The 72089-nt window shown below is 36.7% G+C and overlaps 5 long non-coding RNA genes across 7 annotated transcripts; 4 read left to right on the forward strand and 1 right to left on the reverse strand.

Moving 5' to 3' along the window:
* The first annotated feature begins 24225 nt into the window (after positions 1–24225).
* Positions 24226–38778, forward strand: LOC120876138. Of its 3 annotated transcripts, none has more exons than XR_005724108.1 (3): positions 24226–24238; positions 36724–36730; positions 38451–38778. It is a non-coding gene; the product is annotated as an uncharacterized LOC120876138 (long non-coding RNA). The 3 variants fall into 3 exon arrangements; XR_005724109.1 differs by lacking the exon at positions 36724–36730 and adding an exon at positions 29216–29218 and having other exon boundaries at positions 24227–24238; XR_005724110.1 differs by lacking the exons at positions 24226–24238; positions 36724–36730 and adding an exon at positions 36325–36334.
* LOC120876139 lies at positions 31520–34481 on the forward strand. Its single transcript, XR_005724111.1, has 3 exons — positions 31520–31631; positions 32319–32324; positions 34469–34481. It is a non-coding gene; the product is annotated as an uncharacterized LOC120876139 (long non-coding RNA).
* Positions 38779–38985: 207 nt separating the features above from the next.
* On the forward strand, positions 38986–44715 carry LOC120876136. Its single transcript, XR_005724106.1, has 3 exons — positions 38986–39625; positions 40811–40912; positions 44702–44715. It is a non-coding gene; the product is annotated as an uncharacterized LOC120876136 (long non-coding RNA).
* On the reverse strand, positions 41161–45892 carry LOC120876137. The gene is made up of 3 exons (XR_005724107.1): positions 45804–45892; positions 43836–43837; positions 41161–43706 (listed from the first exon to the last, which is right to left on the reverse strand). It is a non-coding gene; the product is annotated as an uncharacterized LOC120876137 (long non-coding RNA).
* Positions 45893–48049: 2157 nt separating this feature from the next.
* On the forward strand, positions 48050–71290 carry LOC120876140. Its single transcript, XR_005724112.1, has 3 exons — positions 48050–48102; positions 63782–63791; positions 71279–71290. It is a non-coding gene; the product is annotated as an uncharacterized LOC120876140 (long non-coding RNA).
* The last annotated feature ends 799 nt before the right edge of the window (positions 71291–72089 follow it).

Raw genomic sequence — 72089 nt, forward strand, 5'->3', positions numbered from 1 at the left:
GATAGGAATAACTTTCATTTAAGGAAGTGACTCTGGGTGGGCTCTTGAATGGTTTCTGGATGAGGATTTGTCCCTGGAAAAGAAAGCTATAATTAAAAGCTATATATATATATATATATATTTAGCTCTGCCTTCACACCATAGCATTTCCTCTGCTGATTAGTGATTCATGCTTTCCAGGTGGTGCTAGTGGTAGAGAATCTGCCTGCCAATGCAGGAGATGAAGGAGATGCAGGTGTCCAATCACTGGGTTGGGAAGACCACCTGGAGAAGAAAATGGCAACCCACTTCAGTATTCTTGCCCAGGAAATCACATGGACAGAGAAGCCTGGCAAGTTACAGTCCATGGGGTCACAAAAGAGTCAGACACAACAGAGATAACGTCTATTGTATCCTATTCTGAAGGAAACAAAAACAAAAAAAGGTAATCTTACCATAATCTAAAATTTAAATGTATGTATTAAATACAAGCATTGTTGTTAGTCAGTCACTCAGTCATGTTTGACTCTTTGTGAGCCCATGGACTGCAGCACACCAGGCTCCCTGTCCTTCACCATCTCCTGGAGCTTGCTCAAACTCATGTTCATTGAGTAAGTTATATTATCCATGATCTCATCCTCTGTCATCCCCCCTTCTCCTGCCTTCAATTTTTCTCAGCTTCAGGGAATTTTTTAATGAGCTGGCTCTTCCCATCAGGTAGCAGAAGTATTGGAGCTTCAGATTAGGCATCAGTCTCTACACTGAATTTAGGACTGATTTCCTTTAGGACTGACAAATTTGATCTCCCTGCAGTCCAAAATCTTCTCAAGAGTCTTCTCCAACACCACAGTTCAAAAGCATCAATTCTTCAGTGCTCATATTTCTTTTTGGTCCAACTTTCACATCCACACATGACTATTGGAAAAACCATAGTTTTGACTACATGAAACTTTGCCAGGAAAGTAATGTTTCTGATTTTTAATATGCTGTCTAGATTTGTCATAGCTTTTCTTCCAAAGAGCAAGCGTCTTTTAATTTCATGACTGCAGTCACCATCTTCAGTGGTTTGGGAGTCCAAGAGAGTAAAGTCTCTCACTGTGTCCATTTTTTTCTCCGTCTATTTGCCAGAAAGTTATGGGACTGGATGCTATAATCTTAGTTTTCTGAATGCTGAATTTTAAGCCAGCTTTTTCACTCTCCTCTTTCACTTTTATCAAGAGGCTCTTTAGTTCCTCCTCACTTTTGCCCTAAGAGTGGTGTCATCTGCATATCTGAAGTTACTGATATTTCACACAGCAATCTTGATTCCAGCTTGTGCTTCTTCCAACCCAGCATTTCTCTCATGACGTACTCTGCATAGAAATTAAATAAGCAGGGTGAAAATACACAGCCTTGTCATACTCCTTTCCCAGTTTAGAAATAGTGCATTGTGCCATGTTCGGTTCTAACTCTTGCCTCTTGGCTTGCATACATGTTTCTCAGGAGGCAGGTATGCTTATCTGGAGTTCCCATCTCTTTCAGAATTTTCCACAGTTTCTTGTTATCCACACAGTTAAATGCTTCAGTGTAGTCAATAAAGCAGAAGTAGTTGTTTTTCAGGAATTCTCTTGCATTTTCTATGATCTAATGGATGTTGGTAATGTTGATCTCTGTTTCCCCTGTCTTTTCTATATCCAGCTTCAACATCTGCAAATTCTCAGTTCATGTACTGTTGAAGCCTTGCTTGGAGAATTTTGAGCACTACATTGCTAGCATGTGAAATGAATGCATTTGTGCAGTGGTTTGAATATTCTTTGGCATTGCCTTTCTTTGGAATTGGAATGAAAACTGACCTTTTCCAGTCCTGTGGCCACTGCTGAGTTTTCCAAATTTGCTGTCATATTGAGTGAAGCACTTTAACAGCATCATCTTTTAGGATTTGAAGCAGCTCAGTTGGAATTCTATCTCTACTCGCTTTGGTTGTAGTGATGCTTCCTAAGGCCCACTTGACTTTGCATTCCAAGATATCTGGCTCTATGTGAGTGATCACACTCTCAAGTTTATCTGAGTCATTAAGATCTTTTTTGTGTAGTTCTTCTGTGTATCCAATACTCCTAGAAATAAGCAGTCAATATACCTCATTTTAATAGGGGAAACATTCCTCTAGTGAAGTCGTTGTACTAGTCCTTTGACCTTGTACTAGTAAAGTTCCTAACATTCTGATGAACAATAAAAATAACTATAATATGACATATTATCTGATCTTGCACCTGAAATAATATTAGTTATGATAGTTGTTCTTCTAAATCAGGTTGTACTCATTCTATTCCCTTTATGGAGGGGATATCATCCATTAATTCTCTGGTACAATTTCCACAAATATTTAATATGATACAGAATATTTTGATAAATATTTTAAATAAAACTGTCATTTTAATTATACCAGTATTTTCTACCTTCTAGGTAATTTGAAAAAAAAAATGTCATAACACAGACTGAGGATAGTTTCTACATAACTCCCAAGCCCTTTCCATTAAGGTAATTCTAACAGATTTAATCTTTTAAATGTTTACAATTTTGTCTCCATCAATGTATATCAATAATATTTGATGTATATCAATAATATTTGATGTCTCAGTTTTAGTTTTTCAGCTTAAAAATGATTTTTTAATAGAAAAGCCAAGTTGACTAGTAAATGTGTTATAAAAATAAAGGGTTATGAACTAAGAGGTTAAGAATCCCTAACTCTGTAGGAATGGAAAAAAAGTGACTTGAGAATTAAAATTTAATAGTTGACAATTTAAATATCTATAAGCAAACAAATGAAAGATGAAGATATGATGGGCTTCTTAGACAATATGCTACTCTGATAATTATGTACAAGGTGTAAAACTTACAGAAGTTTTCAGTAAATCATGTTACTGAAAACTCCTCTGTTGTTCAATCACTCAGTCATGTCCAACTCTTTGCAACCCCATGAACTGCAGCACGTCAGGCTTCTTGTCCTCCACCATCTCCTGGAGCTTGCTCAAACTCATGTCCACTGAGTCAATGATGCATCTAAGCATCTCGTCCTCTGTCATCCCCTTCTCCTTCCACTTCAATCTTTCCCAGCATCAGGGTGTTTTCCAAGTTGTTGGCTCTTTGCATCAGGTGGACAAAGTGTTGGAACTTCTGCTTCAGCAGCAGTCCTTCCAATGAATATTCAGGATTTATTTCTTTTAGGATATACTGGTTTGATCTCTTTGTAGTCCAAGGGATTCTCAAAAGTCTTCAACAACACAGTTGAAGCATCAATTCATCAGCGCTCAGCCTTCTTTATGGTCCAACTTTCACATCCATACTTCACTACTGGAAAAACCATAGGATTGACTAGATGGACCTTTGTCAGGAAAGTAATGTCTGCTTTTTAATATGATGTCAAGGTTGGCCATTGCTTTTCTTCGAAGGAGCAAAAATCTTTTAACTTCATGGCTGCAGTCAGCATCTGCAGTGATTTTGAAGCCCAAGAAAATAAAGTCTGTCACTGTTTCCATTGTTTCCTCATCTATTTGCTATGAAATGATGGGACCAGATGCCATTATCTTAGTTTTTTGAATATTGAATTCTAAGATAGCTTTTTCACTCTCCTCTTTCACATTTATCAAGAGGCTCTTTAGCTCCTCTTTACTTTCTGACATAAGGGTGGTGTCATCTGCATATCTGAGGTTATTGATAGTTCTCCCTCTAGTCTTGATCCCATCTTATGCTTCATCCAGTCTGGTATTTTAGAGACTGCTCTAAAATAAGCAAGAGCTGGTCTCTTTTGTTCTTCCTTCTATATAGTTATAAAGTGAAATAACTGATTTACAGAAGCAAAACTAACTTCATGTATGTGAAACTTAATTTTGGGAAAAGTCTTTCAATATGATGAACCAAATGACTCCATGTGTCACTTGTGGGAGTTATTTCTTGAATAACTTTTGGTTTAATTAATTGATATCATAGACTGCTTCATAATTGTCTTCATATTATTTGTTTCTTCATTCAGTATGGTAATAGAGGCAGGGTATGAGGTTACAGTGGATCAGAAGTTCTATAGATGATTTGATTTTTTTTTTAATTTGACAACTCTAGAAAATAAAACAGAAGATGAAAACAAACAGAAGATTAAATCATTATCAGAATATTCATAAATAACATTATACCTCAGCAAGCTAACTTTAGAGATATAGAATTATGCAGTTAGTGAAAAATATACCTTCCCTGAAATTGCCTTCCCTCAATTCATTTCTGTTTTGGGGTTCTCATTTTTGTTTCTCATAACCCCCTGAGAGTCACCTCTGTTTCCATGCTTGTCATGCTGAATTATGATATAATACCAACAGCAAGTAATTTTTTACTTCTTTTTATATTCTACTGCTAGACTAGTAATATATTGTACAATATTGTTAAATCCCTAAAACAAACAAACCTGTGGGATAAACATTATTGACTCCATTTTACACCAAATGAAATAGTTCTGAGAAGTTAAGAATTTCATGCAAAACCACAAGGCTAGAAAATTCTGGAATTGTGATTAAAGTCCATGTCTGTCTTATTCCAAAGTTCATTACTTCTATTTATTTATGTATATTATATTGGGAATTTTTATGAGGTCAAGGGTCTTAAACTTTCATACCAGATCATCAACAAAATTAACTGTCCTGTAACATTAAAAAAAAAAAATAGCAAACCTACAGGAGCTTAATAAGCCACTTCCATTTTTTTTTTTTTTTTACTGTTGATAACTTTTATTTATTTATTTTTTATTTATTTTTAATTTTTACTTTACAATCCTGTATTGGTTTTGGCATAGATTGACATGAATCCACCACAGGTGTACATGCGTTCCCAAACATGAGCCCCCCTCCCACCCCCCTCCCCACAACATCTCTCTGGGTCATCCCCGCGCGTCAGCCCCAAGCGTGTCATAACCTGCATCAGACATAGACTGGCATTTCGATTCTTACATGATATTATACATGTTTCAATGCCATTCTCCCAAATCATCACACCCTCTCCCTCTTCTTCCTAACCCAACACTGTAAACTTGCTTTTTAACACTGAAAATAAAGCATAATTCATTACTGAAGTATTTACTGTTGATGTTGAGATGTGCTAGCAAGAATAAATTTGTGCTGTGTCTAGTCACTTAATCATATCTGACTCTTTGCAGCCCCATGGACTGTAGCCTGCCAGGCTCCTCAATCCATGGGATTCTCCAGGCAAGAATCCTGGGTTGAGTTGCCATGCCCTTCACCAGGAGATCTTCCCAATCCAGAGATTGAACCTATGTCTCCTGCATTGCAGGCAGACTCTCTACTGCCTGAGCCACTAGAGAAGCAAGAAAGACTTTAGACCTGAGTATATGTTGTACCTTTTATTTAAAGTATTGAAGCCTGTTGAAGATCTATTGAAGCCTCACAATTTACACTCTAGTATCTTTATTATTCTGTGATTTTTTTATTACCCTTATTATTCCTATACATTGGAATCACAAGGATAAGTTTTTTAAACACAGATACCTGGACCCCGTCCAAGATCAAGTGAATCAGTATTTCTAAGTGTTAAGCAGTCATCACTATTTCAAAAAATCAAAACTTGTGATTCTATAGTTGAAAACCACTGTTAGAAAGAAGCAACATCTTTCTCAGAGTCTTAAATTCAAAGTCAACTTCTCTTTTCCTTATAAAAATTAAAGACAGTTATATGCCACAATGGACACAAGATAAAAATATCACAGTCTTCATAATTTGTGCTCATACTTTATAGCAGATAAATACAAATTAGAGTCTAGTTAAAAAAATGAATCATACTTCCTGAATTCTTGTATTTGAAACCTATGTAATTGACTTTGTGGGAAGAAGCTAGTTCCATGGTTGCCTAGAAGAAAGTGCTGAAACTAGATCTGTAAGACTATTGTCACTGGGTGATATTTTTAACCTATCTTTTTATGTAAAAATCCATTTCTAGATTATACCATCTTATATCAATTATAAAACTGAGAATTTTATGTTTTAAAGGAATAATTGATATCTAAAATTAGGCCACAGTGGAAGCTTGGACTACAGTTCTTCAAGCTGAGTATTACCTTTATTTATGCAAACTTGAGCAAGTTATTCAAGCTTCTATGGTTTACTTTCTTCATCTACAAAATGGAGAGAAGATAATAATTCATGCTGAGTAGCCTATCTGTATTATATCAACCTTCAACAAACACTGTAAAGTAGCTACTAATTATTATTCTCATTTTACACATGAAAAAAACTGAGGCAGAGTGAGGTTAATAGTGTTCAGTGTCACAGAGTTCATAAACAGTGCAGCCACAAAAAGATCAGGCATGTTTAACTGCCCTGGACTGTTGCCATAATAACACTATTTCAGAGAAGTATTTAAAGGATGTGGTAAAATAAAACAGTCATTTTCAAAAAAACACTTCTGCTTGGTTTTCATTCATGGATATTTTAATTTCACTGGTATGGAGTGAAACCTGGCCTTCAGGATTTTTCAAACCTTCTCAGGTAATCTAATGTGTGACAAAGTTTTAAAACAAGTGCTATAAAGTCTAGAGTGGAATCTATAATGGGAGAATAATAAATAATACCTTTATTTAGTATCATTTATTAATATTATTGATGTTTAAATTACACACTGGTGTGAAAGCAAATCAAGCAGATATTAAAAAATAATAAAGTAAGGCAAAATGACAATTAATTTGATTATTATTTAATTACATAGATGGAGGCGGTTCTAAGATGGTGGAAGAATAGGACGGGGAGACCACTTTCTCCCCCACAAATTCATCAAAAGATCACTTAAACACTGAGGAAATTCCACAAAACAAATTCTGAATTCCGGCAGAGGACATCAAGCACCCAGAAAAGCAGCCCATTGTCTTCAAAAGGAGGTAGGAAAAAATATAAAAGACAAAAAAGAGTCAAAAGAGGTAGGGACAGAGCTCCATCCTGAGAAGGGAGACTTAAAAAGAGAGAAGTTTCCAAACACCAGGAAACACTCTCACTGCCAAGTCTGTGGTGAGCCTTGGAAGCACAGAGGGCAACATAACAAGGGGGAAAAATAAGTAAAGAAAAGGAAGAAAAAAAAAAAAAAAGGAAGAAATGGAGAACACCAGGGTTAGTAGAAGGAAAGAAATCTTAAAAATTAGGGCAGAAATAAATGCAAAAGAAACAAAAAAGACCATAGCAAAAATCAACAAAGCCAAAAGCTGGTTCTTTGAAAGGATAAATAAAATTGACAAATCATTAGCCAGACTCATCAAGAAACAAAGGGAGAAAAATTAAATCAATAAAATTAGACATGAAAATGGAGAGATCACAACAAACAACACAGAAATACAAAGGATCATAAGAGACTACTATCAGCAATTATATGCCAATAAAATGGACAACTTGGAAGAAACGGACAAATTCTTAGAAAAGTTTTTCACAGAGCTAGAACAAATAATCTCACATTTTGTATGGAAATACAAAAAAAAACCTCGAATAGCCAAAGCAATCTTGAGAAAGAAGAATGGAACTGGAGGAATCAACCTGTCTGACTTCAGGCTCTACTACAAAGCCACAGTCATCAGGACAGTATGGTACTGGCACAAAGACAAAAATATAGATCAATGGAACAAAATAGAAAGCCCAGAGATAAAGCCATGCACCTATGGACACCTTATCTTTGACAAAGGAGGCAAGAGTATACAATGGATTAAAGACAATCTCTTTAACAAGTGGTGCTGGGGAAACTGGTCAACCACTTGTACAAGAATGAAACTAGATCACTTTCTAACACCATACACAAAAATAAACTCAACATGGATTAAAGACTTAAACATAAGACCAGAAACTATAAAACTCCTAGAGGAGAACATGGGCAAAACACTCTCCGACATAAATCACAGCAGGATCCTCTATGACCCACCTCCCAGAATATTATAAACAAAAGAAAAAATAAACAAATGGGATCTAATTAAACTTAAAAGCTTCTGCACAACAAAGGAAACTATAAGCAAAATGAAAAGACAGCCTTCGGAATGGGAGAAAATAATAGCAAATGAAGCAACTGACAAACAACTAATCTCAGAAATATACAAGTAACTCCTGCAGCTCAATTTCAGAAAAATAAATGACCCAATCAAAAAATGGGCCAAAGAACTAAATAGACATTTCTCCAAAGAGGACATACAGATGGCTAACAAACACAGGAAAAGATGCTCAACATCACTCATTATCAGAGAAATGCAAATCAAAACCACAATGAGGTATCATTTCATGCCAGTCAGAATAGCTGCAATCCAAAAGTCTACAAGCAATAAATGCTGGAGAGGATGTGGAGAAAATGGAACCCTCTTACACTGTTGGTGGGAATGCAAACTAGTACAGCCACTATGGAGAACAGTGTGGAGATTCCTTTAAAAACTAGAAATAGAACTGCCTTATGACCCAGCAATCCCACTGCTGGGCATACACACCAAGGAAACCAGAATTGAAAGAGACAGGTGTACCCCAATATTCATCGCAGCACTGTTTATAATAGCCCGGACATGGAAGCAACCTAGATGTTCATCAGCAGATGAATGGATAAGAAAGCTGTGGTACATATGCACAATGGAGTATTACTCAGCCATTAAAAAGAATACATTTGAATCAGTTCTGATGAGGTGGATGAAACTGGAGCCGATTATACAGAGTGAAGTAAGCCAGAAAGAAAAACACCAATACAGTATACTAACGTACATATATGGGATTTAGAAAGATGGTAACGATAACCCAGTATGTGAGACAGCAAAAGAGATACAAATATATAGAACAGTCTTTTGGACTCTGTGGGAGAGGGAGAGGATGGGATGATTTGGGAGAATGGCATTGAAACCTGTATAATATCATATATGAAATGAATCACCAGTCCAGATTTGATGCATGATACTGGATGATTGGGGCTGGTGCACTGAGACGACCCAGAAGGATGGTACGGGATTCATGTTGATGTATGGCAAAACCAACACAATACTGTAAAGTAATTAAGCTCCAATTAAGATAAATAAATTTATATTAAAAAACAAATATGAATTAGATAGTTAAGAAATTAATTATGTGTCTAAAATATTTTTCTTGTTAAAAATAATTTTAAAATTGATTTCTTAAAAGATAAACTAAATGAAGATTAGAAGCTAAAAGCTAATCAAACAATACATAACTGAAACTTTGGTTTCAGTTGAGTTCTACTAGGTTCTGTTATCCAGTTTTAGTCAGAGACAATCCTTTTTGTTGCTTCCTATTTAGGTGGCTACACAAGAGCTTTCAGGAGCAAAGCTGTTTCTACTTATGGTTCACATTTTCCATGAGCCTTTGAAGTTGTCTATAGTGATTACTAACTCATCTTCATCTTTATAAAAAAGATAATTTGTATTCAAGGAAATAGGAAATGCTCAACAGTTTCTTAATCTTTTTTTATATTTCCAAACTGTTTCAGTTGGAGGAAGAGATATGGATTTCTTAAACTCTCAAGGTTTATTTGAGCCTCATGGTTCTATTATGCCTGTGAGTAGTAAACACATAATGAACATAGTATGAAGTACTAGGCACAATTGCAAATTAGAGCAAGCCTCCCTTTTCTCTAGTTTTTCGTCCTTCAGCTGTGCTTGCTGTAGGCAAGGGACATGTGGTTGCTAATTTTAGTTTGTCAATAGTTGAGTTTCCTGAGGTCAGCTAGCTTTGGTGACTAGCAGAAAATGCATTATTTACAAATGTGTTAGGCAGACTAGAGGGATTATTTTCCCAATAACTTCTAATTTTTTATTTACTTGTCCTGGTGGAGGTGATTTGTAAATATTTTATATAACATTAATTTTAACTTATTTTTATATGTGATATTTGAAAACTCACTAAATGAAGCAAAGCATTGACAATAATGACTGAAGAAAGAGTGGAGATATTAATATATTTTACCTTCTTTTTGTCTCTCTCTCAGAATTTATGACAGCTGAGGAATATACCCATTTCATACTGAAGCTACTAAATTGACCGTTTTCCAGATATCTTAATACTATTTGAATATCTACAACCTAAATATAACTCTAACATCAAAATTACCATAACTAACATTTCTGCCCACAAGAGATATATCATTTTCTCAAATATGCATACTCCCTGTGCAATTTTGTCATGAACAATGTATGAGTTAAAAACTAGATTTCTCCATCTGGTTACAGTAAATGGATCCAAACAAATCAGAGTTTTTAGAGCATGAATATAATTTATTTGAGACTTCCTACTCTGATTTAGAACATTCAATTCAATTGATTTAAAACATTCAATTCGATTGTTTCCAGTTATTTAGATATTTTTTAACAAGAAAGTATTTGATTGTTTAGACAGCATCATGATAAATGTATATGTTATATTACCTTGAGGATATGGTTCTCATATCTGATTTTATATACAAATATATAGAGTCAGGTATACAACCCAAGAAAACTTAATTTTCCATGCACAAACACAAAAAAAACCACTGCAGCAGAAATGCTAAAATTATTTTACCCATTTGTGTTGAGTATATGTGTAGAAAAAAATTACCCACTTGGGTTTGCTGTTGAGATTTTCAACAGGTCTTTCAATTAATTAAATTAAAGAGGATACACCTCTATAAGTAAGAGATGAGTTGTAATTCATCCTATAAAAAACAGACTTACAAATAAGTCTTACTTTTTGGTGTTTCTACTGAGATGAAGTTATCTTAAACCATTGATAGACTTCCTAGTCACTGTTGTTTGTGTGTGTATGATTTAAAAGACTAAAAGTAAATAAATGAATGAATAATAATTCAGCAGTATATCATTACTTTCCTTATACAATTTGTGTGTTTACACAGTCTGCTCTTTAGTTTACTAAGTTTTATGTGTATTTTTATTAAAATGGCTTTACTTTCCAACAAAGAAAATTAAACAGAACAACCTTTAAGAGACCCTAAACCTCATGCATCACCAATTTAATGGACATGAGTTTGGGTAAACCCCAGGAGTTAGTGATGGACAGGGAGGCCTGGTATGCTGCAGTCCATGGTGTCACAAAGAGTCAGACATGACTGAGCGACTGGATTGAACTGATCTGAAAACTGACTAGCTAACTGAACTAGCAAGAGCATTAGAAATTTTGATAGAATCTAGTTTTAACTGTCTTGATGAGGCTGTGCTTTACCCTTTTATTTTCATGCTGTTCTCTTCCTCAAAGCATACTCTGAGACCATTAATGAGTGCTGTTAGCATTTCATTTCCCTTTTTGCATGTAGTACTATGTATTAACCCCATGCCACAAAAGGATGGTCATTGTCATTTTTGTTGATCTATACAGTGGTAAATTATTTAATCAGATCCCTTTAAATTCTATAAAGCTCTCCTTGTTGTCCATATTTTTCTAGTGTCATCTTAAGTCAATGAATTAATTCCGTTATTAACATATATGTAGGGAAAATCAACTGGGGAGGGGTATTTCTCTCTGTGTATGAAGGAAAGGAATGCTAAAAGTAAAACAGCAATACTAGATACAGAACCTGAAACTTTTATTTTAGGAGACATTAGGATATATACACATTTCAATATAATTAAATATATTAATATATCAACATATAATAATGTTACTATATATATATATAATGTTGTGTGCTCAGTCACTAAGTTGTATCTGACTCTTTGCAACCCCAAGGACTGCATTCCACCAGACTCCGTCAATGTGATTTCCCAGTCTAGAATACTGGAGTGGGTTGTCAATTCCTTCTGCAGGTCATCTTACCTGACTCAGGGATAGAACTTGGATCTCCTCCTTGGCAGGTGGATTCTTTACCACTGAGCCACCAGGGAAGCCATATATCTATATCTATTTATTTATCTATCTATATATATATGCACACACACACATATATGCGTATATATAAGGGTCACAGACAGAACGTATCCAGTGCCAGGATGTATTTTGTAGGATTGTAGGAGAGATAATTTTGTCCAAATGTAACATTCAGTTCAGTTCAGTTCAGTCTCTCAGTTGTGTCCGACTCTTTGCGACCCCGTGAATCGCAGCACGCCAGGCCTCCCTGTTCATCACCATCTCCCGGAGTTCACTCAGACTCACGTCCATTGAGTCAATGATGCCATCCAGCCATCTCATCCTCGGTCGTCCCCTTCTCCTCCTGCCCCCAATCCCTCCCAGCATCAGAGTCTTTTCCAATGAGTCAACTCTTCGCATGAGGTGGCCAAAGTACTGGAGTTTCAGCTTTAGCATCATTCCTTCCAAAGAAATCCCAGGGCTGATCTCCTTCAGAATGGACTGGTTGGATCTCCTTGCAGTCCAAGGGACTCTCAAGAGTCTTCTCCAACACCACAGTTCAAAAGAATCAATTCTTCGGCGCTCTGCCTTCTTCACAGTCCAACACTCACATCCATACATGACCACAGGAAAAACCATAGCCTTGACTAGATGGACATTAGTCGGCAAAGTAATGTCTCTGCTTTTGAATATACTATCTAGGTTGGTCATAACTTTTCTTCCAAGGAGTAAGCGTCTTTTAATTTCATGGTTGTAGTCACCATCTGCAGTGATTCTGGACCCCCCCTCCAAATAAAATCTAACACAGTTTCCACTCTTTCCCCATCTATTTCCCATGAAGTGATGGGACCGGATGCCATGATCTTCGTTTTCTGAATGTTGAGCTTTAAGCCAACTTTTTCGCTCTCCTCTTTCACTTTCATCAAGAGGCTTTTTAGCTCCTCTTCACTTTCTGCCATAAGGGTGGTGTCATCTGCATATCTGAGATTATTGATATTTCTCCTGGCAATCTTGATTCCAGCTTGTGTTTCATCCAGTCCAGCGTTTCTCATGATGTACTCTGCATATAAGTTAAATAAGCAGGGTGACAATATACAGCCTTAATGTACTCCTTTTCCTATTTGGAACCAGTCTGTTGTTCCAAGTCCAGTTCTACCTGTTGCTTCCTGACCTGCATACAGATTTCTCAAGAGCCAGGTCAGGTGGTCTGGTATTCCCATCTCTTGAAGAATTTTCCACAGTTTATTGTAATCCACACAGTCAAAGGCTTTTGCATAGTCAATAAAGCAGAAATAGATATTTGTCTGGAACTCTCTTGCTTTTTCCATGATCCAGCAGATGTTGGCAATTGGATCTCTCGTTCCTCTGCCTTTTCTAAAACCAGCTTGAACATCAGGGAGTTCACGGTTCACGTATTGCTGAAGCTTGGCTTGGGGAATTTTGAGCATTACTTTACTAGCACATAGGTGGCAGCAAATTTGACCAGAAACTACTTTAGCATAATGGTTGACCTTTGTGACTACTGGCTGAGCATGTAAATGTGAACCAAAACAGAAACTGAGAGACCAAGACCGTAGCTATTGTACTGACATCTGGGTAAACCAGATAATTTCTATATCAATGCACAAGCATCTACAGAAAGTGTGGGATCAGTTTTCAACAGAGACATCAAACGGTAGTGTTTAAAACAACTGGCTCATCAAGGGGTCCAATCAATTCACCCATACAGCTATTCTTCCAACTCCTTTCTGTTCCATTTCTGCCTACACAATAAAGAATCCACAGTCCATCATTGCAATCACTTTCTTGCAAAAAATCTTCCAACTCTTTCCCCTCTTTACCTCCATGGCAATGTTAGGAAATAGCTATAAGGATTACAATATTACAACATTGCTTGTATTAATAGTATCAGCTTGAATTCTTGATTGCACACTCACAGGGGCAACCAATAATTTGTGACAATCCTACATAATTTCTTTAGTGTACTTTCCCTACTTTTGAAGACAATTATTTTATATCTACTTTTCTATTGTCAAACTACCACTTTTGTCTGATGAGCTCACCTCATATTCTATTGATGTAATAAAAACAGTAGAAGAAAAACTCTCATGTTCCATTACCATGACTTTCACTTCTAAGATGAATGAAGTAGGCTTATCCCATTCAAAATCTGTCTTCTTCACCTCCTGATCTTGTTACTTCCTTTTATCTGCTGGACTCAGCTTCTGCAGGCTTTCTTTCCTCTTGCCTTTCAACAACTCCTCATTTGCTCCACTTTTTATGATAATGTATAGACACATTAAAAAATCATCTTTCTTTCAAAAATTTCTCATAACCTCACTTTGCTTTTTTGCTATGACCCAAGATCTCTATGTGGAGAAGGCAATGACACCCCATCCAGTACTCTTGCCTGGAGAATCCCAGGGATAGGGGAGCTTGCCATCTATGGGGTCGCACAGAGTTGGACACGACTGAAGTGACTTAGCAGCAGCAGCAGCAAGATCTCTATCTCCCTTCAAAGCAAAACTTAAACTATCTCTCTTTCCACATTTCCAATCTTTATCACTACACAGAAACTTCTTTGCCAAGGCTGCCAATGACCAAAGTATTGCTTTGTTCATTGATCATATCCTTGTCCTCATCTTTATTAAACCTTCAATATTATTTGAGACAACTGAGTGTTCCCTCCTTGAAATAGTATAATCATTGAATTATTGTGAAACCATGCTGTTCTAAGGTTTCTTTCTGTCTTTGCTACCTCAAGTATGTTAACTGGCTTTGTGTAGTAAAAATTAACCTTATCTAAAGAATGGTCTGGCCTTTTCCCTGCACTATCTGTCCTGATCCATGTCCCAGAATTCTAAGGGACATTCTGGACCCTTAGAATGTCCTGCCTGATAAAAAAGTATTTTAGTTTGACTAGGAGATCTGGGTCATTGGATAGTCAAAAATTGTGATTTATGACAGGGGATCTGCAGTATTCATCCTACCACTGGAGAGGCTAGAGATAAGGTCACCTATGTGTGCAGTCAACCATGGAGTGCCAGATAAGGTCACCTATGTGTGCAGTCAACCATAGAGTGCCAATACAATTTTTGGACACCAAGCCTCAGGTGAACTTACCTGTTTGGCAGTCCTCCAGTCATAGTCATACACTGATTTCAGGAAATAATTTTCATTGAGTTTTGTGAGTAATTCTAGAGAGTTGTCAAATCTGAGCCTTGTTGGAAACTACCAAGGCATGAGGTTGGTATTTAAAATGAGGGATATCAGTTGTCTATGTTGCCTCAAACTTCACAGGCTCCTTTTTTCTCCTTTTGTGTATTGGATTACTCCAGCTCTTGGTTCCAATCTCATTTTCTCTAGCTATACCCTTTCCCTAGGTGATTGTGTAGAATCCTAGAGGTTCAAGTACCATTCAAAATCTATAGCCCCAAATTTTCCTTCAGGATATTTTGGGATAAATTATTTACTTCATGTTTAACACTGTTTGCCTTTACAGGATAAATAATCAAGAATTTCAGGATAAATGAGCAACCTCACATGTAATAGTGTAAACATTTATTATGTTAGTTGCTTAAATTCAAATAACCTACAGAAAGTTCTTTTCACACCCCCCCACTTTTTTTTTTTTTAACCAACATGGTAATCAGTTAAAAGCACCTATGTGCTCAAATTAAAATCTAAAAGTTTGGTGGTCCCAAGATGGCAAAGGAATAGGATGGGGAGACCACTTTCTGCCCCACAAATTCATCAAAAGAACATTTCAACGCTGAGTAAATTCCTCAAAACAACTTCTGATTGCTGACAGAGGACATCAGGCACCCAGAAAAGCAGCTCATTGTCTTCGAAAACAGATGTTTTATCAATGGTGTGGTATAGAAGGAGGTCTTGAGACAACTGTAAAAATAAAACTGAAAATTAGAAGCAGGAGGCTTAAGTCCAAATCCTGAGAACATCAGAGAACTCCTGACTCCAGGGAACATTAATCAATAGGAGCTCATCAAACGGCTCCATACCTACACTGAAACCAAGCACCACCCAAGGGCCAACAAGCTCCAAAGCAAGACATACCACACAAATTCTACAGCAACACAGGAACATAGCCCTGAGCTTCAATATACAGGCTGCCCAAAGTTACTCCAAAAACATTGACATCTCATAACTCATTACTGGACACTTCATTGCACTCGAGAGAGAAGAAATCCAGCTCTACCCACCAGAACACAAGCTTTCCTAAACAAGAAACCTTTTCAAGCCACTAATACAACCCCACCCACAGTGAGGAAACTCCATAATAAAGAGAACTCCACAAACTGCCAGAATACAGAAAGGCCACCCCAAATGCAGCAATGTAAACAAGATGAAGAGATAGAGGAATACCCAGCAGGTAATGAAACAGGATAAATGCCCACCAAACCAACCAAAAGAGGAAGAGATAAGGAATCTATCTGATAAAGAATTCTGAATAATGATAGTGAAAATGATCCAAAATCTTGAAATCAAAATGGAATCACAGATAAATAGCCTGGAGACAAGGATTGAGAAGATGCAAGAAAGGTTTAACAAGGACCTAGAAGAAATAAAAAAGAGTCAATATATAATGAATAATGCAATAAATGAGATCAAAAACACTCTGGAGGCAACAAAGAAGAGAAGATAGGATAGTGAATTAGAAGATAGAATGGTAGAAATAAATGAATCAGAGAGGAAAAAAGAAAAACGAATTAAAAGAAATGAGGACAATCTCAGAGACCTCTAGGACAATATGAAATGCTCCAACATTCAAATCATAGGATCCCAGAAGAAGAAGACCAAAAGAAAGACCATGAGAAAATACTTGAGGAAATAATAGTTGAAAATTTCCCTAAAATGGGGAAGGAAATAATCACCCAAGTCAAAGAAACCCAGAGAGTCCCAAACAGGATAAACCCAAGGCGAAACACCCCAAGACACATATTAATCAAATTAACAAAGATCAAACACAAAGAACAAATATTAAAAGCAGCAAGGGAAAAGCAACAAATGACACACAAGGGTATTCCCATAAGAATAACAGCTGATCTTTCAATAGAAACTCTTCAGGCCAGGAGGGAATGACAAAACATACTTAAACCGATTAAAGAAAATAACCTACAGGCTAGATTACTGTACCCAGCAAGAATCTCATTCAAATATGAAGGAGAAATCAAAAGCTTTACAGACAAGCAAAAGCTGAGAGAATTCAGCACCACCAAACCAGCTCTCCAACAAATGCTAAAGGATATTCTCTAGACAGGAAACACAAAAAGGGAGTATAAACTCAAGCTGAAAACAATAAAGTAAATGGCAATGGGATCATACTTATCAATAATTAACTTAAACATAAATGGGTTAAATGCCCCAACCAAAAGACAAAGTCTGGCTGAATGGATACAAAAACAAGACCCCTATATATATTGTCTACAAAAGACCTACCTCAAACAAGGGACACATACAGATTGAAAGTGAAGGGCTGTGGAAAAAGATATTCCATGCAAATAGAGACCAAAGAAAGCAGGAGTAGCAATATTCATATCAGATAAAATAGACTTTAAAACAAAGGCTGTGAAAAGAGACAACGAAAGACACTACATAATGATCAAAGGATCAATCCAAGAAGAAGATATAACAATTATAAATATATATGCACCCAACATAGGAGCACCGCAATACGTAAGACAAATGATAACAAGCATAAAAGGGGAATGGGGAAGGCAATGGCACCCCACCCCAGTACTCTTGCCTGGAAAATCCCATGGATGGAGGAGCCTGGTGGGCTGCAGTCCATGGGGTCACACAGAGTTGGACACGACTGAAGCGACTTAGTAGCAGCAGCAGCAGCAGCATAAAAGGGGAAATTAACAATAACACAATAATAGTGGGAGAATTTAATACCCCACTCACACCTATGGATAGATCAACTAAACAGAAAATTAACAAAGAAACAGAAACTTTAAATGATACAATAGACCAGTTAGACCTAATTGATATCTATAGGACATTTCACCCCAAAACAATGAATTTCACCTTTTTCTCAAGTGCTCATGGAACCTTCTCCAGGATAGATCACATCCTGGGCCATAAATCTAGCCTTGATAAATTCAAAAAAATTGAAATCATTCCAAGCATCTTTTCTGACCATAATGCATTAAGATTAGATCTCAATTACAGGAGAAAAACTATTAAAAATTCCAATATGTGGAGGTTGAACAACACGCTGCTGAATAATGAAGAAATCAAAGAAGAAATCAAAATATGCATAGAAATGAATGAAAATGAGAACACAACAACCCAAAACCTGTGGGACACTGTAAAAGCAGTGCTAAGGGGAAAGTTCATAGCAATACAGGCATACCTCAAGAAACAAGAAAAAAGTTAATAAATACCCTAACTCTACACCTAAAGCAACTAGAAAAGGATGAAATGGAGAACCCCAGAGTTAGTAGAAGGAAAGCAATCTTAAAAATAAGGGCATAAATAAATGCAAAAGAAACAAAAGAGACCGTAGCAAAAATCAACAAAGCCAAAAGCTGGTTCTTTGAAGGGATAAATAAAATTGACAAACCATTAGCCAGACTCATCAGGAAACAAAGGGAGAAAAATCAAATCAATAAAATTAGAAATGAAAATGGAGAGATCACAACAGACAACACAGAAATACAAAGGATCATAAGAGACTACTATCAGCAATTATATGCCAATAAAATGAACAACTTGGAAGAATGGACAAATTCTTAGAAAAGTTCAACTTTCCAAAACTGAACCAGGAAGAAATAGAAAATCTTAACAGACTCATCACAAGCACGGAAATTGAAACTGTAATCAGAAATCTTCCAGCAAACAAAAGCCCAGGTCCAGACGGCTTCACAGCTGAATTCTACCAAAAATGTCAAGAAGAGCTAACACGTATCCTACTCAAACTCTTACGGAAAATTGCAGAGGAAAGTAAACTTCCAAACTCATTCTATGAGACCACCATCACCCTAATACCAAAACCTGACAAAGATGCCACACACACACACACACACACAAAAAAAAAAAAAAACTACAGGCCAATATCACTGATGAATATAGATGCAAAAATCCTTAACAAAATTCTAGCAATCAGAATCCAACAACACATTAAAAAGATCATACACCATGACCAAGTGGGATTTTTCCCAGGGATGCAAGAATTCTTCAATATACGCAAATCAATCAATGTAATTCACCACATTAACAAATTGAAAAATAAAAGCCATATGATTATCTCAATAGATGCAGAGAAACCCTCTGACAAAATTCAACATCCATTTTTAATAAAAACTCTCCAGAAATCAGGAATAGAAGGAACATATCTTAGCATAATAAAAGCTATATATGACAAACCCACAGCAAACATTATCCTCAATGGTGAAAAATTGAAAGCATTTCCTCTAAAGTCAGGAACAAGACACTTTCACCGTGATTATTTTACATAGTTCTGGAAGTTTTGGCCACAGCAATCAGAGCAGAAAAAGAAATAAAAGGAATCCACATTGGAAAAGAAGAAGTAAAACTCTCACTGTTTGCAGATGACATGATCCTCTACATAGAAAACCCTAAAGACTCCACCAGAAAATTACTAGAGCTAATCAATGAATGTAGTAAAGTTGCAGGATGTAAAATCAACACACAGATATCCCTTGCATTCCTATACACTAATAATGAGAAAGTAGAAAAAGAAATTAAGGAAAGAATTCCATTCACCATTGCAACGAAAATAATAAAATACTTAGGGATATATCTACCTAAAGAAACTAAAGACCTATATATAGAAAACTACAAAACACTGGTGAAAGAAATCAAAGAGGACACTAATAGATGGAGAAATACACCATGTTCATGGATAAGAAGAATCAGTATAGTGAAAACGAGTGTAGTACCCAAAGCAATCTACAGATTCAATGCAATCCCTATCAAGCTACCAATGGTATTTTTCACTGAGCTACAACAAATAATTTCACAATTTGTATGGAAATACAAAAAAACCTCGAATAGCCAAAGCAATCTTGAGAAAGAAGAATGGAACTGGAGCAATCAACCTGCCTGACTTTAGGCTCTATTGCAAAGCCACAGTCATCAAGACAGGAATATAGATCAATGGAACAAAATAGAAAGCCCAGAGCTAAATCCACACACCTATGGCCACCTTATCTTCGACAAAAGAGGCAAGAATATAAAATTGATTAAAGACAATCTCTATAACAAGTGGTGATGGGAAAATTGGTCAACCACTTGTAAAAGAATGAAACAAACACTTTCTAACACCACACACAAAAATAAACTCAAAATGGATTAAAGATCTAAATGTAAGACCAAAAACTATAAAACTCCTAGAGGAGAACATAGGCAAAACACTCTCTGACATACATAACAGCAGGATCCTCTATGATCCACCTCCCAGAATACTGGAAATAAAAGAAAAAATAAACAAATGGGATCTAATTAAACTTAAAAGCTTCTGCACAACAAAGGAAACTATAAGTAAGGTGAAAAGACAGCCTTCAGAATGGGAGAAAATAATAGCAAATGAAGCAACTGACAAACAACTAATCTCAAAAATATACAAGTAACTCCTGCAGCTCAATTCCAGAAAAATAAACGACCCAATCAAAAAAAATGGGCCAAAGAACTAAATAGACATTTCTCCAAAGAAGACATACAGATGGGTAACAAACAGGAAAAGATGCTCAACATCACTCATTATCAGAGAAATGCAAATCAAAACCACAATGAGGTACCAGTTCACACCAGTCAGAATGGCTGTGATCCAAAAGTCTACAAGTAATAAATGCTGGAGAGGGTGTGGAGAAAAGGGAACCCTCTTACACTGTTGGTGGGAATGAAAACTAGTACAGCCACTATGGAGAACAGTATGGAGATTCCTTAAAAAACTGGAAATAGAACTGCCTTATGACCCAGCAATCCCACTGCTGGGCATACACACCAAGGAAACCAGAATTGAAAGAGACACATGTACCCCAATGTTCATTGCAGCACTGTTTATAATAGCCTGGACATGGAAGCACCTAGATGTTCATCAGTATATGAATGGATACGAAAGCTGTGGTACATATGCACAATGGAGTATTACTCAGCTATTAAAAAGAATACATGTGAATCAGTTCTAATGAGATGGATGAAACTGGAGCCTATTATACAGAGTGAAGTAAGCCAGAAAGGAAAACACCAATACAATATACTAACATATATATATGGGATTTAGAAAGATGGTAACGATAACCCTGTATGCGAGCCAGCAAAAGAGACACAGGTGTATAGAACAGACTTTTGGACTCTGTGGGAGAGAGGGTGGGATGATATGGGAGAATGGCATTGAAACATGTATAGTATCATGTAAGAAACGAAACGCCAGTCTATGTTCGAAGTAGGAGACAGGATGCTCGGGGCTGGTGCACTGGGATGACCCAGAGAGATGGTATGGGGAGGGAGGTGGGAGGGGTGTTCAGGATTGGGAACTCATGTAGACCCTTGATGGATTCATGTTGATGTATGGCAAAACCAATACAGTATTGTAAAGTAAAATAAAGTAAAAAAAAAAATTAAAAAAAAAAGAAAAAGAAATAAAATTAAAAAAATAAAATCTAAAAGTTCATTCTTGATTAACCCTTTCCCATACCTCATTATATAGACAATATTAGTTACTCAATTATGTCCAACTCTTTGCAAACCATCATCAGTGGCCTGCCAGGATCCTTTGTCCATGTAATTCCTTAGGCCAGAGTAATGATGTGGGTTTCCATTCTCTTCTCCAGGGGATCTTCCTGACCCAGGGACTGAACATGGGTCTCCTGCATTGCAGGCAGATTCTTTACCGCCTGAGTCACCAGGGAAGCCCATTATATAGAACCCATTAGCAAGTCATAGTTCAATTAGTGTTAAAATTTCAATCATAGGCAATGGTCTGATCATTTTGATTGTTAAAACAGTATACTATCTATAGATCTGTTGATCATTTCTATGAGCAAAACTCCTTTCACCCTCTACCATCTGTACTCCTCCCTGGCCTCATATCTAATTACCTCCCCAACTTTGCACAATACAATAACTAAAGATTCAGTGACTGTCAGAGGATATTAAAACTTGACCTTGTTTAGCTCCATGGTCAGCTTTAGTTATGATTGGTTGGTGTTTGATATGTGCCAGTTTTATTTCAAAGTGTTTTACCTTCTGAGCTTTGCCCTTGGCACATCTTGGGTCTACTCAGGGCTTATTTGCTACTCCAGCACCTGACATTATGCTAAATCTCCCACCAACTCGCTGCTGCTTCCCTAAGAAAACCCACGTTTCCAACACATCTTTGGGCAGTGCAGGAGACACAGTGGCTGGCAGCCATGATTATACTTCAGCATGTTAAGGCCCAATGGCCATCTGGTAACCTGAAAGTATCTTCTGGCATTTTGTTCTTTTGGAATCATTCTTGCTAAAGTTGCTTATTATGTGAATTATATTATGTGAGTTAAAGTTTTTTTGAAACATTTTTCTACAGAATTCCTGGGAGAAATTTGAGGAAACCTCACTCTTAATTAGTTTCACTAAAAGCAGTAGTAGGGCACTACAGTCTCTGCATGTATAGTGGGTGTTCCATAGAGAGTTGAGAGGACTGAGGAAATGTGTGGAGTTTGCAAGCCTGTTTGAAGCTGGCAGAGGGAGGTGTCTACAGTACAAATGCCTTTTATTTTACCCTTCCCATTGACTTTTTTTACCTGAGATCCACAAATTTAAATTGCACAACTCAAAGATTATTCATATATTCATAAGATTGTGAAACCACCACTACTACCCAGAAAAAAAGGAGAAGAGGAGAGAGAGGAATTAGGAGGGATCTGTGAAGGAAGAAAGGCTTCTGCAAATGGGAAGTCCTTTCGCTGAAGGGGACAGAGAGGAAGCTTAAGCACCTCAGAGAAGAATGCAGCACAGTTGTGTGGAAGGCAAAGTGGAGCAAGACCTGCACAGAGGTTCAGTGCCAGCCAGCACTTCACATCATGAGACACTTGTCCACCTGGCAGCTGGTGATGGCAAAGTTGGGTACTGAGGCTCAGATTTTGGAAGCAAGACCTTTGGGAAAGAACTGAGATTGATTACATGAAGAGAGCCTGTGTGGGCAAAGTGTAGTGCTTCACAACTGAGGAAGTCTGAGACGAAGCCTAGGCCTGCCAGAAAAGTAAGGAACCATTGTTAGATTGTGCACAGGAGGGGGGCAAATCTGCCATAGACATTTATTTCTCTCTGATCTCAATGGTATCAGGGCACTACCTACAGAAGCTGCAGGGACAAGGATGAGCCACAGTTGACATCTTGAACTCCAGAGGCAAGTACAGACTGCTACCCTGCAAGGCACACCATTCCTGAAGATATTTCAATTCAGGAGCAGCTTCTCTGGGAGAGAACAGGGCACACCACAGACTGTTAACACTTTCTGCCAGTCTCTGCTGTCTTAGGAACTTCATACACAACCCAACCTGTGGTTACTGCCATATCTCACTGTGGCCTGATCTAGTAAGTGTGCCCCAATCAGTCCAAGCTTTCACCCCTTCTCACATAGGCAGGGAAAACATGACTGAGGGTGGCTCATGTGTAGAGGTAAAGACAAAAGCAAAGCTGAACCCAAGGAGCTGTGTGGCTAAAGAAGAGGTACAGAAATATCTCTGTGCAGCTGCAAAAATCCACGGGTGAAATCCCTGTGATGAGGTTGCTAACCTCTGCACTTGTGGAATATCTGAATGAACTTTGGGGGCAAGTACATGTGGCAAGTGGGTCAGGTCAAAGTCTGGGCTTCCCCAGCAGTGCCCAGTGCACGTCCTAGAGACCTACCTTGAGGTACTGGAGGGTTTCCTTGGGACTATGGTTCACTGTAGTGGAAAGGACACTTACAGCTGAGGCCCTTGAAAAATATTATTACTATTATTTTTGTTTCCTTTGTTGCTTTCTTACATTTATCACTTTTGAAATTTTTAATAAATTATTTTTCTATTTTGTTTTTATTTTCTGAATTTCTTTTATGTTGTTGCTGTTGTTTATTTTCCGATTTGGTTTTGTTGGTTTTGTTTTTTTTTCTTGTTTGCATTTGAGGTTCTTCTATTTGGTTACTCTCTTGAATTTTGTTTTCTTTGTATTTTTTGTCTGTTTCTTTGCTTTTGTTTGTTTAGTTTTGATTTTACTATTTGTCTTGGGTTTTGCTTGCTTCCATTTATCTATTTTTCTGTTGTTTGTTACCTCTTTTTTTTTTTTTTTTTTTCCCATGCCAAAAGGCTTGCTGGGTCTTGGCTCACTGGCTAGCAGTTGGACCTGAGCCTCAGGGTGGGAACACTGAGCCCAAGATATTGGGGCACCAGAGAATTCTTGGTCCCAGAAAATGTTAATTGGTGTAAGTTCTCTTGGTGGTATCCATCTTGACACTAAGACCTGTCTCCTCCCAACTGTCTGCAAGCTTCAAGCTTCATGCTAAACAAGTAGCAAGTCCAGAAAACTGTCCCATACAGCTGCAAACAAGCTGTTAAAAGTTGTACTAAACTCAGACACCACAAAACACACCACTGAACATGACACTGCCTATCAAAGGGACAGGACTTGCCTCCATGAACCAGAGCCCAAGGACAAATCCCTCACAACAGAAAGCCTACACAACTCCCTATACCAACCTCAGCCACCAAGGGGCAAGAGGAACTATGACCCTACAGTCTGCAGAGAGGAGAACAAAAAACACAGAAATTGAGACAAAGTGAGACGACAGAGATATGTGTCACAGATGAAGGAGCTAGGTAAAAACCCACAAGCCCAAATAAATGAAGAGGAAATAGGGAATCTACCTCAAAAATAGTGACAATAAAGATGATCCAATAACTAAGAATTAGAATGGATGCATGGATCAAGAAGATACAAGAAATGTTTAACAAGGAAGTAGAGGAACTAAAAAACAAACAGTGATGAAAAGCACAATGAATAAAATTTTAAAAATACAATAGAAGGAATCACTAGCAGAATAACTGAGGCAAAAAGAATAGATAAATGAGCTGGAAGATAGAATGGCATAAATAACTAACATGGAGCAGAATCAAGAAAAAGGAAGGAAAAGAAATGAGGACAGTTCAGAAGCCTTTGGGACAACAGTAAACACTCCAACATTTGAATTACAGGGCTTCCCATGTGTTGAAGTAATAAAGATTCTGCCTTTCAATGCAGGAGATGCAAGAGATGCAAGTTTGACCCCTGGGTTGGGAAGATTCCCTGGAGTAGGAAATGACAACCCCTTCCTATATGCTTGCCTGGAAAATTCCATTAACAGAGGAGTCTAGGAGGATACAGTTCAGAGAGTCAGACATACCTGAGCAAGCATACTAAGATAACTATTATTTAAATTGTAAGTGTAAAAGTTAGAAGAAGAAGAGGAAGAGAAAGCGTCTGAGAATATATTTGAAGAAATTATAGTCAAAAACTCCCCAAACACAAGAAAGGAAATAGTTACCCAAGTACAGAAAGCACAAAAAGAATCATAGGGAATGAACCCAAGAAGAGACATGCCAAGTCATATATTAATCAAACTAACAAAAATTAAATATAATGAAAAAATACTAAAAGCAGCAAGGAGAAAACAATAAATAACACACAAGGGAAACCCCATTAGGTTATCCATCAGCTTTTCAGCAGAAACTCTGCAGGCCAGAAGGAAATTGTAAGATATATTTAAAGTGATGAAATGAAAAAGCCTAGAACCAAGATTACTCTGCACACTTAGGATCTCATTCAGATTTGACAGATAAATCAAAAGATTCACAGACAATAAAAATTTAAGAATACTTGGCACAGCCAAAGCAGCTTTATCACAAACACTAAATGAACTTCTCCAGATGGGAAACACAAGAGAGGAGAAACGGCCTAAAGAAACAAATCAAAACAATTAAGGAAATGGTAACAGAAACATAAGAAGTCAAAGTGTTAGGAACGTAGTCATGTACAACTCTTTGTGACCCAATGGACTGTAGCCCACCAGGCTCCTCTGTCCATGAAATTCTCCAGGCAGGAATAGTGGAATGGATAGTCATGCCCTTCTCCAGGGGATCTTCCTGACCCAGGGATTGAACCCAGGTCTCCTGCATTGCAGACAGATTCTTTACTGTCTGAGCCAGCAGTGAAGCCCATATAAACATAATTGTTTAAACTTAAAATGGGCTTTTGATGGACAGGGAAGCCTGGTGTGCTACAGTCCATGGGGAGTCACAGAGCTAACACAACTGATTGACTGAACTGACTAAATGGATTAAATGGTCCAAACAAAAGACACATATTGGTTGAAAGGATATAAAGCACTTATTAGTGAAGAGCTAACTATCCTCAAACTTTTTCAAAAATTGTAACCCATTTGTGTGCTGTCTACCTACAAGAGATTCATTTCAAACCTAGGAACACATAAAGACTGAAAGTAAAGAAATGAAAAAAGATTATCCATGCATATCAATTTTTTTTTTTTTTAAGCTGGAGTAGGAGAAGGAAATGGCAACCCACTCCAGTGTTCTTGCCTGGAGAAATTCCAGGGATGGTGGAGCCTGGTGGGCTGCTGTCTATGGAGTCACACAGAGTCAGACATGACTGAGTGACTTAGCAGCAGCAGCAGTAGCAATGCTAATGTCAGACAAAATCCATTTTAAAATAAAGACTATTATAAGAGACACACAAGGCCAATAAAGATTGGGGGATCAATCCAAGAATATTTATGCAACCAAATGGAAGCACTTCAGTTCATAAGGCAAAGGTTACCAATCATAAAAGGGTAAATCAACAGTAACTCAATAATAGCAGGGGACCTTAACACTTCATTTACACCAATGGACAGATTATCAAGACAATATTAATAAGAAAATACAAACCTTAAATGACACATAAAATGAGATAGAATTAATTTGTATTTATAGTACATTAAAGCAGCAGAAGACACTTTCTTCTCAAGTGCACAAGGAATATTCTCCATAATAGATCACACATTGGATGGCAAATGAAGCCTTAGTAAATTTAAGAAAACTGAAATTGTATCAGGCATCTTCTCTGACCATGAAACAATAAAATTAGAAATAAAATACAGGGGACAAAACCTATAAAACAAAACAAAATGCATGGAGACTAAGCCATATTCCACTAAATAATCAATGGATTACTGAAGCAATCAAACAGGAAATCAGAAAATACTTAGAAACAAATGAAAACAAAATAGAATGATCCAAAACCTATGGATGCAGCCAAAGCAGTCCTAAGATAGAATTTAATAGCAATAAAATCCTACCTCAAGAAACAAGAAAAATTTCAAATAAAAATCAAACCTTCAACCCAAAGCAACTAGAGAAAGAAGAACAAACAAAACCCACTTACTAGAAGTAAAGAAATCACAAAGATCAAAGCAAAAATAAATGAAATAGAAATGAAGAAAACAACAGAAAAGTTCAATGAAACTAAAAACTGATTCTTTGAGAAGATAAACAAAACTAATAAACCTTTAGACATACCAATCAAGAAGAAAAAGAAGAGGACTCAAACCAATAAAATTAGAAATGAAAAGGATAAGTTACAATTGACACTGCAGAAATACAAAAGATCATAAAAGACTACTACAAGCAACTATATGCAAATAAAATGAAAATCTGGAAGAAGTGGACAGCTTCTTAGCATGGTACAACTTTCCAAGATTGAACCAAGAAGAAATAGAAAATAAAACAGATCAACCACAAGTAATGAAACCAAAAGTGTTATTAAAAATCTTCCGAGAAACAAAAGTACAGAAACAAGTGATTTCACAGGCATATTCTAGCAAACAGAGAAGAGCTAACAACTATCCTTCTCAAACTTTTTCAAATATTGCAAAGGGAGACACACTCCCTAACTCATTCTAAGAAGCCACAATCACTCTGGTACTAAACCCAAGGATATAAAAAACAAAAGAGAAAATGACAGATCCAATTCCCCAATAAACATAGACATAAAAATCCTAATAAAATAATAGATAAGAGAATCTAACAATACATTAAAAAGGTCATACACCATAATAAAAATCGATGTCCAAGGAATGCAAGGGTTATTCAATATACACAAATCAACCAATGCAATACTTGTTGTTTGTTGTCATTATTTGTTAAAAAAATAATATAAATTAACAAGTCAAAAGATAAAAACCATATGATTATCTCAATAGAAGTAGAGGAAGCTTTTGACAAAATTCAACAATAATTTATGATAGAAACCATCCAGAAAGTGGGCATAAAGGGATCCTACCTCATCAGATGAAGGCCAATAACCATATACTGTAAACCCACAACAAACACCATTCTCAAAGGTGAAAACCTGAAAGCATTTCCACTAAGATCAGAAAGAAGACAAGGATGTCTACTTTCACCACTCTTACTCAACATATTTTGGAAAGTCATAGCCATGGAAATTTGAGAAGAAAATGAAATAAAAGGAATTCAAATTGGAAAAGAAGTAAAACGGTCACTATTTGTAGGTGATACTATATTTATAAAATCATAAACACACATCACAAAACTACTAGTGTATTATTGTAAATCAGTGTATTTTTGTAATCAGTGTATTTGGTAAATTGTATGATACAAAATTAATACAAGGAAACCACTTGCATCCCCATACATGAAGAGTGAATTTCCAAAAGACATAAGGAAACAATCCCATTTACTATTGTAGCAAAAGGAATAAAATACACAGATGGAGTGATATACCATGCTCTTGGATTAAAAGAATCACTCTTGTGAAAATTACTATAACCCCCCAAACAATCTAAAGATTCAAGGCAATCCCTATCAAATTACCAATGGAAGTTATCATAGAATTAGAACAAAAGAATAAATTTGTATGGAAATATGAAAGACTCCAAATAGCCAAGCGGGGGGGTGGGGGGGGTGGAGAGAGAGAAAAAAAAAAAAATCAGAAGACCAAAATATGGAGCTAAAGAATTTAGACTCCTTGATTTCAGACTACACAAGAAAGCTACTCTCATCAAGATTGTATTGTACTGGAACAAAAACAGAAATATAGATCAATGGAAAAGAATAGAAAGCCTTGAGATAAACCCACACATGTGTGATCATCTAATCTATGACAAAGGAGATACAGTGAAGTAAAGAGTCTCTTCAGTAAGCATTGCTGGGAAAAACTGGACAGCCTCATGTAAAAGATGAAATTAGAACATTGGATGGCAAAAGGAAGAAGTCAAGAAACACCTGGAATAATGGGCAAATTTGGCCTTGGAGGAAAGAATGAAGCAGGGCAAAGGCTAACAGAGTTTTTTCAAGAGAATGCACTGGTCATAGCAAGCACCCTCTTCCAGCAACACAAGAGAACATAACCAGATGGTCAATATTGAAATTAGATTGATTATATTCTTTGCAGCCAAAGATGGAGAAGCTCTACACAATCAGTAAAAACAAAACTGGGAGCTGACTGGGGCTCAGATCATGAACTGCTTATTGCCAAATTCAGACTGAAATTGGAGAAAGTAGGGAAAATCACAGGGCCATTCAGGTATTACCTAAATCAAATCCCTTATGACTATTCAGTGATTAGATTCAAGGGAATAGATCTGATAGAGTGCCTGAAGAACTATGGACAAAGGTTTGTAACATTGTACAGGAGGCAGTGATCAAGACCGTTCCCAAGAAAAAGAAATGGAAAAAGGCAAAATGGTTGTCTGAGAAGGCCTTACAAACATCTATGAAATGAAAAAAAAGTGAAAGGCAAAGGAGAAAAGGAAAGATATACCCATTTGAATGCAAAGTTCCAAAGAATAGCAAGGGGAGATAAACCTTTCCTCAGTGATCAATGCAAATAAATAGTGGAAAAAATAGAATGGGAAAGATCTCTTAAAGAAAATTAGAAATACCAAGGGAACTTTTCATGCAAAGATGGGCACAATTAAAGGATAGAAATGGTATGGACCTAACAGAAGCAGAAAATATTAAGAAGAGGTGGCAAGAATACAGAGAAGAACTATACAAAAAAGATCTTCATGACTCAGATAATCATGATGGTATGATCACTTACCTAGAGCCAGACATCCTGGAATGTGAAGTCAAGTAGGCCTTAGGAAGCATCACTACAAACAAAGCTATTGGAGGTGATGGATTTCCTGTAGAGCTATTTCAAATCATAAAAACATGATGCTGTGAAAGTGCTGCACTCAATATGCCAGCAAATTTGGAAAACTCAGCAATGGCCAGAGGACTGAAAAAGGTAAGTTTTCATTCCAATCCCAAAGAAAGGAAATGCCAAAGAATGTTCAAACTACCTCACAATTGCACTCATCTCATATGATACCAAAATAATACTCAAAATTCTCTAATCCAGGCTTCAACAATACATTAACTGTGAACTTCCAGTCATTCAAGCTGGATTTAGAAAAGTCAGGGGAACAAGAGATCAAATTACCAACATGAATTAGATCATTGAAAAAGCAAGAGAGTTCAAGAAAAACATCTTCTGCTTTATTAACTTTGCCAAAGCCTGTGACTGTGTGGATCACAGCAAACTGTGGAAAATTCTGAAAGAGATAGGAATATCAGACCACCTTACCTGTCCCCTGAGAAATCTGTATGCAGGTCAAGAAGCAACATTTAGAACTGGACATGGAACTACAGACTGGTTCCAATCAGGAAAGGAGTCCGTCAAGGCTGTGTATTGTCACTCTTCTTATTTCACTTATATATAGAGTACATCATGAGAAATGCATTCATATATGTAGCTCTAGATCTATCTATATCTAGCTATAATTTCATAATTTCACAAGCATTCTTAAGCTAATTTATGGATAACTCTGAGTTCCTTTGACAATATGTTAATAAATCTAATCTAGCTGCTATCTCTTTCTTTTCTATGAAGGATAATGCTGTATCAATGTGATTAAGGCTATGAACTATACATTTTCCAAAATCACCTTCTCTGTATGATTTTGAGTCAGAGTAAACAAATTTCCCAGCTTAATTTCACTTTCTTTTGCTCTGTCTCCAGCTTGTCATCCTTACTACTGGCCCTATTGATCAACAGTGGCCCCAGGCCCACCAACCAAATCCTTGACACAGAGATATGGTACTTACACTGAGACAACACTGTCTCTTAAATCTTGCCACCTTTTCCCTTTCATAGTTCTTTGATGGTCTAACCTGACTTTTTTTTTTTTTTCACATGGATGTGCAAGCTCCAATTTAACTACTTAACACTAATTCATCTGCTGGGTTGGGTACTGATTTTTTCCAGTCCTCCAACTCTCCCTTTCAGTCTTTCATTTCCTACTATAAACCACTCATTCCCACAATACTTACTATTTCCTAATTTTCAAGTAAATACTGACTGATACATTTAAAATATTTCTAGTATTTCATAATTATATTGTCTCTGAACTTTTCTCATTATTTGTAATTTACTTGATGTAATGACTTCTTGAAGAAATTTAGTTCAAAAAGATGCTTATATGAGTTCTCTCATATAAAGTGATTCTATAAAGCTGAAAATCACATTTAGAAGGCAGTGCAAGGAGGAAAAAAAAAAGGCATATTCTCTCAAATAATAGAATTTTATGGCAGCCTTAAGTGTAGACAAATTATATATATATATATATATATATATATATATATATATAGTAATAATATATTTTCTCTTCTCTTTCTAGGTCTTGTTGAACACATTAGTGTTCTTGTAGTTGAATGACAATGCTGGTTTTTCATATCATTAGTCATGGTTAGATTCCATGCAAGAATAATGATAACATACATTGTATTTGAGTATTATTTTTGTGATTGGTTTTGTAGGATTATCTTCAAAACCTTCAACTATTTATGGGGGATTGGGTTTAATTGTGAGTGGTGGAGTTGGTTGTGGTATTATATTAAATTTTGATGGGTCTTTCTTTGGTCTAATGGTTTTCTTAATTTATTTGGGGGATATGATAGTGGTTTTTGGTTATACAACGGCTATAGCCAAGGAACAGTATCCTGAGATTTGAGTTTCTAACAAGACTGTTTTAGGGGCTTTTATTACTGGCTTGTTGATGGAGTTTTTGATGGTTTATTATGTATTGAAGGATGAGGAGGTGGAAATTGCATTCAAGTTTAATGGTTTGGGGGATTGAGTAATTTATGATAGAGGGGATTTTGGATTTTTTAGTGAGGAGGCTATAGGAATAGTGGCTTTATACAGTTATGGTACTTGGTTGGTTTATTGTGATTGATCTTTGTTAATTAGTGTTGTGGTTATTATAGAGATTACTCGTGGAAATTAAATAGGATTATACTGATTATGCCAAAGCCTTTGACTGTGTGGATCACAATAAACTATGGAAAATTCTGAAAGAGATGGGAATACCAGACCACCTGACCTGCCTCTTGAGAAATCTGTATGCAGGTCAGGAAGCAAAAGTTAGAACAGGACATGGAACAACAGACTCATTCCAAATAGGAAAAGGAGTGTGTCAAGGCTGTATATTGTCACCTTGCTTATTTAACTTATATGCAGAGCACATAATGAGAAACGCTGGACTGGAAGAAACACAAGCTGGAATCAAGATTGCCAGGAGAAATAGCAATAACCTCAGATATGCAGATGACACCACCCTTATGGCAGAAAGTGAAGAGGAACTAAAAAGCCTCTTGATGAAATTGAAAGAGGAGAGTGAAAAAGTTGGCTTAAAGATGAACATTCAGAAAACGAAGATCATGGCATTCAGTCCCATCACTTCATGGGAAATAGATGGGGAAACAGGGGAAATAGATGGGGAAACAGTGGAAACAGTGTCAGACTTTATTTTGGGGGGCTCTAAAATCACTGCATATGGTGACTGCAGCCATGAAATTAAAAGATGCTTACTCCTTGGAAGAAAAGTTATGACCAACCTAGATAGCATATTCAAAAGCAGAGACATTACTTTGCCGACTAAGGTCCATCTAATCAAGGTTATGGTTTTTCCAGTAGTCTTGTATGGATGTGAGAGTTGGACTGTGAAGAAGGCTGAGTGCTGAAGAATTGATGCTTTTGAACTGTGGTGTTGGAGAAGACTCTTGAGAGTCCCTTGGACTGCAAGGAGATCCAACCAGTCCCTTCTGAAGGAGATCAGCCCTGGGATTTCTTTGGAAGGACTGATTCTAAAGCTGAAACTCCAGTACTTTGGCCACCTCATGCGAAGCGTTGACTCATTGGAAAAGACTCTGATGCTGGGAGGGATTGGGGGCAGGAGGCGAAGGAGACAACAGAGGATGAGATGGTTGGATGGCATCACTGACTCGATGGATGTGAGTCTGAGTGAACTCCGGGTGTTGGTGAGGGACAGAGAGGCCTGGTGTGCTGCGATTCATGGGGTCACAAAGAGTCGGACATGACTGAGCAACTGAACTGAACTGAACTGAATACTGATTATACTGAGGATTGTGACTAGGAAAGAGAGGAAATATAGTTTGGTTAGGCCTTTTTGGCTTATAACCATAGTGGATGTCTATTTGGATTAGTGAGGTGGTTTTTGGGAAAATGTTTTCTAAGCAGATTAGGTCAAGAAGGGAAGATGCTGATTTTTGGCGTATTGTTAAGTTTATGTAGGGGCTTAGGCGGTGCATGATTGTAGGGTAATATCCTAATAGGTTAGAGAATTTAAAGGCATTTGATACGTAGTTAAATTTTAGGTTATGGGTTATGTTGCTAATTTCTAGTGCTAGAATGAAGCATAGGATTGTGACTGCTAGGGATATTATTTTTAGACAATAAGGTATGGTTATTTGGGGAACTGTTGTTGGAGGAATGTTGTTGGAGATAATACTGTGAAAAGGCTTCCAATTAGTAGATGTTTAATTGAGTTAATTAGAAAGGGGTTATTTTCATTAATAATAATCAGGGCTGGGAATTGGGGTTGTACTAGAAGTGCAAAGAAAATAATACAAGTACTGTAGATAGCTGCAAAAGAGGTGGAGATTAGTTTTATTAAAAGGGCTCAGGCGTTGGTATATGACATGTTGGCGGATTCGATGATTAGGTCTTTAGACTAAAATCCAGTAAGGAAGGGTATTCCTGTTAGTGCAAGACTGCCAATAATGAAGGCTGTTGTGGTAAAGGGTATAGCTTTGAATAGGCCTCCTATTTTTCGAATGTCTCATTCATCATTTAAGCTGTGGATAATAGAACCAGAGCATATAAATAACATGGCTCTGAAGAAAGCTTGGGTACAGATATGGAGGAATGCTAGGTAGGGTTGGTTAATGCCAATTGTTACTATTATGAGGCCTAGTTGGCTGGATGTAGAGAAGGCAACAATTTTTTTTTTTTTTAATATCATTTTGGGTAAGGGCACATATTGCTGTAAATAGTGTGGTGATAGCCCCTAGACATAGTATAATGGACTGGGCAAATTTGTTGTTCTCTGTTAATGGGTAGAAGTGGGTTAGTAGAAAAATGCCCACTACTACTATTGTGCTTGAGTGAAGAAGTGCTGAGAAAGGGGTTGGGCCTTCTATTGCGGAGGGTAGTCATGGGTGTAGGCCAAATTGTGCAGATTTTCAAGTTGCAGCTAATACTAGGCCTATTAGTGGTAGATTGGAGTTATCTGGGTTTAGTATAAAGAGTTGTTGAAGATCTCAAGTGTTGAGGTTAGCTAAGAATCATGCTGTTGCCAGGATAAATGCGATATCACCAATGAGGTTGTACAAGACTGCTTGTAGGGCTGCTGTGTTTGCATCTGCTCGTCCATATCATCATCCAATAAGTAAGAATAATATAATTCCAACTCCTTCTCAGCCAATGAATAGTTGAAAGAGGTTGTTTGCAGTGACAAGAATAATTATTGTGACGAAGAACAAGAGTAGATATTTGAAAATTTGATTAATGTTGGGGTCTGAGTGTATATATCATATTGAGAATTCTATGATGAATCATGTTATGAATAGTGCTACTGAGACAAATATTATTGAGAAGTAATCTATTTTGAAGCTAAGTGATGGTTTAAGAGTTTGAATAGTTATTCAGTGTCAGTTTGAAATAATTATTTCTTGTCCTATGTGAATAAACATTATTGTGGGGATTATACTGGTAATGAAGGCGCATGAGATAGTTGTTTTTACATAAAGTGGGTAACTGGAGGTTTTGTAGGTATCAGAGGTTGTTATTATGTTGGGCACTGTTAGTAAGAATAGGGTGGTTAATGTGAAGAAAGAGAATATGTTTACTACTTTTATCTGGAGTTGCACCAATTTTTTGGTTCCTAAGACCAGCGGATAACTACCATCCTTTAAAAGTTTGAAAAAGCCATGCTGTTAGACATGGGGGCATAGAATTAGCAGTTCTCACGTACTTTTTTGGTAAATAAGAAGATAATAGGCTTCTATTGTTAGATACACAATCTAATGTGTTTTTTTTTTTTTTTAACTATATTTACAGTACAGGGGTCCTAGAATAATTTTGGGGTTTAGGGATAGAAGTAATAGGGGTAAGATATATAATGATACGAGTGCATTTTCTCATGTGAAAAAAGGTGAAATGTTGTTGATATGGTAGGTGTATTTTCCTCATTGTGTTGTAATTAGCATGTAAAGGGAGTATAGGGCAGTGATTACTATATTTAATCCTATTAAAATAATTGTAATATTGGATCATGAAAAGGTTGATATTACTACAAACAGCTCTCCAATCAGGTTGATTGTTGGGGGTAGAGCTAGGTTAGTTAGGCTTGCTAAGAGTCACCAGGTGGCCATTAGTGAGAGAAACGTTTGTAGGCCTCGGGCTAGAATTATTATTTGGCTATGAATTCATTCACAGTTGGAGTTTGCCAGGCAGAAGTGTATGGAGGATGTAAGGCCGTGGGCAATTATTAAGACAGTGGCTCCTATGTAGCTTCAAGGTGTTTGAATAAGAATAGCTACAATAACAAGTGCCATGTGGCTAACAGAGGAGTATGTGATGAGTGACTTTAGGTCCATTTGGCAAAGGCAAATTGAGCTAGTCATGATTATGCTTCACAGGGATAATATAATACATGGATATGCTATAAAGTTGGTTACTGGATTTAGGAGTAATGTGATTTGTACTATGCCGTATCCTCCTAGTTTTAGTAGGATTTCCACAAGGACTATAGAGCCTGCAATGGGGGCTTCTACATGGGCTTTAAGTAGTCAAAGGTGGAGGCCATATAATGGTAATTTTACTATAAAAGCTATTATGCATGCTAGTCATATGAAGACATTTGATCAGGAGTTAGGCATTGGTTGTACTCAGTATTAAAGCATTAGGAAGTTTAGAGATCCTACTGTGTTTTGGATATAAACTAGTGCAACTAGTAGGGGTAAGGAGCCTGCTAGTGTATAGAACAGGAAGTAGAAGCTGGCGTTTAGGCGTTCTGTTTGCTTTCCTCACTGGGTAATAATAATGAGTGTTGGGACTAGTGTTGCTTCAAATAGGATGTAAAAGAAGATTAGTAAGATTAATATAGTAATAAATAGTTTTGTGTTTTTTTTTTTTTTTCTGGTTAGGTGTTCTTTTGATAGGTGGTGTTGGCTAGCTATCAACATCAAGAGAAGAAGTCATATAGTTAGAATTAATAGTGGCATGGATAAAGAGTCAGAAAAGAAGACTAGTGAAAAGTTAAGGCTATTGTCACTAAACTGGTTTATGAGAAGTAGACTTGTGAGGCTGATTAGCAGGCTATGTATTGTAGAGTTAATCCAGATTATGTTTTTGATAATCAGGTTAGGGGCATAAGTATTACTGTGGGAATAATATATTTTAGCATTGGAGTAGGTTAATATTTTGTACATAATCAGTACCATATGTGTTTGATACCATTACTAGTAGAGATAGGCCTAGTGCTGCTTCACAGGCTGTGAAAACTAGTAAGATGATGGGTTATTATACTGGCTAGGGTAAAATGTGAATTTAAAATTATCAGGGTGGCTATAATGAATAGGGATAATATCATCTCTTCTAGGCATAGAAGGGATGATATTAGGTGGGATTGATATATTAACAATCCTGCAAGAGATACTGTGAATGCTATTATAATATTTATATATACTAGGGACATTTGGTAATTATGAATTTAATCATAATCTAATGAGTCAAAATCATTGATTTTGTTTTAAACTAAACACCATATTTGGTTCATTCTAGTCCTTTTTGGGTTCATTCGTAGGCTAGGCTTACAGCCAGTAGGAGAATTAGGAAAAGGGCTATGGTAAGTATTGTGTTTAGGTTGGTTGTTTGTGAAGCTCATGGCAGTGGTAGAAGGAATGCAATTTCTAGGTCAAATAGAAGAAATGTAATGGCTACTAGGAAAAATTTTATGGAGAAAGGAAGGCAGGCTGATTTTATGGTATCAAATCCACATTCATACGGGCTTGTTTTTTCTGAATATACATTTAGTTGGGGGAGTCAGAATGCAATAATAACAAGTAGTGTGGCTAGTATAATATTGTTTAGGAAGGCTAATATTAGGTTTATTCTTTTTCAGGTTAGAACAAAACTAACTGATTGGAAGTCAGTTGTACTAATTGTAAAAGAATATGAGCCTCATCAATAGATAGAAACGTAGAGGAAAAGTCATACTATGTCTACAAAGTAGTAGACGTATCAGGCAGCCGCTTCAAAGCCGAAGTGGTAGTTAGAGGTAAAATGAAATTTTAGTTGGCAGAAGAAGCAGACAATTAAGAAAGTGGATCCAATAATGACGTGGAGGCCATGGAAGCCTGTGGCTATGGAGAAGGTTGAGCCATAAACTCCATCTAAGATAGTAAAGGGTGCTTCATAATATTCTGAGGCTTGTAATAATGTAAAATATACACCTAGAGTGATGGTAATAAAAAGGACTTGTAACATGTGGTTGTGATTCCCTTCTATAAGGCTGTAGTGGGCTCAGGTAATGGAGACTCCTGAAGCTAATAGGACAGAGGTGTTGAGTAATGGAACTTCTAGGGGATTAAGTGGGTGAATACCTGTTGGGGGTCAGCAGCCGCCTAATTCAGCTGTAGGGGCAAGGCTTGAGTGGTAGAATGCTCAGAAAAATCCAGTAAAAGAACAAGACTTCAGAGATAATAAAAAGGATTGTTCCATAGCAAATGCCTTTTTGGATGGTTGGGATATGATGTCCTTGAAAGGTACTCTCTTGGACAATGTCTCATTATCATTGGTATATTGTGAGCATATTTGTTGTTAAGCCGAGCATTAGCAAGGTTGTTGAATTGAAGTGGAATCATATGATTAAGCCGGATGTTATTAACAGGGCAGTCAAGGCCCCTGTAAGGGGTCAGGGGCTTGGGTTTACTATATGATAAGCATGGGTTTGGTGTGTCATTATGTGTTATCATGCAAGTATAGGCTAACTAGGAGGGTAAATACGTAGGCCTGAATTATAGCTACTGTGAATTCAAGAATTGTTAGTAGAACTAGAATAATAAATGTAATAAGAGCTGTTGTAGTGCTAATGTTTATTAGTGCGAGTGTGGCTCCTCAAATTAAGTGAATTAATAAATGTCCTGCAGTAATGTTAGCTGTTAATTGTATGGAAAGGGCTACTGGTTGAATGAAGAGACTAATAGTTTTGATAATAACTAGCATTGGGATTAATAGGGTTGGTGTTCCTTGTGGTAAGAAATGGGCAAGTGAAGCTTTTAGTTTTGTTGCAAAAGCCTGTAATTACAGCTCCTGCTCAGAAAGGGATGGCCATGCCTAAATTTATTGATAGTTGTGTGGTCAGTGTAAACGAGTGAGGCAGTAGACCTAGTAGGTTTGTTGATCCAATAAATAGAATTAAGGACATTAGTATTAATGTCCATGTTTGTCCTTTGGAATTGTGGATATTCATTATTTGTTTTGATAGAAGTTGAAGCATTCATTGTTGGAGGGAGACGAGGTGGTTATTTACTAGTCGATTTGATGTTAGGAATAATAGACTAGGAAATAGGACAATAAGAGTGACAAGGGGGAGGCCTAGGATTATAGGGGTAATGAAAGAGGCAAATAAATTTTCGTTCATTTTCTTTCTCAAGGGGTGTTTTGTTTTGGTATTTTAGTTGATGTCAATTCTGGGCTATAGTAAAAATTTTGTTTGGAAATTTTTAGTTGAAAGATAATAATAAGAACTAGGAACATTGATAGAATTCTTGTAAGTCATGTTGATGTGTCTAGTTGTGGCATATCACCAAGGAGAGTATCATGCTCTCAATCTCTAACTTAAAAGGTTAGTGCTGATATAGCTTCTTGGTGATTTTATAGTATTGATGCAGATCATTTTTCAAAGTACTTTAGTGGGACTAGTTCAAGAACAATGGGCATGAAACTATGATTTGACCCACAGATCTCTGAACATTGACCGTAATATAAGCCTGGTTGGGTTGATATAAGGGTTGTTTGATTTAGAAGACCTGGGATTGCATCTGTTTCTAGTCCTAAGGAAGGCACAGCTCATGAGTGTAATACATCTTCGGAGGAGATTAGTATTTGAATTGTTATTTCTATAGGTAATACAACTCGGTTGTCTACTTCTAGTAGTCATATTTCCCCTGGTTTTAATTCTGATGTTGGAACTATATAGGAGTCGAAGCTTAAGTCTTCATAGTCTGTATATTCATAACTTCAGTATCATTGATGCCCTATAGTTTTTACTGTAAGGGATGGATTATTAACCTCATGTATTATATATAGAATTCGTAAAGATGGAAGGGCAATTAAAATTAAAATAATGGCTGGTAAAATGGTTCAAATTGTCTCCACTTCTTGTGCATCTATTGTGCTAGTATGGGTTAGTTTTTGCCGGGAGTCAGCGTGAGGAATCCCGCCTATGGCAAAGGTCATGAGGAAGGAAGCCCAACAAAACGCAAAGGCGAGATCTGGCTTCAGGGGTTCCCCCTGAGTTTTCCTGAACATCTACCCCCCAAAACCAGAGTTGGCCTGATTTTATTGTACTGTGCTTTTCCATGCTTCTGACACCTTCTGGAAAAAGTTAACTTAGGGCTTCATTCTTCTGCATTTGAAAGGAGTGTTTCAGCTCAAACCCCACTGATGGCTCTCTAACTTGCCTTACCCGGACTTTTACAACTATGCATGTGATTGTTTACAGCTCCCCGCAACTGTGAGAGGCATGGGAAGCCTAAAACATAAAGCCTTTCAAAGAGTTAAAAGTTATTAGAGTAGTGTTGGTGTAAGATTTCACTGTTGAGCCAATGCTTACTGCTAAGTTCCCATATCTCTTATCCACTGTGCACCTGGGAACACATTTGTTAACATAGTGAGAATGTAAGAAAAAACAAGTGTAGCCTTGAAACTGACCACATCAGACTTTTGAGCTAATTGGTTCTTTCTTTGGTGTAACTTACTGCACCTTTGCTTCATGAAAATGTAACTTTGTTTGATACTTTCTGAGGCTGACATAGATTAGAAATATAAAGAAAAAACACTTCAAGGGAAAATAAGTTTTCTAGTTGAGCAGCCTTTATCAAAACAAGGTCTTAAAATGTTTCACAGGCCTCCAAGGTCAGAAGATAATGTATACAACATCATTTGTGGGAAAGGTATAAAAGTCCTTTTAAAAAATAAAGTTATTGGGGCCTCGCTCACTGAAGCAGCTTGGACTCCCCGTGTCTTCTTTATTTTCTGGCTGAATTCCCATCTGGGGCGTGGTGGCTCGCCATGTCTACTTACTTGCCCTGGCTTCTAAGATCCATGAGAAAGGGAGCCCAAGGCAGGGCACTCTCTGAAACTCAAACAGACACCAGTGGCCTAATGTAGACGGTGGAAATCTCTTGTCCTGAGATTTTATTGGCTTCCTCCATAAACCAAGTTATTCAGCCTCTTTTCTCCACTAAACTTTCCTACTACACTATTTCTTCCTAATCTCTCTTTATATTTCTAATTAAATAAATAAGCCTTCCTTGCCTACGCTGTTCACCCTTCAGATTTCCCTGGATCCACTGGGGCTGGTCCCTGGCAAGTTTTGTTGTCAATATTAGTGAAATAATATAAAGTACTAGTGAGCTAATTAAAGAGACGATTATTAGTGTATGGTCGTGAAAATGTAATAATTGTTCTATGATGTTGCATCTTGAAAGCCTAATTGTATGAGGTATGCCATATGAGATGTACAGGGCTTGCTTTCACCTATAACTTAACTTTGACAAAGTTATATAATGTTTTACTAACATCTCATTAATTGAGAGCGACATAGTGGCTATGATGTTGGCTTGAAACCAATAATGGGTTCAATTCCTTCCTTTCTTATTTTAGGTTGACATATGTAGGTTCTTCAAATATATGATATGATGGAGGACATCTGTTTAATCACTCTAAATTTGTTGTGGTTAGGTCTACAGTTAGGACTTCTCGTTTAGATGCAAATGCTTCTCAGATAATAAAGATTATTAGTATAACTGCTGTTAGGGAGATGAATGAGCCTATGGATAAAATAGTGTTTCATACTGTGTATGCATCTGGGTAATCAGAATATCGTCCTGGTATACCAGATAATCCTAAGAAATGTTGTGGGAAGAAAGTTATATTTACACCTACAAATATGATTGCAAAGTGGATTTTGGCTCAAGTGGTGTTAAGGGTGTAACCTGAGAATAGTGGAAATCAATGTACAAATCCTCCTATAATAGCGAATACAGCCCCTATTGATAGTACATAATGGAAATGTGCGACTACATAATATGTATCCTGAAGAACAATATCAAGGGCAAGGGAAGAATTGGCTAGAACAATTCCGGTTATGCCTCCAACTGTAAAAAGGAAGATGAAGCCCAGAGCTCATATTATAGTGGGAGATCATTTGATATTACCCCGGTGAAGTGTTGCTAATCAACTAAAGACTTTTACTCCAGTTGGGATAGCAATAATTATGGTAGCTGATGTGAAATAGGCCCGTGTGTCGATGCCTATTCCAACTGTGAACATGTGGTGAACTCATACAATAAATCCTAAGAACCCGATTTTTATCATAGCTCAAACTATTTCTATATACCTGAATGGTTCTTTTTTTTCCTGAATAATAAGTCACAATATGAGAAATTATTCCAAATCCAGGTAGAATAAGAACATATACTTGCGGGTGCCCAAAGAATCAGAATAGGTGTTGATTTGGATAGGGTCCCCTCCTCCTGCTGGGTCAAAGAAGGTTGTATTTAGATTTTGGTCTGTTAGTAGTATTGTAATACCAGCCGCTAATGCGGGAAGTGAGAGAAGCAGTAATACGGCAGTGATTAGTATGGATCACACAAATAGGGGGGTTTGATATTGTGATATTGCAGGGGCTTTTATATTAATAATTGTTGTAATGAAATTAACAGCTCCTAAAATTGAGGAAACACCCGCCAGGTGTAAAGAAAAATGGTTAGGTCTACTGAGGCTCCTGCATGGGCCAGATTACCTGCCAGAGCGGGGTACACGGTTCAGCCTGTTCCTGCCCCAGCTTCGACTATAGGTGATGCCAGAAGTAGTAGGAAAGAGGGAGGGAGGAGTCAGAAGCTTATATTGTTTATTCGGGGGAATGCTATGTCGAGGGCACCAATTATCAGAGGGACTAGTCAGTACCGAATCCTCTGATTATAATTGGTATCACTATACAGAAAATTATTACAAATGCATGTGTGGTTACAACTACCTTGTAGATTTGGTCGTCTCCGAGTAGGGTTGCAGGTTGACCCAGTTCAACGCGAATTAGCAGGCTTAGGGCTGTTCCTACTATGCCGGTTCAGGCACCAAATAGTAAGTATAAGGTACCAATATCTTTATGATTGGTTGAGAATAATCAGCAGTTAATGAACATAGGTAGAATGGCTGAGTAAAGCATTAGACTGTAAATCTAAAGACAGAGGTTTAATTCCTCTTTTTACCTGTGGTGAATTTACATGTTGAATTGCAAATTCAGAGAAGCAGCTTCAATTCTGCCAGGGCTTCTCCCGCCTTTTTTTTTCTCACGGCGGGAGAAGTAGATTGAAGCCAGTTGATTAGGGTATTTAGCTATTAACTAAAATTTCATGGGGATGGAGCCCACCAATCTAGTGAGGATTTAGCTTAAAGTGGTTGATTTGCATTCAATTGATGTAAGATGTGATCTTGCAATCCTTATCAGGAATTAAATAAATTATACTTGCTTAGGGCTTTGAAGGCTCTTGGTCTATTTAACCTAAATTCCTATTCTAGTACTGATAGAATTGGTGTGAGTGGTAGTAGTATGGTGGATAATACAACTATTGTTGGTAGGAGGGTTATTTGTTTTGTAGTAGAGAATTGTCATTTTATTTTTATGTTGTTTGTGGAGGGAAATATTGTTAATGCAGTGGAGTATGTGAGTCGTATATAAAAATATAGATTTAGGAGTGCTGTAATTGCTATAAGGGTGGGTAGGATGGTATTATTATTTTTTGTTATTTCTTGAATGATTATTCACTTTGGCATAAATCCTGATAGTGGGGGGCGTCCTCCTATTGATAAGAGAGTGATGAGAGGTAGGACTGTCACAACAGGTGCTTTATTTCATGTGTGTGATAGTGATAGGGTAGTAGTGGTTGAGTTGGCTATAAACAGTATAAATATAGTAGAGGTTATAATAATGTAAATAACTAAATTCAGTAATATTATAGTGGTATTATATAGTAGGACTGCTGTTATCCAGCCTATGTGGGCGATTGATGGGTAGGCTATGATTATTTGTAGTTGGATTTGGTTTAGTCCCCCTCAGCCTCCAATTATAATTGATAAAATCAATAGGGTTAGGATTAGGTTTAGGTTGATGGATGGGGAAATCTGGTAGAGTATGGATATAGGTGCTAGTTTTTGTCATGTAAGCAAGATTAGGCCAGAAAGGCAGGGAGATGCCTTGTGTTACTTCTGGGACTCAGAAGTGGAATGGGCTATTCCTAATTTCATGGTGAGGGCTATTGTTGTAAGTATAGAGGCTGCTGGGTTGAATAATTTTATTACAGTTCATTGACCTGAGAATATTAAGTTAATAATGACAGCTATTATTAGTAATATTGCAGCTGTTGATTGTTTCAGAAAATATTTAGTGGATGCTTCTGTGGCTTGTGGATTGTATTTTTTTATTATAATAGGAATGATGGCAAGTATATTTATTTCAAATCCGATTCAGATGAGTAGTCAGTGGGAGCTAATTAGAACAATAATGGTTCCTAATATAATAGTTGATAGAATAATAATAAAGATAATTGGGTTTATTAGTATGGGAAGGATATAAACCAACATTTTCGGGGTATGGACCCGATAGCTTAATTAGCTGACCTTACTATTAGAATTTGGTGTAATTGGGAGCACGAAGAGTTTGGGGTTCTTAGGAGTAGGTTCAATTCCTATAGTTCTAGAAATAAGAGGACTTAAACCTCTATTATTTACTCTATCAAAGTAACTCTTTTGTCAGGCATATTTCTTATGTTTGTGTAGGGATGCGTGATAAGAGAATGTGTATCGCATATCACATGCATGACATGTGATACATGTCACATGCATAGGGCCAGTGTTAGGGGTAAGAAACATTTTCATAGTAGGTGTATTAGTTGGTCATAACGGAATCGGGGGTAAGATGCTCGGATTCATATGAAGGTGATTGTGAGTAGTAATGATTTGATGATAAAGTTGATTGTGTAAAGTTCTGTCATGCATGGGTTGTGAAATGCTCCTAGAAATAGAATTATTGTAAAAATACTTATTATAATGATGTTTGCATATTCTGCTGTGAAAAATAAGACGAATGGCCCTGTTGCGTATTCTACGTTAAAGCCTGAGACTAGTTCTGATTCTCCCTCGGTGAGGTCGAATGGTGCTCAATTTGTTTCTGCTAATGTTGAAATAAATCATATTATTGCTAGAGGTCATGTTGGGCAAATCAGCCATACTTGTTCTTGTGTAATAATCAATGTGGAGAGGGTGAAGTATCCGCTTATTAGGAGTACTGATAGTAAAATAATTGCTAATGTTACTTCATATGAGATTGTTTGTGCTACTGCTTGTAGGGCTCCGATTAGTGCATATTTTGAGTTAGAGGCTCAACCTGATGAGAGGATTGAATACACGGCTAGACTTGATATGGCTAATATAAATAGGACTCCCAAGTTTATGTTGATGAGGGGGTAGGGTAAATAGGTAGGGGAATTCACATGGTTAAGGCTAGGCTTAGGGCTAGAATAGGTGCTAGAATAAACATTGAGATTGAGGATGTGGCAGGTTTTAATGGTTCTTTAATGAAAAGTTTGATTGCATCAGCAATGGGTTGGGGTAGCCTGTATGGGCCTACAATATTTGGGCCTTTTCGGAATTGTATGTAGCCGAGGACTTTTCGTTCTACTAGTGTGAGAAACGCCATGGCTAGAAGAATGGGGATAATTAGCATTAGAATATTAATATAAACATTTTGTTAAGGAGAGGATTTGAATCTCTGAATATAAAGGTTTAAGTTTTATGCAATTACCAGGCTCTGCCATCTTAACTAAGCCCTTTTCTAGGGCAGGATTTATTTATGAGATTAATTAAGATAAGGTCATTAATTGATTTAAGGCGCTTTTTGAAGTTGGCCTTCTTTCTCTTGTCCTTTTGTACTGGGAGAAATACATAATAGATAGAAACCGACCTGGATTGCTACGGTCTGAATTCAGATCACGTAGGACTTTAATCATTGAATAAACGAAACTTTGATAGCGGTTTCACCATCGGGGTGTCCTAATCCAACATCGAGGTCGTAAACCCTATTGTCGATATGGACTCTCAAATAGAATTGCGCTGTTATCCCTAGGGTAACCTGTTCCGTTGATCAAATTTTTGGGTCAATAAGCCATAGTGTGATTTGACTTGTGGGTCTAGTCTTTAAAATCGCTCAGAGGATATTTTGTTCTCAGAGGTCACCCCAACCAAAACTGTTAGTCCATAAAGAGTGTTGTTGTCCCTTAACGGTTGAGTTTGTTTTCTTTGGGCTACTTAAAGCTCCATAGGGTCTTCTCCTCTTATTAGTCTATTCCCGCCTCTTCACGGGAAGGTCAATTTCACTGATTGGAAGTAAGAGACAGTAAAACCCTCGTGTGGCCATTCATACAAGTCCTTATTTAGAGAACAAATGATTATGCTACCTTTTCATGGTCAGGATACCGTGGCCATTTAACGGTTGTCACTGGGCAGGCAGTGTCTCCAATACTAAGGTTGCTGGAGGTGATGTTTTTGGTAAACAGGTGGGGTTTGTGTTTGCTGAGTTCCTTTTACTTCTTTTAATCTTTCCTAAGGTTCATTCCTGTATTGGATTAACAGTGTAATTAATAAATTATTTATTATTGGGTTATTTTTATTTACTGTTAATAGGATATTATCAGATACTGACTTAAACTTATGCAGGGAAAAAATGTTTCTTGCTACTCATATTAACATTATCACTTCTATTTTATAATAGATTAGTCCAGTATTAGGGCTAGGAGTTGGTTGTTTGTTATTGGGATTAGTGTTATTTTTATTGTTGAGCTTTAACACTTTCTTAATTGATGGCTGATTTTAGGCCTATTAAGATATTGTTGGATCTTACTCTCTAGTCAAGGTTGTACCCATTTCTAAAAGGCTGTACCTTTTTAGACTAACTTTTAAAGATACAGTGAGATTTATTTGGATTTTTGGTATCTTTAAAGCTGAACTGAAATTCATTTTCTGGACAACCAGCTATCACCAGGCTCCTTAGGTGTGTCACCTCTACTTACAAATCTTCTTACTATTTTGCCACATAGATGATTGGTTCTTAATAAACTGTTCATAGGTAGCTCGTCTGGTTTCAGGTTGCTTAGCTGAAATTAATTTTGTTAAGTTTTTTGCTAGTTAATTCATTATGCAAAGGTACAAGGGGTAATATTTGCTTTTTTGTACTTTAATTTTTTCTTTCATCATTCCCTTGTGGTACTTTCTCTATAGCACTGTATTTAGAATTTCTATCTCCTATACTTTAAATTGGAAGGTGAATGTTTTGTTTTATCTTATTTTGGTTATTTAGTTAGAAATGAAGTTTTGGACTAGGTTTAGTTCAAGATATTCATAGTGTGTGAAATCATTTAGGTGTAAACTAAGTGCTTTGCTTAAGCTATATCTTGATTTGTCCAAGCACACTTTCCAGTATGCTTACTTTGTTATGACTTGTCTCCTCTCATATGGTTGGTGCGTGTAAATAGACTTGAGTGCATCGTATTTATTTGAGAAATGTGACGGGCGGTGTGTGTGTGTTTCATGGCCTAATTCAACTAAGCACTCTATTCTTAGTTTACTACTAAATCCTGCTTTGGTCATTAGTTTCATAATAACTTTTGTATTGAGTTTTCTTAAGATAGAAAATGTAGCCCATTTCTTCCCACTCATAGGTTACACCTTGACCTAACATTTTTATTTATTATGATTATGCTTACTTTTGTTCCTTTTTAGGGTTTGCTGAAGATGGCGGTTTACAGACTGTATTAGCAAGGATCGGTGAGGTTTATCGGGGTTTATCGATTATAGAACAGGCTCCTCTAGAAGGATATAAAGCACCGCCAAGTCCTTTGAGTTTTAAGCTATTGCCGGTAATAATCTGGCAAATAATTTTGTTTCTGTAATTATTTGTGTTTAGGGCTGAGCATAGTGGGGTATCTAATCCCAGTTTGGGTCTGATCTATAGTGTATCAGCTATTGTAGAGTTACTTTTGTCATTTATTTTTTATTATAATTATGGCTTTTTGCCACTTAGTTAGAATTTAACTCTATTTGGTGTAGTGTTTTAACACGTTTTATGCCATATTCCTGTTAGCTTGGGTTAATCGTATGGCTGCGGTGGCTGACATGAGATTTACCAACCCTAGTCAGTATAACTTAGTCAAACTTTCGTTTATGGCTTAATTTTTGTCACTGCTGTCTCCCATGGGGGTGTGGTTAAGCAAGGTGTCGTGAGCTACAGATGTGTGCTTGATACCAGCTCCTCTTAGTCTTGCTGACCCAGAGGGCATTCTCACCGGAGTGAGGATGCTTGCATGTGTAAGTTTATTAAAAGTTAACAGGAAGGCTGGGACCAAACCTGTATGTTTATGGAGTTAATACACTCATCTAGGCATTTTCAGTGCCTTGCTTTAATTTTAAGCTACATTAACTATGTGCCATGAGGGAGACCCAGGCACTTATATACTTACTTCGATTGGAGTGCCAATTTGAGCATTGAAAATGCGATGTTTAAATAAGTAACTAGGGAGGAGCGTGTTAAAAATGGTGGTAGATATTTAAGGTGGGGAAAAACCAGGTGTGGGGGGGATGAGTGATGTATAATATAATGTTTATATCCTGCGACCATTGACTATGATGCTCGTGCCTACCATTATGGTGATGCTCAAGATGCAGTTAAGTCCAGCTACAATACATGCTCTGGGTCAGGGCCTCAGATGGCCATAGCTGAGTCCAATCATCCCCCAAAATTAAAAAATACCAAATGTATGACAGCATAGTTATGTGTGAGCATGGGCTGATTAATCATTAGTCCATCAAGATGTCTTATTTAAGAGGAAAGAGTGGACAATTTTAGGTGAGATGGCCCTGAAGAAAGAACTAGATTTCTGATAAAGTTCATTAAATAGCAACCCCCACAGCTGATGGGCCTGGAGCGAGAAGAGGGATCCCTGCCAAGCAAGTTGGTGGTTTCATGCAGCATGGTGATCAAGCTCGTGATCTAGTGCATGTTGTCAAGAATGGATATAACTTAAATGTGCTATGTACGACCAATAATTACATGTATTATGTACTGTTAATAGGTATTACGTACTTGCTTATATGCATGAGGTATATAGTGTAAGGTACTATATACATATTATGTCTATATTACATTAATATTATGTACTTGCCTATATGCATGGGGCATATAATGTAATGTACTATATACATACTATGTTTTTGTTACATTAATATCATGTACATGCCCTGCTTGAAGTACTATTCTATGTAATATGTACATGAAAACGAAACATGTACTATCTGGTGATAGCGGCCATGCTGTGCAAGGTTGTGGAGTGTGAAGTTTGTGTTAGATTGTTAAAAATTTTGATAAATTTAATACTAATGAGGCTCTTAATGTTTGTGGGGTTATATTAATAGTGTTTCAGGGAATAGTTTAAATAGAACTTCAGCTTTGGGTGTTGATAGTGGGGCTATAGCTTCTTCCTTGAGTCTTAGGGAGGTTAGTTGTTCTCCTTCTCTGGTTTACAAGACCAGTATATTTAATGTACTACAAAGACTTGTCTTCATTTTAAGAGATTATTTTCGATTGTGCTAGCTATTGGTATTAGTACTAGGATGAGGAGAAAATATATAATAGATGCTAATTGTCCAATAATGATATATGGCAGTTCAACTGGCTGCCTTCCAATTCATGTAAGCGTCAGCAGGTCTGCTACTAAAATTCAGAATAGGCAGTGACTAATTGGTCAGAATATTATGCTTCATTGTTTAGATGTATGGAGTAGGGGTATAAGGATTAGAATTAGGATTGAGAGAACTAGGGCCAAGACCTAGTTCTTGTTCTCTTCCTGATGAATTTCGTGTGTGTTTTAGAGGCAGTTTTAAATATCACTGCCTTTTATTTTTAGAATGCTGATTTCAGTTTACCAGCTTAGGCACATCTCAAGCATTAAATAGCATGACGTGCATCATGATCTAAGCTGGAACATGTATTCTAGCCACTGTATTATTTATTTGCATGTATTAGACAAAGAACCTAAAATCAAATTATCTATATATGATGGAAAGATACAATGAACATGACTGTCCTATGTAAACAGATTGTATTTCAAAATTGGCCTCATAATAATTTTTCTTAATCAATAGTTGGTGGTATCATGACTGTGTTCCTTAAAATGAGTAGTAGATATTTTTTTCCCTAAGTGAACCATTAGATAGCATTAGCAAGCACTATATATGCGACTTTTATGTAAAACCAGGTACATTTTCCCCTCTTTTCTATCTGCCCATTAAATTTGAAAGCATGTTCCTTTAGCAGTTTGCTCTTAAAATTGTGTTTTCTCTTGACTTTTGCTCTCTGTTGACCCACTTTTGATCTCAGGGTTTCCTATACTTATCACAACTTGTTTCAAAGGGATTCTAATCATAGACCTTGAACATAAGTTCATAATGATAGGAATATTATCAGTAACTATTTTGTTAAAGGCTGATTGAAAAAAATGACATAGTTTTACTTGAAAGTTGAAAAAAAAATTTGTCAACAATAATAACAATGCAGCTGCAATATTTATAATAGAATTAAAGATAAAGTTAAATATAGTACTATGTTCAAAGAAAACTTTAATAAAATATAGAATATCATGTCAATATAATGGAATTGTATATATGGACCTTTTCAAATTGTTTCTTTTATAAGATTTCTCAAAAAAATTAAAGGTCTCATAGATGTGATTTTCTTTCAGCTCTCTTAAATTTTTACCCAAGTTATATTAATGCAAATCTAATCTTGGTATTAATTGACTATTTTTTAAGTGATTATTATTTATATTTTTCTGTGATTGCAGTTTCCATTCTGTGTGCCCTCTGATGGATGTGAATAAGAGGCTTGTGCATGCTTCCTGATGGGAGGGACTGACTGTGGGGAAAATGTTGGCAAGGCCAGGATCAGTAAATCTTTAATCAAATGTTCTGCTGGTGGGTGAGGTTGTATTCCCTCCCTGCTCCAGCGTTTGGCCTGAGGCCACACTATGGTAGGGATAATGGCGACCTCCTCCGTTATGCCAACATGCTAAGTCTCTCAGGATGCTGTCAGTGCCTCTGACCACATGACAGGCCACCGTCAACCCACACCTCTGCTGCAGACTCCCAAACACACACAGCAAGTCTGGCTCAGTCTAGTGTGAGGTCACTGGTCCTTTCTCCTGGATCCTGATGTGCACAAGGTTTTGTTTGTACCCTCCAAGACTCTATATTTCCCCAGTCCTATGAAAGTTTATTAAAAAAAAAAAAAAACACTCAAAGTCAGATTCTCCAGGGATCCTCATTCCCTTTGTTGGATCCCCAAGTGGGCAAGTCTGTTGTGGGGCCTAGAACTTTCATAGCAGTGCAAGAACTTCTTTGGTATAATCTTTCTCCAGTTTGTGGATTGCCTACAAGCAAGTCTATAGTGGGGCTGATAGTGACTTCCTCCAAGGTGGCTTATGCCACATGCCTTACCTCCCAGGACTGCTGCTGGCAGAGACCCTGTCACTGTGGCAGACGACTGCTGACTCATACATCCTCAGGAAACCCTCAACCACACACAGGCAGGTCTGGCTCAGCCTCTTTTTGGGGCCACTGCTCCTTTCCCTGGGTCTTAATGCACATAAGGTTTGTTTGTGCCCTCCAAACTAACCAAAATGATAACATAGATCACACTTTCATGTAACTTAATGAAACTATTAGCCATGCCATGTAAGGCCACCCAAGAGAGATGGGTCAACATGGAGAATTAAGAATGGTCCACCAGAGAAGGGAATGGCAAACCACTACATCATTCTTGCCTTGAGAACCCCATGAACAGTATGAAAACACAGAATGATATGATGCTAAAGATTAAATCCTCAGGCTGATAGGTGTTCAATATGCTACTGAAGGAGAGTGAATAAATAGCTCCAAAAGGAATGAAAAGAGGGGACCAAAGCTGAAATGATGTCCAGTTATAAATGTGTCTGTGGTGAAAGTAAAGTCCAATGATTTGAAGAAAAATATAGTGTAGGAATGTAGAATGTTAGGTTCATGAATAGAGGTATATTCAGTTCAGTACAGTTCAGTTCAGTCACTCAGTCATTTCCGACTCTTTAAGACCCCATGAATTGCAGCACGCCAGGCCTCCCTGTCCATCACCAACTCCCAGAGTTTACTCAAACTCATGTCCATCGAGTTGGGGGGATGCCATCCAACCATCTCATCCTATGCCATCCCCTTCTCCTCCTGCCCTCAATCCCTCCCAGCATCAGGGTCTTTTCCAATGAGTCAACTCTTCACATGAGGTGGCCAAAGTATTGGAGTTTCAGCTTCAACATCACTCCTTCCAAAGAACACCCAGGATTGATCTCCTTTAGAATGGACTGGTTGGATCTCCTTGCAGTCCAAGGGACTGTCAAGAGTCTTCCCCAACATCAGAGTTCAAAAGCATCAATTCTTCAGTGTTCAGCTTACTTCACTGTCCAACTCTCACATCCATACATGACCACAGGAAAAACCATAGCCTTGACTAGATGGACCTTTGTTGGCAAAGTAATATCTCTGTTTTTGAATATGCTATCTAGGTTGGCCATAACTTTCCTTCCAAGGAGTAAGCATCTTTTAATTCCATGGCTGCAATCACCATCTGCAGTGATTTTGGAGCCCCAAAAATAAAGTCTGGCACTGTTTCCACTGTTTCCTCATGTATTTCACATGAAGTGATGGGACCAGATGCCATGATCTTCGTTTTCTGAATGTTCAGCTTTAAGCCAACTTTTTCATTCTCCTTTTTCACTTTCATCAAGAGGCTTTTTAGTTCCTCTTCACTTTCTGCCATAAGGGTGGTGTCATCTGCATATCTGAGGTTATTGATATTCTTCTGCAATCTTGATTCCAGCTTGTGCTTCTTCCAGCCCAGCGTTTCTCATGTGTACTCTACATAGAAGTTAAATAAGCAGAGTGACAATATACAGCCCTGACATACTCCTTTTCCTATTTGGAACCAGTCTGTTGTTCCATGTCCTGTTCTAACTGTTGCTTCCTGACCTGCATATAGGTTTCTCAAGAGGCAGGTCAGGTGGTCTGGTATTCCCATCTCTTTCAGAATTTTCCACAGTTTGTTGTGATCCACACAGTCAAAAGCTTTGGCATAGTCAATAAAACAGAAATAGATGTTTTTTTTGGAACTCTTTTGCTTTTTCAATGATCCAGCATATGTTGTAAATTTGATCTCTGCTTCCTTTGCCTTTCCTAAAATCAGCTTGAACATCTGAAGTTCATGGTTCATATATTGCTGAAGCCTGGCTTGGAGAATTTTGAGCATTACTTTACAAGCGTGTGAGATGAGTGCAACTGTGAGGTAGTTTGAGCATTCTTTGGCCTTGCCCTTCTTTGAGATTGGACCGAAAACTGACCTCTTCCAGTCCTGTGGCCACTGCTGAGTTTTCCAAATTTGCTGACATATTTGAAGTGAAGTTGCTCTGTCGTGTCCAACTCTTTGCGACCCCATGGACTGTAGCCCACCTGGCTCCTCAGTCCATGGAATTTTCCAGGCAAGATTACTGGAGTGGGTTGCCATTTGCTTCTCCAGCGGGTCTTCCCAACCCAGGGATCGAACCCGGCTCTCCCGCACGACAGGCAGATGCTTTATCGTCTGAGCCACCATGTATATTTAGTGCAGTACTTTCACAGCATCTTTTCCATTTAGCAAACCTCACTTCATATATAGTGCATTACATTCTTCTGGGTACTATAGAGAATATAAACAAATTATGAACCTGTTCTTAAAATATGCATAATCTTCTGGGTGAGGAAAAAATTAGCTGAATGAATTAGAGAAATGTTAAGTGATAAAATCAAGAAACAGCATCCATTGACTATAGATTAAAATGACCAACAAAGAATCAAGTCCATGTCATTGTTGGATGGTAATTTTCAAATGATTTCTGAAAGTTGTTGTTTAGTCACCCAGTCTTGTCTGACTCTTCATGATCCCATGGGCTGCATCATGCCAGACCTCCCAGTCCCTTACCATCTCTCAGAGTTTGCCTAAGTTCAAGTCCACTGTATAGGTAGAGCCTCAGCTTCAGCTTCAGCAGTAGTCCTTCCAATGAGTATTTGGGATTGATTTCCTTTAGGATTGACTGGTTCAATCTCCTTTTGTCATATTTTTTCTGGCCAAGAGGCAATTGTCTTCTAATTTTATGGCTCCAGTCACCATCTGCAGTGATTTTGGAGCCCAAGAAGAGGAAATCAATCACTGCTTCCACATTTTCCCCTTCTATTTACCATACTTCAAATATGCAGATGACACCACCCTTATGGTAAAAAGTGAAGAACTAAAGGGCTTCTTGATGAAAGTTGAAGAAGAGAGTGAAAAAGTTGGCTTAAAACTCAACATTCAGAAAACTATGATCATGCCATCCAGTCCCATCACTTCATGGAAAGTATATGGGGAAACAATGGAAACAGTGAGATATTTTATTTTCTTGAGCTCCAAAATCACTGCAGATAGTGACTGCAGCTATGAAATTAAAAGACACTTGCTCCTTGGAAAAAAAGTGATGACCAACCTAGGCAACATATTAAAAAGCAGAGATATTACTTTGCCAACAAGGTCCATCTAGTCAAAGCTATGTTTTTTCCAATAGTTATGTACGAATGTGAGAGGTGGACAATAAAGAAAGCTGAGAGCTGAAGAATGGATGCTTTTGAACTGTGGTGTTGGAGAAGACTCTTGAGAGTCCTTTGGACTGCAAGGAGATTCAACAAGTCCATCCTAAAGGAAATCAGTCCTGAATATTCATTGGAAGAACTGATGCTCAAGCTGAAACTCCAATACTTTGGCCACCTAATGCAAAGAGCTGACTCATTGGCAAAGACCCTGATGCTGTGAAAGACTGAAGATGGGAGGAGAAGGGGATGCCAGAGATGTGTGGATGGTATCACCGACTTGATGGACATGAATTTGAGTAATTCAGGGAGTTGGTGGTGGACAGGGAAGCCTGTTGTGCTGTAGCCCATGGGGTCACAAAGAGTTGGACAGGACTGAGCAACTAAATTGAACTGACTAATGGGGCCGAATGCCATGATTTCTTTTTGTTTGTTTGTTTGTTTTTAGTTTGAAGGTTGTTTTTCCACTCTCCTCCTTCACCCTCATCAATAGGTTCTTTAGTTCCTCTTTGTTTTCTGCCTTTAGATTGGTATCATCTGCATATATAAGATTGTTGAAGTTTCTCCCTATTATCTTGATTCCAGCTTGTAATTCATCCAGACCAGCACTTCTCATGAAGTTCTTTGCATATAGCTTAAATAAATAGAGTGACAATAAACAGCCTTGACATACTCCTTTCCTAACCCTGAACCATTCAGTTGTTCCATACAGGGTTCTAACTGTTGCTTCCTGAACCAGTTAGTTGTTCCATGCAGGCTTTTCAGGAGATAGGTAGGATTGTCTGGTATTCCCATCTCTTTAAAAGTTTTCCACAGTTTATTATGATCCACAGAGTCAAAGGCTTTAGTGTGGTCAGTGAGACATAGATAGATGTTTTCTTCAATTCCATTGCTTTCTCTATGACCCAGAAAATGTTGGCAATTTGATCTCTGGTTCCTTTGCTTTTTCTAAACCCAGCTTGTACATCTGGAAGTTCTCAGTTCATGTAATTCTTAAGTCTAACATGCAGGATTTTGAGCATAACCTTACTAGCCTGGGAGATGAGTGCAATTCTCCATTGTTACTGTATTCAGAATTATAAAGATAAGAGAGTCTGTCTGAGTCCATGGTTTGTCACAAATTTTAAGTCACATCCTGCATAAGATCAATCTTATATTTTTAAGTATTCACTTATACAAATAGAACACACCTTAGGAAATGTTAAATTATATATGCATAGTACAATATAAGAAACCTAGATTTCCAACTTAGATTTGTGATTGTTTCAACAGGTAAATTTATTCAGTACAAAATTTTACTAATCCAGTTTAGATAGTAATCTAAAACTATTTCCCATAAGTGGAAAAAATAGGAAAATATTAGTAGCAATATTGATAATAGAAAAGATATTCTTTATTTTTTAAATTTTTTTTTGAATTTTCCATCTTTTTTTTTTAGGGTTGCCAATCTTTTTATTATTTATTTATTTATTTATTTTTACTTTACAATATTGTATTGATTTTGCCACACATCAACATGAAACCACCATGGGTGTACACATGTTCCCAATCCTGAATTCCCCTCCCACCTCCCCCCAGCACACCATCCCTTTGGATCATCCCAGTGCACCAGCCCCAAGCATCCTGCACCCTGTATCGAACCTAGACTGGTGATTTGTTTCTTATATGATATTATGCATGTTTCAATGTCATTCTCTCAAAATATCCCACCCTCTCCCTCTCCCATAGAGTCCAAAAGACTGTTCTATACATCTGTGTCTGTTTTGCTCTCTTGCATACAGGGTTATCATTACCATCTTTCTAAATTCCATATATATGTGTCAGTATACTGTATTGGTGTTTTTCTTTCTGGCTTACTTCACTCTGTATAATAGGCTCCAGTTTCATCCACCTCATTAGAACTGATTCAAATGTATTCTTTTTAATGGCTGAGTAATACTCCATTGTGCATATGTACCACAGCTTTCTTATCCATTCATCAGCTGATGGACATCTAGGTTGCTTCCATGTCCTGGCTATTATAAACAGTGCTGTGATGAACATTGGGGTACACGTGTCTCTTTCAATTCTGGTTTCCTCAATGTGTATGCTCAGCAGTGGGATTGCTGGGTCATAAGGCAGTTCAATAATAGAGAAGATATGCTTTAAAACAAACCTATAAAGACAAAGAAGGGCAGTATATAATGATAAAGGAATAAATATAAGATGAGGATACTATACTCATTGATATATATGCACCCAATACAAGAGCACCTTAAATGCATAAAAATTAAATATGCTAACAGAAATAAAGGGAGAAATTGATAAGAATACAATAGTGCTAACAGATTTTAACACTTCACTGACATCAATGGACAGATCTTACAGAAAAAAAATCAAGAAGGCAAGAGATCCTAAATGACACAGCAAAACAGTTGAACTTAATTGATATCTATCTGGCACTACATTCCAAAAAGGAAAAGAAAAAAGTCAAGAACCCATAGTATATTTTGTAGGATAGAACCCATATGATAACAGAAAACAAACTTCAACAAATTTAAAAGAATAGAAGTTATTTTAGCAATGTTTATGGCAGCAAAGCTATACAACTAGAAATCAACTGCAGAAAGGAAATTAAGAAAAATATGACTGCATGGAAACAAACAAAACAAAAGTGCCACTAAAACTCAATGCGTCAACAAGAAAATCAGAGGAAAGCACATCAATTTCCCAAGACAAATGACAATTGAAAATACAATCATACAAAAAAATTATGGGGTGCAGCAAAATCAGTTATAAGAGGGAAGTTCTTAAGAATGCAGGCCATCCTTAAATAAGAAAACTCTCAAATAAAGAACCTAAATCACCAACTAAATGAAACAGAAAAAGAAGAACAAACAAAATTTTAAGTCTGTAGAAGGAAGAAAACAATAAAGACCACAGAGAAAATAAATACAATAGAAGTCAAAGGGGAAAAAAGAAAAGATCAATAAAATTAAAAGTTCATTTTTTAATGGATAAGCAAAATTGCAAAACCTCTAGCCAATTTCACCAAGAAGAGAGAGGACCCATATTTAAAACAAAGCAAAACAAAAGACATAAGAAATGAGAGGGGAGAAATAACAACTAATACCACAAAAATTAAAAAGAAAAAGAAAAAAATATACTATGTGTATCCCTTTCACTTCCTACCCCTTCCCAGTGTTCTAGGTGTTGCAGAACCCCAGGTTGAGTTTCCTGGGTCATACAGCAAATTCCCATTGGTTATCTATTTCACACATATATGTCCATGGGAAGTTCAAGAGGGAGGAGACCTATGTATACATATTCATGCTGATGTATGGCAGAAACCAATAAATATTGTAAAGCAATTATCATTCAATTACAAATAAATAAATTAGAAAAAAGAAAATACTATGAAGAATTATATGCCAACAAATTAAACAACCTATAAGAAACAGACTAATTTCTAGAAACATACAGACTGCCAAAACTGAGACAAGAAACAGATAATTTGAACAGACTGATCATAGAAGCCAAATAGAATCTCCTTAAATATATATATATATTTAATATATATATATATTCAAACAAAAGTTGAAGCCAAATAGAATCTCCTTAAGTTGAGGACCAGATGGCTTCACTGCAGAATGCTACCAAACATACAAGAAGTTATACCTACACTTTTTAAACTATTCCAAAAATTGAAGAGGAGGAAACACTCCCAGAGTCTATGAAGTCCTTACCTTGATACCAAAATCCAGACAAAGACACTACAAAAAATAAAATGATAGACCAATATATTTGATGAATATAGATTCAAAAATCCTAAAAAAAATTAGCAAGCCAAATCCAACAACACATAAAATAATCATACAACAGGATCAAATTGGGTTCATTCCAGGGTGGCAAGGATATTTCAATACACGCAAATCAATCAATATGCTATATCACATCAACATGAAAAAAGACAAAAACCACAGGAGCATCTTAACAGGTGAAAAAAAATTGATAAGTCAAGCATTTGATCTAATTCAACATTCATTCAATATAAATATTCTCACCAAAGTGAATATAGATGAAACATATTTCAATATAGTTAAAGCTATTTATGACAAACTCAGAGCCAACATAATACTCAGTGGTGGAAGCTGAAAGTCTTCCCTCTAAGTTATGGGACAAGACAAGGATTCCCACTCTAATCACTTTTATTCAATATAGTATTGGAACTTATAGCTAAAGCAATGACCAAGACAAAGAAGTAAAAGTTATCCAATTGGAAAAGAAGAGCTAAAATTGTCATATGCAGATCACATGATTCTCTATGTAGAAAACCTTAAAGACTCCATAAAAAACTTATCATAACTAATGAATAAATTCAACTAGGTAGCAGGATATGATTAATATGCAAAAGCATGCATTTCTTTGTATTAACATGAAACATTATAAAGGGAAAGTGAAAAAAATATTTAAAATTGTATTAAAAATACCTAGGATTAACCTAATCAAGGAGGTGAAATACTTCACAATGAAAGCTACAAAACATATATAAAGAAATCTGAAGATAATTCAAAACCATTAAAAGATAGCCTATGCTACTAATTTATAAGAATTAATATTGTTAAAATATCCATAAAATCACAAACCATCTAAAGGTTTAATGTGATCCTTATCACATTACCCATGATGTGTTTATGTGGACCAACATGAGACTCAGAGTTCCCAAAGTAATCCTAAGGAAAAAGATCAAGTTCATTTCAGTTCAGTTGCTCAGTCGTGTCCTATTTTTTGCAACCCCATGGACTGCAGCACGTCAGGACTCTCTGTCCATCACCAACTCCCGGAGTCCACCCAAACTCATGTCCACTGAGTCAGTGATGCCATCCAACCATCTCATCCTATGCCATCCCCTTCTCCTCCTGCCTGCAATCCTTCCCAGCATCAGGGTCTTTTCAAATGAGTCATCTCTTCTCATCAGTGACCAAAGTATTGGAGTTTCAGCTTCAACATCAGTCCTTCCTATGAATATTCAGGACTGATCTCCTTTAGAATGGACTGGTTGGGTCTCCTTGCAGTCAAAGGGACTCTCAAGAATCTTCTCCAACACCACAGCTCAAAAGCATCAATTCTTCGGCACTCAGCTTTCTTCACAGTCCAACTCTCACATCCATACACGACCACTGGAAAAACCATAGCCTTGACTAGATGGACCTTTGTTGTCGAAGTAATGTCTCTGTTTTTGAATATGCCATCTAGGATGGTCATAACTTACCTTTCAAGGAGTAAGCATCTTTTAACTTCATGGCTGCAATCACCATCTGCAGTGATTTTGGAGTCCAAAAAAAAAAAAATAATAATAATAAAGTCTGACCCTGTTCCCACTCTTTCCCCATCTATTTCCCATGAAGTGATGGGACCAGATGCCATGATCTTCATGTTCTCTGAATGTGAGCTTTAAGCCAACTTTTTCACTCTCCTCTTTCACTTTCATCAAGAGGCTTTTTAGTTCCTCTTCACTTCCTGCCATAAGGGTGGTGTTATCTGCATATCTAAGGTTATTGATATTTCTTCTGGCAATCTTGATTCCAGCTTGTGTTTCTTCCAGTCCAGCGTTTCTCATGATGTACTCTGCATATAAGTTAAATAAGCAGAGTCACTGTACACCCTTGATGTACTCCTTTTCCTATTTGGAACCAGTTTGTTGTTCCATGTCCAAAGTTGAAGGCATAACCTTCCCAGAGATCAGGCAATGCTACTGTAATCAAAGTAACATAGTTTTGGTACAAAAACAGAGGCCAGAATAAACCTACACACCTATGATTAATCTTTGACAAAGGAGCAGGAATATACAATGAAGAAAAGACTCTTCAGAAAAGTTTCCTCAGCAAGGTGTATTGGGAAAGCTGAAGAGCCTTGTGTAAGTCAATGAAATTAGAATGCTCCAAATACACACCATATACAAAAATAAACTCAAAATGGTTTATATACCTAAACATAAGAAATGAACCATAAAAGTCCCAGAAAAGAGCATATCCAAAACGTTCTCTGACAGATTATATCAACCTTTCTTAGATCACTCTCCCAAGGGAAATAATATATGTAAAAGCAAAATTAAACAAGTTGGACCTAATTAAGCTTAAGAGTTTTTGCACAGCAAAGGAAACCATAAAAAGAAAACATACAAATGGAAGAAAATATTTGCAAATGATGTATCTGATAAGAGATTAATTTCCAAAATCTAAAAACAGTTCATACAACTCAATATCAAAAAGAAAAGAACCTAATCAAATATGGAGAGAAGATCTAAATAAACATTTCTCCAAAGAAGACATATATGTGATCAACAGGTACATGAAACAATGGTCAACATCACTAGTTATTAGAGAAATGCAAATCAAAACTATGATGAGGTACCACTTCACACCACCAGAATGACTATCATCAAAAATTCTACAGAGAGCAAATTCTGGAAAGGATGTGTAGAAAAAGGAACTCTCCTACACTCTTGGTGGGAATGTAAATTGATGCAACCACTATGGAGAACAGTATGAAGTTTTCTTTAAAAATGAAAAGTACTGTGGTCTTCCCTGGTAGCCCAGCTGGTAAAGAATCCACCTATAATGCAGGAGACTACAGTTTGATTCCTTTGTCAGGAAGATCCCCTTGATAAGGGTTAGGCTACCCACTCCACTATTCTTGGGCTTCCTTGGTTGGCTCAGATGGCAAAAAATCTACCTGCACTGCAGGAGACTGGGGTTCAATCTCTGGGTTGGGAAAATCCCCTGGAGGAGGGCATGGCAACCCTTTCCAGAATTCATGCCTGGAGAATCCCCATGGACAGAGGAGCTTGCTGGGCTGCAGTCTATGGAGTCACAGAATTGGACATGACTGAATGACTAAGCACACACACAGAAGTACTCTATGACTCAGCAATCCCTCTTCTGCATATATATCTGGAAAAGATGAAAACTTTAATAGGAAATGATATAGGAACCCCAATGTAATCATTGTAATAGCACTAAATTCAAGAACCAAGACATGCAAGTAAACTTAATGTTCATCAACAGTTGAATGTATAAAGAAGATGTGATATATATATATATATAATGAAATATTAATGATCCATAAAGAAGAAATATTGCACTCTTCTGAAATATTAATAGACCCTAGATATTGTCACACTGAGTGAAATAAGTCAAATAGAGAAAAACAAATATTATATCATTTATATGTGGAATCTAAAAAATTATATTAATAAAATATTTACAAAACAGAGTCAAACACTAGGAAACAATCTCTTGGTTACCAAAAAATGGAAAGGAGAGTGGATAAATTAGGAACATGGGATTAACAGATATACACCATTGTTATAATAGATAAGCAACAATGATATCCTCCATTGCACAGGGAACTGTATTCAATATCTTATAGTTATCTAATATGGAAAAAATCTGAAAAAATATATGTAGGAATCATGTTGCTGTACACCTGAGGCTAAAAGAATATCTTAAGTCAACTATATTTCAGCTTAAAAAAATTTTTTTTTCTGCAAAATGGAACAAAAATCTTGAAATCCAGAATAACACTAGGGAGATACCTGCAAGAATAATTTCTATCTTTTGTTGTTGTTGTTTTTTTCTTGGTAAAAATTGGATTAGGATGGTAGCTTTGACAATAGTAAAGAAGAAGCATTATAGATGTGTGCAAGATAAACTGCATCGAAACAGTGAAGAAGTAGTGAAGACAAGATAACTGAAAAGGAAGGAAACTGCAAAACAAAAACAAAAATTATACCTTTAAGCTAATTCACTGAATGTTCTGTCTTGGCGCATATAATGAAAATCAGGTTGGCATAAACGTGGCTAGACATAGATAGGAAACTCTTGCAGGCATAAGAATCTGGTGACTCCAAAAGATAAGCAAGGCTCTCTGGTGTTTTTTTTTTTTTTTCCTCTTACATGAATCACAACAATGTTATTATTTTACAGGTATAAAAAATGTCATTCCCAAGGAGGTAAGGTAATTAAAATAAGCTTATAGTTTTAAGGAGTAAATCCTCTAAAAATGAGGTTTTATACTATTCCATAATATGATAATTACCTGAGGTACACATTAAAGATTTAAATTCATGGTCAAGGATCCATGAATCTGTCATTTGATTACTATTTTTGCTGATTTTTAACCCACACTGAAGTTGAGAACAGCTGCAGGATCTTCAAAGCTAGCACATGTGAAACTCTTTAGTTAACTTTATTTGGCATCTGTGAGAATATGCTTGGTGGACCTCCCGAGGCAGAGGGCATGCGTGAGCAATGGTCTCAGAGCAGCTGAGGTCAGAAAATCCTTCCTGCATTTTGAGGCCACTCACTCCTCCCTTTGATTTCTCCTGACCAGTGGCCACCAACAGCAGGGATACTAAGAAAGACCCTATCTTGGGAGAAACAGAGCTCCTGTGGGGCCCATCTTTGTCTCAGGGAGCCCAAACCTTCCTTAGAAGACCTGGCAGTCTGGTATGCTTCCATCCACCCTTTTGTCTCTCCTTCACTCAGGTCCCGTCTCTTTTCCCCATGTAAATCTTTTCCCCAGTAGAGTCCTTACATATTTGAATCTTTCTTGGTTTCTACTTCTTGAAAAATCCAAACTAACTCTTTTTTTTTTTCACTTTGTATAAACTATGATGAACATAGTTTCACTCTTTACTAATGACACCTGGTTTATGTTTTTATAGTGCATATAATTGTATTGCTTTAGAATCCTTGATGTAGCATGTACAGTATAATTCCCTAGTAATAACCATAACACTTACTGAATACTTCTGAAGGACCAGGCTGAATTCCAAGTACTCTATATTCATTATTATGATTAGTGTTGTGCTGTTAAAGAACCTTTAAAAGGGATCTTTTAAAATAACATTTGCCAACTATTGTGGTGAAAAAAACTTCGACCATGGCCAATTTCAATTTATTAACAGGATTACCAACTAATTGGCTTAGTTCTTTAATATTTAACACTTGGTTCTTGAATGTTGGTAGAAGCCTGTCTGAATACATGAGATTAGTTAACAATCTTTGTATAATTTTTCATGTAACATTTTAATTCCAATTCTATTGTTGAAGATGAAATTAGAAAATTTCTCTTAGATTACTAAAACTAAATTTATGAGCCTTGACAAAATCAAAGTTACCATGATTTGTTTTTTCTTCGTTAAGTCCAGTTTTGAGGGTGGATGGGGTGCAGACTTAGATTTTTGAGTCAGCTACGTAGACTTCAGGTCACCTGATACATGCACATATATTGCACATGTATTTAGTTACAAGGCCTCCATTTGTATTGACCTTCATTCTCATTGTATTAATAGAAATCAGCTACTCACAACTTATACAAATGGTAATTGTTGTCCTTATTAAATGCTTAGGTGTGGGAAGGGTAGCATGATGGTTGACCACAAAACAGGAAATGGGTCACTTGAAGCTGAACTACTTAATAGGACTTTTTCATGTCCTCCATATACTTAGTCTCCTTAAACAGCCCACATATAAATGTAAAAGTCTATCTAAAATGGACTGTCTTTTCCGTAGAGGAAAGGGGGTTTAATATATATAAAATGGATATATAAATAGAGAATAATAAAAGGTTGATGATATAATGTGATTTCTGCATAATAGTGATACATATTAACAGAAACCTAAGCTGGGGAGCTTCTTAAGTTTTAATGCATTGAATATCAGCATTTAATGAGATCTGTCAGGATTTTTAAGAACCAGAAAAAATTGGCTACAGAGTTCAAATGCAAAAAGCAATTTTGTATTCTTTCTTTCCTCACAATATTTCTGGCTAAGGATAAGGTTCTAGTTCTACCACATTGTAAATAAGTAGTTAAAGTGTTAGTTGTTCAGTTATATCCAACTCTTTGTGAGCCCATGGACTATAGCCCACCAGGCTCCTCTGTCCTCTTGTTTGGAATTCTCCAAACAAGAATATTGGAGTTGGTGGCCATTCCCTTCTCCAGGAGATCTTCCCAACCCAGAAATTGGACCCAGGTCTCTCACATTTTGAGAAGATTCTTTACCTTCTGAGCCACCAGGGCAGCCCGTAATGCTACAATAATGAAAGCAGCATGCTAGGAGTTAAGATTAGAAGTAGGACAAAACTGACAGTTTAGAAATAGATCCAGAATTATGTATAGATTGGGCATATGGTAAAACAGGCACTTAAGATCTGTGGGAAAAAAAGATTATTTAATAAATCACTTTGTGACAACCATTTCAGAGGAAAAATAATGCCTAATTCCTACTTCTAAGATCAAAATAAACTCCAGATGATAAAAAAGTTAAGAGAAAGAAAATGAGGCCAAAGAAGTTCAAGATGAAAATAAGAACAGTTTACATTTAAAAAATAATTTTGGAAGTGACAAAATATTTTTTTTTATAACAGAAAACAAATTCCATAAGATGTAATGTTTAGAAACATGTCTTCTGTAAAAAATATGTTTAAACAAATGCCTATTTGACAAGAAATCAGTAATAACATAAAGATAGGATTTTGAGATTATTTCATTTGATTCCTTATTTGAATGACAGATACTTCACATTGTGATGCTGTGTTAAGTCCAAACCATCTGGCCACATAAGTGAACACACTAGGTTCTCTTTCTCCTGATTGCACGGTGGATGCACATTTGACACTACTCCCTCTGTTTGGGGATGGGCCTGATCAAGGGGAGAGATCAGAGGAATGAACTTGGAGTTTATCACCTAGAATAGGGGTAGCATTACGATTACATGGGGTGAGCCCTGGTGGCTCAGTGGTAAAGAATCTGCTTGCCAATGTAGGAGATACAGGTTCAATCCCTGGGTTTGGAAGATCCCTTGAAGAAGGAAATGGGAATCCACACCAGTATTCTTGCCTGGAGAATCATGGGGACTGAGGAACCAGGCCAACTATAGTCCATGGGGTTGCAAAGAGACAACCATGACTGAAGAGACTGAGCACACAAGCATAAACCATTGTCCGGATTTGAAGGGTTTCCTTAGTCCTTTGTTTTCAGGGCTGTTTCTTTTCAGTGATCTTATTGTTGTTATAAATTTGATGTTTTTCATACATTTATTTTCTATAACTCTCTCATAGCCCTCTTTGCAACCTTCAAACATACCTTAATTTGTTAGCTTATTCTTTTCATCTCAATATCTTAGCAACTATTAGAAGCAAGATGATCAAGAAGAAGGTAGAATTCTAAAACAAAATTATACTTTATAATTCTCATATCCAATTAGCCACCTTTGTACCTGGAGTAGGAATTATAAAATCTGTTGTGAGTAGACCAGTAGGATAAGGGATCCAGAGAGGAAGTTGATAATTTATTGCCAAATTATCATATAAAAGGCATATTTATTATTAATAGCTTTAAAGCAAAAGTAATAAATTACACACACACACAAATAGTAAAGTATTAACATCTGTAAAAAGATGCTATGGTGAGACCTCAGAGGGTAACAGGCAGGAAGGCCAGAGGTCCCCAAGCAGAAAGAGGAAATAAACTACAAATGGCAGATTTCTTTTTGCTTTTTGTTTTCTTGTCTATTGATGAAACCAGTTCTGCCTAAAACTAACTTTTTTTTTTTTCCTTTTCTTTTCTCAAATCTTGGTCTGATAATGGCTCAACAAACAAGTATTCCTGTCAATTGTTTTACGGCTGGGGGATGACACACCTCATGCCATCCTACCTCAAAAATGCATATTGTGGGAGAGGGACCTGGTGAAACTCCCTCATCCTTGAGATGTTTATTTTATCTGATTAATAGCTTTCTAACAGACATAAAGCACCTTGCTAAAAACTAGCAAGGGGGCACTCTTTCTGACTCTTCTTTACTTCCATGTCAGAAGCTTTCCCTATCTCTATTATACTTTAATAAAACTTTGCTACACAAAGAGCTCCAAGTAGTCAAGCCTTACCTCTGACCCCTTATCGAAATCCTCTCTTCTGGAAGTCACGAATCCCAGCTCGCAGCAGCAACCTTTCAGACCCAATACATATAAATATATATTTCTATTTATTTATCCATCTGGATCACTATGGTTTTTCACTTTACTTCTTAGAGGACAACTTTAGTTAGCTAAGAACAATAGCACTTTTAAATTGACAATTAAAGTCTCAATATATGACACTTCTTTGTAATTTGTCTAAACATGCACTAATATCTTTTCTCTTGGCATCATTAGTTTAATTAAAATTGATTTGAGTTATAATCCTTAAAGTTGAATAATCATTAACGTGTTATGGCCATTGACTGATTTCTAAAGAGATGATTTCCCATTTTAATATGCACAATTATGTGGACCCGTGAATATTATTTCTGCATCCAGAAATTCAAGTTTGCTGGTCTGATTCAGTAAAAGATTTAAAGCACTACAGTAGTGCATTCAGTGAAGCTCTTCCCACGTCCCTCATTTATTCACGTCTTTAACCATCCACTTCTTTTCTCAGCCTTCACGAATCAGCTTGAGATTTTCTCTAGCTTGTTTATTTTTTATGCATTCTTAAAACAGAAATAATGTAAGGAGTTCCATGACAATGTGGCCATATTTCTTATGTTTTCTCCCAAAGGAATTGTTGGAGATGTTTCTTAGCTTGGTTATCATAAATTTTTTTTGACATCTGACATTGAAGTTTAATTCTACATAGCTTGGAGGAATCTGAGCAAAATGGTAAGAATATGAGATAAATTTTAGGGCAATTTTAGTCTTTCTGTTTTCACCTGCTCAGTCTTTTCCTGAAAATGTGAATATATATTCCATTTTTAGGAAATGAAAGTGGAATATATATAATATTTCATATTCCCTCTTTCTTCACAACCTGATCCTGTGGATAATGAGTCAATATTTCCTAATTAGCATTGGTTACATAAATTGTGGGCTCAGTGAAAATTGAAACTGCAAGGCCTCCTGTTCAAAAAGCAGGGAAGAACAGTGGAGCTTTAAGGCTTTAAAATATAAAACTTTTTCTTTTCTTCTGCAGTCTCTATCTTGATTTGAAATGGTGATTTTTATATTTAATGTTGTAAGTAAAGGAACATGTGTATTAAAGTATTGAATTTTATTGTTAATTTTTATTGTTTAATGCCAATTTTGAATGCAACTATGCCAATTGTAAAATACCCATTTAAAAATATTTAACAACTATGTGCGTGTATTAAAATTGCACAGTCTGTATTTATTAGCTTGTACATGGATATGTATTTACTCTAAAGAACAGTGAAAACTCTGCCCACAGATATCTCATCTGTATTTTTGTCCAGTTTTATTGAGAGATAATTTATATAACACTATTTTGTAAGTTTAGAAAATACAGTATAATGTATTGACTTGCATATACTGTGAAATGATTACCACAGTAAATTTAGTTAACATCCATCATCTCATATAGATACAAAGAAAGAAAAAATCTTTTTTTCATTTTGATGGCAATTTTTAGAATTTACTCTTTGTAGTTCTCAAATATACCATACAACATTGTTAACTGTAGTTATAACCTTATACATTAAGGTCACATTCCCAGTACTTTTTTACATGGTAACCACAAATCTTATTTATTTTTCTATGAGTTTGGTTGTTTTGGGTGGGTTCCTTTTTTTTTTTTTTTAAAGATCCTATCTATACATGAGATGATACAGTCTTCATCTTTCTCTGTTTGACATTTCATTCATTCATAATGTACTCAAGTTCCATCCATGCTGTCACAAATGGCAAGATTTTCCTCTTTTTTAAATCATTAAATAACATTCCATATTTTGTATATTTGGCTTCTCTGGTGGCTCAGATGCTAAAGAAAGAATCTGCCAGCAATACAGGAGACTCAGATTCAATCCAGGAATATCCCCTAGAGAAGGGAATGGACATGTACTCCAGTATTCTTGTCTGGAGAATTCCATGAACAGAGGAGCTTGGCAGTTTATGTATCACATCTTCTTTACCCAGTCATCTGTGGAAGAAGATTCAGACTGCTTTCACATCTTGGCTATAATGAATATGCTGCAGTGAACATGAGGGTGCAGATATTTCTTCAACAGTATTTCATTTCCTTTGGATAAATATTCAGAAGTAGATTTGCTAAATCATATGATAACTCTATGTTTGATTTTGTGAGGACCTTTGAAATATTTTCCATAGTGGCTGTACCAATTCACATTCTCATCAACGGGGTAAAAAGATTCACTTGTCCTTTTGATAATAGCCATTGTAATGGATGTGAAGTAATATCCTGCTGCGGTTTGAATCGTATGTCCCTAATGACTCGATGGACGTGAGTCTGAGTGAACTCCGGGAGTTGGTGATGGACAGGGAGGATTGGCATGTTGTGATTCATGGGGTTGCAAAGAGTCGGACATGACTGAGTGACTGAACTGAACTGAACTGAATGACTAATGATATTGAGAAACTTTTCAAGTACCTATTGGTATTGTTTCTGTATCTTCTGTGAAAAAAATATTTATTTGAGTCTTTTGCCCATTGTTCAATTGCATTATTTGGGATTTTTTCCTATTATGTGCATGCTAAGTCTTTTCAGCCCTGCCTGGATCTTTGAGACCCTGTAGACTGTGGTCTGCCAGGCTTCTCTGTCCATGGGATTCTCTAGGCAAGATTACTGGAGTGGGTTGCCACGCCCTGCTCCAGTGGATCTTCTTGACCCAGGGACTGAACCCATGTCTCCTATGCTGCCTGCATTGACAGGCAGGTTCTTTACCAGTAGTGCCATCTGGGAAGCCCCAGTAAGTTATGTGTTATTTATATATTATGAGTTCTTTATATATTTTTGGTAATAACCCCTTATTTTATATATGCTTTTCAAATATTTTTCCCTTTCTGTATTTTTTTTTCCATTGATCATTTCTTTTGCTCTGCCTTATCAGTTTTTATTCCGTCTCTATTCTACCAACACTACCTTCAACTTACTGATGAATAAGGAGAAGAAGAAAGGAAAAGAAACCATGGGTTGCCCTGTCTTTGTCTTTCCTTCATTATTTTATTTTTCAGCATAAATGATTAGTTAATATAAGGAAAAATGATTAATAAATGATATGATGCAGTACCTTAGTCATTCAAATTATGGCATTGCCTTCTTTCCAAGTTGGAAGCAAGTCATTGTTTCAAAAAACATATTTGCCTTGAGGGATGTCAGTGTTTCTACTTAATCATAGATATAACATTTCTAAGTTTGTGCTCCCTTTGGGTCTCCTTGAATTCCACGAATTGTGGATCTATAGAAATTCGGTCTTCATGGGACATCTCCAAGTGTTACATGAAAACAAGATGGCAAGGAACAATGAAAACATATATTGTATGTATCTCCTCTGTTTAAATATGTACTTCATTGATGTATCAGACTTCATCTACAAAATACAATTCAAAAGATAAAATTGTTGCGAGACAGCAAGAGCAGAGATATTAAACCACATGTGGAGTCCTTCTGAATAAAAGGTCCTGTGTAACTGTAGGCTTCCCTGGCAGCTCAGAGGTTAAAGCGTCTGCCTGCAATACAGGGGCCCTGGATTTGATCCCAGGGTTAGGAAGATCCCCTGGAGAAGGAAACGGAAACCCACTCCAGTATTCTTGCCTGGAGAATCCCATGGATGGAGGAGCCTGGTGGGCTACAGTTCATGTGGTCGCAAAGAGTCACACACGACTGAGCGACTTCACTTTCACTTTCATGTAACTGAACAGGTTATCTACCAATGAAGCCAGAACCTGTCTCTTCACTCTTCCTTCTTAACTTAGTTCAAAAGTTAAAACCTCATGGATCCCAATAATTGCTCTGTTTCCTTTATTTCCATATTAACATATGCAGATAACTATGACTATAAGTTCATGCAGCAATTTATAGCTAGTATTTTACTTATTTGGTGCTTCCTCCTAGTATTAGATTGTTAGCTGCTTCACCTTCGTATCCTCAGTTCAGTTCAGTTCATTTCAGTCGCTCAGTCATGTCCGACTCTTTGTGACCCCATGAATTGCAGCACGCCAGGCCTCCCTGTCCATCACCAACTCCCGGAGTTCACTCAGACTCAAGTCCATTAAGTCGGTGATGCCATCCAGCCATCTCATCCTCTGTCGTCCCCTTCTCCTTCTGCCTCCAATCCCTCCCAGCATCAGAGTCTTTTCCAATGAGTCAACTATTCCCATGAGGTGGCCAAAGTACTGGAGTTTCAGCTTTAGCATCATTCCTTCCAAACAACACCCAGGGCTGATCTCCTTTAGAATGGACTGGTTGGATCTCCTTGCAACCCAAGGGACTCTCAAGAGTCTTCTCCAACACCATAGTTCAAAAGCATCAATTCTTTGTCCCTCAGCTTTCTTCACAGTCCAACTCACATCCATACATGACCACTGGAAAAACCATAGCCTTGACAAGATGGACCTTTGTTGACAAAGTAATGTCTCTGCTTTTGAATATGCTATCTAGGTTGGCCATAACTTTCCTTCCAAGAAGTAAGTGTCTTTTAATTTCATGGCTGCAATCACCATCTGCAGTGATTTTGAATCCTAGTGTTGGCTTAATAGAAATTATTTAATACATTGTAGTTGCTTAAGAATATTGAATTAATGAATTATCATAAGAATGAATTAATGAAATTTTAAAGTAAATAAATTATGATCTTATTTATAGTATATAATTTATACTTTAAAATAAAGATTTTATTTTAAAATGACTAAGTGATATCAGGGTGGAATCAAATGTATTTATATACTATGAAGTGTTTTCAGTGTGCTAAAAATATTGTATGGAAGTGGTGTATTGTACCTCATCAGAACATATCTATAAGGAACAATAAGAACTATCATTTACTTGAAATCTAGCATACCCATAGAAAGTGAGTTGTCAGAAGTCACACATATAATAAAGGAAAACACTTAGATTGAACTGATTCCAAACCTAATACACATTTCACAAACTCCAGTGGTTTTCTGATACCTCATTTTTAGCTAAGTACATATTTTAGAAAAAAAAAATGTACTCTGCTGTTTTCATTATTTTTTTATTCTTTTTTTTAAATAGAGGTGTGAATTTCTTCTTTAAAAAGGAAAAAAAATATCTATTTTAATTGGAGGATAATTACTTTACAATATTGTGATGGCTTTTGCCGTACATCAACATGAATCAATAGTTATACATGTGGCCCCCCATCCCTAACACCCCTCCCACTTCCTCCTTTTACAAAACTCACTACTTAGTCTTGACCCATTTGGACAAAGGCATTCCTGGAGTTGCCCTGACTCATCTTGGAATGTCTTCTCCTCTTCTTTTCACTAAATATTATTCTTTCTTTGTAGTTTAGGTCAAGTCCTCCTCTCCATAAAGCTTTTTATAAAGATTATTCTAATGATCCCTTTTTTCTCTCTGACTCAGGTAGTAGTAACAGTTTACTTTGAAATCTAGCAGACATATGCCCTTGATTAATTTATTAATTTATATAAACATTTTGAGTACCTATTAAGTGTCCAATACTATTATTTGTGCTTGGAGGATATTAGCTAATAGATAAGGTAAAAAAAAAAAAACTCAAACTTTTATGGAGCTTATTATGAACATTTATTTTTATGTATTTTTCTTTGTTCTCTAGTTTCTTTGTGTGGTGTTTGACACGGGAGTTTTATTTCTTTACATTTCAAGTTCTCACAAAAAAGTGAAAGTACTACATTATAATATGTATAATGTTTCAAATTTTAATACAGTGTTAATAATTTAGTAAACATATAGTTAAGTAACTGGACTTTTGATAACAAAACATTACCCAGGTATTAATGGAGAAGTTTAATTTTAAATATTGCATGCATCCACATAATTATTAATAAATCTTTTTATAGTCAAAATTTGATACTTTAGCATATGCT

This window comes from Oryx dammah, unplaced genomic scaffold (genome assembly GCF_014754425.2).
Source record: "Oryx dammah isolate SB20612 unplaced genomic scaffold, SCBI_Odam_1.1 HiC_scaffold_17, whole genome shotgun sequence".
In the NCBI taxonomy this organism is placed as follows: domain Eukaryota; kingdom Metazoa; phylum Chordata; class Mammalia; order Artiodactyla; family Bovidae; genus Oryx; species Oryx dammah.